The sequence below is a fragment of the Lygodium microphyllum genome, chromosome 5, assembly GCF_053477565.2.
Source record: "Lygodium microphyllum isolate KBCC chromosome 5, Lygodium_microphyllum_v1.1.10, whole genome shotgun sequence".
NCBI lineage: Eukaryota > Viridiplantae > Streptophyta > Polypodiopsida > Schizaeales > Lygodiaceae > Lygodium > Lygodium microphyllum.
In genome coordinates this window covers 69,675,558-69,747,646 of record NC_141139.1, presented here as the reverse complement: position 1 = coordinate 69,747,646, position 72,089 = coordinate 69,675,558, and the positions used below count along the sequence as shown (strand labels likewise).

General features: G+C 39.6%; 1 protein-coding gene across 2 annotated transcripts; it reads left to right on the top strand.

The window, feature by feature from the left end:
- Positions 1–33,127: 33,127 nt before the first annotated feature.
- Positions 33,128–51,477, top strand: LOC148035946 (uncharacterized). 2 transcript variants are annotated; one of them, XM_087677927.1, is made up of 8 exons: positions 33,130–34,772; positions 34,878–35,737; positions 40,208–40,298; positions 40,451–40,608; positions 40,713–40,764; positions 41,462–41,547; positions 41,655–41,748; positions 50,268–51,477. In XM_087677927.1, the coding sequence occupies exons 1-8, from the start codon at positions 34,058–34,060 to the stop codon at positions 51,155–51,157; spliced, it is 2,946 nt and encodes a 981-aa protein (XP_087534053.1). In that variant the 5' UTR covers positions 33,130–34,057; the 3' UTR covers positions 51,158–51,477. The 2 variants fall into 2 exon arrangements, with proteins under 2 accessions (XP_087534052.1, XP_087534053.1); XM_087677926.1 differs by having other exon boundaries at positions 33,128–35,737.
- The last annotated feature ends 20,612 nt before the right edge of the window (positions 51,478–72,089 follow it).

Genomic DNA, 72,089 nt, shown 5'->3' with positions numbered 1-72,089 from the left:
GGTATACATGTGAGTAGGCTGTGTTGGGTCCCAAAAGTTCTATTGTGTGCCCAAGGTTACTATGAAGGTAACACCTTGGTGTGGCTGCCCAAACTCACAAGTGGCATGTATGCCCCTCAATCCCAAGCTCTAAAAAATAATGCCTACAAATGTAAATCAAAACAAGGTAAGAGAAAACCCAAGAGGAAGGTGCTCAATCCATGAGTGCTCCAATGGTTTATCAACCAAAAGCTTAACCAATCATCAATGAGCTCCCACCTAATAACTCTATACAATCTAACAACAAAGCATCAACCAAAATTCAAACCCAATCAACTTCTCAAACCATGCTTACCAAACATGATGAGAATCCCAAAGTAGAAGCACCATATACCAACCTGTCTAGTCCAATTAAACCAAAGCAACTAGTAGGCCTTAAGCCATCGTAGTGATGATGATCCATTCTTGAATTGGCTTCCAACATGGGCATGGACATAAGAGATGACTTAGTAGTGTGCATCCAATGATTAGACTCAACTTTCACATTGTTTACTAAAAGTTACGAACACTTGGACCTAGGCCTACTTGATGAACACAAAGCAAGTGAAGTACATTCATTGTCATGTTCTTGGAAAGAATACGAATTCATCTTCACAAAGGCCTCCATCATTGCAGAAGAGTTGATTGCCAATGAAATTTCAAGAGAACAAGCCTTGAGCCAATGCTTAATCACATCCTTCAAGAAGAGCAAAATTCCCATGCCACCATAGGAACTTACTGAGCTCCAATGATTAGTTGAATTTGAGTCCAATTTCTTACGCAAGTGGTATACTTTGTGCATTCAATAGGAACCAGAGGGTTATCAAATCATGACCAATGTAGAGCAACGATTGCCATCAAGACTTCTAAGTATGACCAAACATATGTGGCTCCAACTTCATTTAGGGTATTAGCAATGACAAGAAATCGACCATTAGAAGACAATATCATGCCACATCCATACTTGGATAGGATCCTAACAGAGGAGGAACTCCACATTGCAAGCTAAATCAACTCAAGAGATCTCTTGACCAACGTATTGACTTATATCACACATGTGGGCATTTCGTCACAGGATTTGGACAGTCATGCAACATTACAGTATAACCCAACCTTTTATGATTGTCTCTTGAAATACTGAGGCACACCAAGGACACACTGAAGGCCCTTACACCTTTACTTCCACAATCCTAGGAAGGATTTTCATCATTTCCAAGGGGGAGGGGGTAAATTGGAAGGTGAATGAAAAACCAAATAGGAGTTGAACTTCAAAAGAAATAGATGAATTGAACTTCCTTCTTCTTTTAATAAAAATTATCCATGAAGTTCTTTCATGGAATGTATGGATTTATTGATGTGAAAATTTTCATTTTTTGGTTTATACAATTTCATAATCTAATAGTGTTTCTTTCTAATCACTTTACCTTTTATGCAAGAAATGTCCTTCAAAGAGAACTCATTGTGGTTTGTTGTGCTGTGATAAGAACCCAAATGGCAAGGCAGCAAGATAAAACCAACAAGCTTCCAGACCACTTATTGCTTCAAGTGTTTCAAGTGAGCACAAATGGCTATCTCTTACCTAGCTGATGCGCCTTCAATCCTACCGGGGTGTAGTGAGCTTACCTTGATGCCCAAATGAGTAGCCTCCTCCTTCAAGCAAGCTGGTAGCTCCACGATTCCTAATGCAAGCTCAAGCATCATCAAGACTCCACCTCCAAGCTCAAGATCCCTCACCCTCACACATTCTCGCACTCTCTCTCTCTCTCTCTCTCTCTCTCTCTCTCTCTCTCTCTCTCTCTCTCTCAAGCACACATAAGCAAGCAAGAAGGAGAGAAGAAGGGAAGAAGAAGAGTCCACTTTAGCCACACACCAAATAATGAGCTTCTCATTCACTTTTTGAGTTTATATACAAAACCCTTATCCCTTTGGGCACCCATGCCCTTTTTTACATGATCGGCCATTGTGACAAGGTCCTATTTTCCGTTCCCTTCTAGTTTCCCTTTCTCTTTACCTACGCCTGTCTACCCTTTACAATTTGCATAGGAGGGAGCCTGATGCTCTTTTACAAAAGTTTTAGGGGTGCCTTGCATTTAAAAATGTGCTTTTGCCTTTGACTTAGCTTTTGAGGCCACCCTTGCGCCTTTTGTCGTTTCACTTCATGCTTCTTCCTTTGTATCCACATTTGGAGTTTCCTTGGACTTCTTTTTCTCCATCTTGAAATGGGGTTAAAAGCTTGCTTGCTTCTAGACACACACACACAGAGAGAGAGAGAGAGAGAGAGAGAGAGAGAGAGAGAGAGAGAGAGAGAGAGAGAGAGAGAGAGAGAGAGAGAGAGAGAGAGTGTGTGTGTGTGTGTGTGTGTGTGTGTGTGTGTGTGTGTGTGTGTGTGTGTGTGTGTGCAAGAGAGAGAGAGAGGGAGGGAGAGGGAGAGGGAGAGGGAGAGGGAGAGTGAGAGTGAGAGTGTGAGAGTGAGAGTGAGAGTGAGAATTAGAGGGATTGAGGTTGAGAGTGCGAAGGACAAGGGTGAAGCATTCTTAACTTCTCCATGTCCATCATCATCTTGATATGGAGGTTGAAACTTGAAGTGGATTGAAGCATGGAATGAAAGAAGCTCTCTTGCTCACATTTGCTTCTTGCTTGCTTGGTTATATTGAGAGAGAGAGAGAGAGAGAGAGAGAGAGAGAGAGAGAGAGAGAGAGAGAGAGAGAGAGAGAGAGAGTGTGTGTGTGTGTGTGTGTGTGTGTGTGTGTGTGTGATGGATTAAGGTTGAGAACATGAAGGAAAAGGGTGAACCATTCTTGACTTCTCCATCTCCATCTTCATCATCACCACCATCTTCTTCTTGGCTATGGAGGTTGGAGCTTGTAGTGGATTGAAGCATGGAGTGAAAGAAGTTGCACAAGGATCATCCAAAGGAGGTTGAAATCTCAAAACAACAGGATCTCCACTCATGTTCCATTGTTGACTACACACTAGCTCAACAAGTTGGCCTTTTGGAGTTAATAGGACCTGGTTGTACCCACTAATCCATCCAAGAAAGAGTACATTTCATGACTAACTACTGCATCCAATATATTGTCCAAATAGGCAATGAAAATAGGACAAGAATAGTTGCCTCATTTGACTTCTTATAATCAATATGAATCCTCAGCTTCTTATTTTTCTTGGATACAATGATTTTGCAAGAGATCCATATCGCTTGATCCAACAAGGTGATAAATTCAACCCAAAGTAGCTTGTGACCAACTTTGCCATATACAAATTCATTTGATGCAATTGCATGTGGACCAGAACTAGATCTAGCTTTGGTTTTCGAAGACTTTAGGGGTGTTTACACCACAATGGGGTTTATAGAAAAATGCTTATGGATAATTATGAAGGAGGTTTCACTTTGGCTTGGACACATGTACTTGTTTATTCGAATGTCATCAAATTCCCTTGCTTAAGGAATAATCTTATTGATAAAAGAAACTCTCATTATTGGATATTTTTATTGAAGGCAAGCATTGTACCTACAAATTTGTTCAGATGGGTCCATATGATAGCTCATTGTTAAGGCTGTCATGTGATTTGAGATGTAGTCAATCACCAAATTTTTATGGATGTGTCAATCAAGGTGCACATATGCCATCACTATACTGGATTCATCCAGTTTGTATGAAAAATGAGGTCGAATGCTTCCACCTTTTAAAAAGACTTCTCTAGCACTAAACCCTCATCCAATTCTTTCCTCAATTACTATTGACCAATATGAATTATTGTTAAAAGACACAGATCTGGAGCATGGCTATGGCAGATGGAAGATGAAGATTAAGTTCATGATGACATAGACTGAAACTATTACTCAAGTGAATTAGGTTCCAATATGAAAGCTTGGACTCATAAACACAATCTTGAGTATGAAACTGACAATGACCAAGACACTAAGTGAGATAGAAAAGCATCATGATATTTTATTCATCATATATGTGTGAAAAATTGGTAGTCAAGTACAATGCTTTATAGTTGCTGGATGGGTAGCAGTTTTCCCTCTCTGTGCATATGGGATTCCTGCAGCTTGCATGTCTTCAGCCCAAACTGCCTCATACAAAGAGGCTACATTAGGTGTGATTGCAAATATCTCAATAAATACTTCTAATAAATATATAGGGACTAGATTGACCTTTGTTGCCAAAAAGGCCTCCTCTTCATCATCTACACATTCCACCATGTTCATAGTTTCATAGAATAGGTCTAAATTCTAGAGCTAGAATTGTGACCTTTGTTAAAGTGAATTTTATCTTATGGTGTCCCCAACAAATCCTAAAGTGATTCACATCCCAATTGTGACTCTCTGATTTGGCAGAGTTACGGACTTCCCAACAATTGTGACTCTTTGATTTGGCAGAGTTAGGGACTTCCCAACAATGTTTCTTCACCTACTATCTCCATATTCAACACCACAAATGAGACCAAGAATATGATGCTAGCACCTCAAACACCAAGGAGCAAAGCACTCCAAAGATCTTATGTGCTGCTAATTTTCCATCCTAACCAAGAATAGGTCCAAATCCCACTCCATTGAGGCCAAACTTCTTACAAGTAGCCATTGTAATAACATCTACATGTGAACCTTTATCTAATAAGACATTATTGATGACTCATCTTTGCAGTAGAAAAAAAATTACTCGAATGGTTGGATCAGATTAGCAAACCTAGTAGGACTAGAGTAACTCAAGCCTTCCACACTATGTCCAACACCATTGTTGCCAATGATGCCAAAGTAAAGGAGGTGCATGAATGTAGGTTGAAGAATGTGTAGCATATGTCCCATGAATGTTGAAACCAAATTTGGTGATAACCTTCTCTGTCATCTCAAGTTGGTGAGGGAGGCATCTTAGTCATTCTCCTTCTTGCCCATGACTGAACTGGCCACCATTAAAGGCCAAGGATACTTTCAACTCTAATCTTAGTTTGCACTTTATTCATTGAAGTTAGGGGAATTGTGCTTGGAACTTTGATGATCATCTCAAATCTATAAGCATTCAAAGGTGCAAAGGGCGCTATGACTTTACCCACGGATGTCTTTCACCCAAGACAATTGAGATACAATTGTGTAATGCAACACTCATGGCATCTTCAATCCACCTTCTCTATATCCTATGTTTCTAGAAAACCTTAAAGAAGTGTGGCAAATGTGTAATCTCCTCCCTACATTGCCCAAATCTCCACCTCATTTCCCACCTAGCAATATAATTGGGACAACTTTATGATCCATGGGGACAAGATCGCATCCTCTTCATAACCCACATAGGGATTCATGTAGGCATCTTCATCTAGTGGTTGTTCAACATAGTATATCCCTATAGGCCTTAAATCAAAAGCTAGATAGCACCAAAGGGGCTCCCCTTCTATATATTGATCCTCTCTTGATGGGATAGAGATGGTTGTACTACTTAGGGTAAGAAATTCTCATCGATTGTTTACATGTTATATCATGGTTATATCTCCCATAAGTCATATAAGTCCTTACATTATGTCTTTTTGAACATTCTGAAATGTGTTGGTTTCTACCCATTTATTTGGTCCTTTGTCAATAGGTGTTACTTTGAAGAGTCCCAAATAAAATACGTACTCCCAAATTGACTCATTGTCTCCTTGTTTGGCACTCATGACTCTCACTATTATGTTTACCCTTAACTTGTTTTTGAGAAGAGTTTAAGAAGGAGATGTTTGATCAAGGGGAAGTGAGCCTTATCTATTTCATTGATACATTTGAATCAAGTTTGACCCTTCTCCCCTATACATTGGCCAAAATGCATGCACCCTTTTTATCATCTATCATTGAGGCTATTGGCTTCACAAACTTGCTCTATTTGTTCTAGGGAGCTATAACGATGATCTTTAGTTCACTATTTATACAATTTCTTAGTAGCAATAAGTTTTTTAGTTCACTCTTTTTAATCTAGGTTAGTTCCTAGGCCATTCAATGAGCTTGCACCCAACCTTGTACCAACAATGAGGATTATGGTGTTACTAAGGAATTTTTGTTGTTGCAAGAACTTGGTTACAACATGAGCTACTAGGCACCCCAACATTGCTCGTAAGTTTTTTAACATTGTTTATCTACACTTGCTGCCTCATTATTATATTATTAATCTATAATAAGGAGCTAAGTTAGGGTATCCATACTTTGGGCTCAAGGCTCCTATCTAGTCTCTAAGCTTTTGAGATGTATGCATGGTTGTGTCGACTAAGCTTACTTCTTGGAAGGCTACCAAAGCCTCTTAAACTCTTATTCAAGGAGATCTACATAAAGCCACAATAAACACATCGAAGCTTATTGGTTAATGATCTATCAAGATGAGTCGAGGTATCAATGTGCCTTAGTTATGGTGGTCTAGTTGGACTAGAGGGTGTAGATCTTTTATGTGAGCTTACCCTTTATTAGATTCACTTCTTAATTCCATGTACCATACATGTTAGTCATAGTTAAAGATATGTTTAAAGTTTTGAGGCTTGTTTTACTTAAAATTTGAGCCATTGGGTCTAAGTACTTTGGTTTGAGGGTAGGTTACTAGGGTGTGACTAAGTCAAGCATCGTGAGTGCTTGATAATGATCTAGTATGTCTTTTAAAGTTAGTTCACCTTGATACAATTCAATGGTTAATGTGAAATGTTTCACCTCAATGGTAGGGTTTTACCTCCTGTAAACAATCAAGGTACCCTTTTCTTATTGGGCAAAGGTTCTCCATGGTGAACCCAAGTCAACTTTGATGCAAGTTCTATACACATATGGTCAAAGCTAGTTCTTTAATGATTCCAAATGTTTCATCAGTCTTAAATTTTCACCTTGGCAGGGTTTTGTTAATGTGACTTGACAAAGGTTTTCAACACTTTCAAGGATGTTAGCACTCTCAATCCTACCACACAATTGACATTAAGACCCTCACACTAGTCTATGCCAAGTTTCACCTTCACTATGATGAAGATTTTCGCATTAATAGAAGCTCATCTTAATAGACAATATCTTGGTGGTTGAGGTGAATAGTTCATCTCAATGCATAAAATATTTTGATGACTTGACAAGTGGCTTGATAATAGCTAAAACTCCCCCTTCTCATCATGGTAGTTGCTTATTTGGTGATCATTTTGTGCTCCATTTTCTTAGGTGGTACTTTTTTGCTTTGTTGCTTTCTTCATGCTTTGGTCTTGGTGCTCCTTCTGCCTTAACTAATCTACTCCTTTCTTTTTCCACTTTTCCTTTTAGATGTTAGCCTCAATTGGTTGCATGCTTATGGTTTAAGTGTGAAATGCGAGACTAGAAACAACCAATTATAACTCTTAGTAATCATCAACATTGTTATTGTAAAATGGAAATGTTCTAGCTTAAGTTAGCACTGTCTAAGATAGCATGTGAATAGTTTCATGTCAAATGTTTTTGAAAGTCCCTAGATTTCACTCGTGATGTTCTTATAATATTTATGTGTGAGAACATATGCTTTCGAGAAAAAAGAATCCATGCAATGTGCCACAAAATTCACGTGTGATGTTTGTGTAATTAGTGTGAATTGGTTAGTAGCATGCCCATTTAGTTCACTCGTGCTAAGAGATACTTTGTTTGCATCAAGTTATCTATTGTGGCATGCCTTTTCACCTTGATTGGAATAATCCTCCCACCCTACATTCTTCTTTGAACTACACCCCACCCCACCCCTTCCTTGCCCCGACACTCCTCATCAGTCTTGTTGCACATACTCACCCCTAATGTTGTTGTTGCATTGCCTCTTGCTCTATCTATCATTTTGCCACTCTACCCCACAAGAACTAGACCAAACAATGCCACTTTCTAGGTGTGCTCTAATGGATTGATCCCATGTGTCCTTGCAAGCTAGCGAACATGCTTTCACAAAAACTAGGCCATAGTAGATGCTCATAGATGATTAAGGCTCTTAGAGAACATTGAGGCTTGTTTAGGAACCATCCAATTTTGAAGGCCTTGTGTGCTAGCTTGCATGGCACCTCCTACATCCTTACCTCTTTGAAACCACCTTTTCTCTAATGCTCATTGTCTTTCTTGTGTTGTTTGTCTTTGGCCTCTTATGTCTATCCTCCTTCCCCATGCTCTCTTTTTCCCTCTTGCACCCTACACTCATCTGGCTTCTTCTACCCACCCTTTTGCAACCACTCTTGCTTGATCACTAATAGCCACTCTCCAATCATCCATGTTGCTTGCACACACACACACGCACGCATGCACGCACATGCACACACACACAGAGATGATTGCCATTGCCCATTGAACGACTTAATGCCATATATATTGTCTACTCTCTCATCCTTAAGCTTCATTTTTTTGGCTAGACCCTCTCTTAATGTCGTTTTTCTAAGTTTTTTAATTGATTCATTTTTACTGTTTCATGCAAATATTCTTTCACATGCCTGCTTTAAAAGATAGCAAATGATGGATAGAGAAAATGGGCCCCCCAACTTGGACAACATGCTCTGAAGATAGGAACACCTTAAGAAGACATGACCACACCTTTCCTTCTACACACATAAAGAGCATGCAAAATCATATGGGGACACTCTTGTAACAAAATTGTATTGAATCCATGTTGCAATTCCCACCTCAAAAGAGCAACAAGTTTAACACTTTGAGAAAACATGAACACTCCCTTTGCTTTAGCATATGAAAGAAAGAACCTACAAAACCAAAAGGTGACACTAATGCAAATATTTTCCCCAACAATATGAGCTTCAACACGCTCTCACCTTGGATATTGAGCAAGTAGAATATAGAATGCAATAGGATGAGCAAGCGCAATCAACCTTTATTTAATAATCTCCACATGCTACTAGCTTACATGGGTTCAATATCCTTGTCATCCAACCCTTTAGGTGGTGGCCTAATGACTTCTACCCACCCCTCAAAAATTGCTATTCTATATGATGATTACATTCTTCCTTTCATTAAGAACTCCATCCTTCTCCCACCAAATGGTGCCTTTATTTGTGTTTTATATCTTAAACAAATTGAAAATAAGACTATTCTATATTCCTTTCAAATCTTTGCATTTGGATTGAAGCTTGCGATAGTAATACACTTTGATGCCAGGAGGCATATTCCACAGTGGATTCTGTGAGGTTTTGTAGTGGATTCCGTAAAATTTTATTTATTGCCAGGGCTCATACATAAGGTGGATTCCTTGTGCGAAAAGTCGATGGAGACGCATGTCCTTTTCGGGCGTCTTGTTAATTTAATGTGCAAGTGGGTGATTTCGCAAAATACATATTTAAATTAATCGACGTTTATGAGTTTAGAGTGCGTACTCGTAATAAATTAAGGTTAGGTTTGAGTTCTAACCAATTTATTTATTTTGTAGGTGAAGACTGCTAGGTATTCACTTTTGTCGGTTTAATTTTATTATTTTCTAACAATTATGAATGCTTCAGTTGATGTGTAGAGCAGGCAACGGTGGCGTTGGGAAGCACTGGGCGATAGCGCGTATTCAAATTATTATCATTTTTTATGGCCGCATATCTTAGGCATGGCGCCAATATTTTGACGCGCTTATTTATTGAAGCGCTTGACATTTATTTATTATTTTTGTATGCGCATGGATGCATGATTTAAATATTTGTATTGGATATTGTATTTGGGTACCGCCCGACTCCTTAGGTGCCCAATAGCTTTAATTGTTTAGTGGGACAAAAGCAAACACAAAAGCTAAAGCATGCTAATTGTAAATTGGGCTATTTTTTTAGCTTGGAGATGAATAATATATAAAATACATGCTTTATGGAGCACTCACACAAGGCATGGGGGGAGATTGTACCCAATTAGTCTCTTGCTTCATGTCGTGCAAGCTTTCTTCCTTGTTCTTTGTGCAAAAGTAGAGTTCTTTTATTCTTAGGGAACTTCTGGTGCTTACTACGCGTGCATACAGCATCCGATCTGTGCACTAGTAGTATCAGAGCGAAGTTGAGATCGAGAGCTTCCAATCACTTACCATCTCAGGTGAAGGCGAAGCTCCTAGAATGATTGAGCTCTATAGTCAATCTCGTGGCAATCCGTCAATATCAGCATGTTCCTAGCAGTCAAGAAACCCTTGCTACACACTCAGATCGCGAAGGACCGGCTTCTGCAAGTGGAGGCCCACGCAGGAAGCTTCTCCAACAATACATTTTTTTTTCAGAGATATAATAAGCAAAATCTTCATTAGTAATAGCTTTAAGCTTAACAAAGCTTAAGTTATTTGAAATTTGACGACTTGCTACGTGAGGATGTACTTGATGATGCTGTCGTCCTAGTCATTGTCAAAACGATTAATTAAGCTTTATTAATTAAAGCTTAAGTCTCTCTTAAGTCTTATAAGGCTTAAAATCCAATCCTTACTCTCTTTCATAGCCTGTGTTCACACCGAAGTACACCTGAATTGGTTATATAACTCCCTGCAAGCCCCTATATGTGCATGCATTATGACAAAGCTAGATTCCAGCAAACAATTTACAATACGCAGTCTACATGCAAGATTATCTTCTTGGAAGACGACCTGATATCAAATTCTGCATCCGCAAAGGAGAAATACTACAAAAAGCCATTTAAAAAAAAAGAAATAAGCCTTGTAAACCCGACTTTGAGCTACGCTCATCCCGCTAATGAGATTTCGAGTGTGAGAGGTCTTTTGGAATTTTTGCAGGATGTCCGATCAAACCATGGAAGATTTTGTGGCTGAAGGTGACCTACCTGAACCAACGATGGAGCAAAAACTGGATTTGATTATGATGCAGCTTCAAGAGGAACGAAGAGCATGTCAAACCTTGCAAGCTCAATTGGCCAATCTACAACGATCTACCGTTGACCAAGATGGACCGCAATCTAAAGGTCTCATACGATGTACGATTGATGCACCACTTGAAGCGCAATCTATTCAGAAAGAAACAAAGATAAGTAAAAGAAATTTCAAATTTTGTACTTTAAATGGGTCACGCGATGGAAAGATTGGACTTGCTTTTATCAGTCAATTTGATGATTATTTCCATGAAGAACAGTATGCTGAGAAAGATAAAATTAAGTGTGTCACTAATCATCTAGTTGACTGAGCATCCCTATGGTGGACTGTTGTCCGCTAGAGCATTGATTGTCCTACTACTTGGGAGACTTTCCAAAAGAAATTTGTGCAGAATTTCCTTTCACCCCAATTCCACGAAAAAGCAATCAAACAATGGGATCTTCTGCAACAAAGGGATCGCCAGCCTATTTTACAATATACCGAGCGTTTTTGGAATGCTTTATTACAACTGCGAATGCTTGAAGATGTACCTGAGGAAACCCGTAAACGCAAGTTTATGTCTGGCTTACTTGGACATTTTTATGCGGAGGTCAACATATTCAAGCCAACAACTCTCGAAGATGTAATTTCCTTGGCCCATGACACTGAAGACAAAATTTGAGAACGAGAGAAGCGACCACAACAATTTCAAACTAATGGTAACTTTGGTTCAAAACAATTCAATTCAAATTTTCGAAGATTCAATCAAAGTCATTTCCTTCCATCTTCATTCCGTAAATCTTGGATACGACCACCTGCTTTACCATCAAACACAAATACAAACCCTAAGCCATCTCTCCAGCCAAATTTCAACATTTCTAAACTTCCTACTATTACCAATAATGTATCTAAAGCCAAACCCATAGTCTATAAATGTCATCAACCTAGACATCTAGCGGCCAATTGTCAATCCAAAAAGCCAACTGTTCATATCAATTATTTGGGAGCGACAGAAGATGAAGAACACGAAGAAATGCTGGATTTCACGAAAGACGATGACAACATTGGTACTACTTCAGATACTTTACCAAGCATGCCAAATCCCCATTCTTTATTAATGATGAAATGTCTTGTGCATGGTAAAGAAAAGATTTTTTTACATGATGATGGTGTAATATTTCCGCTTGAAATATTAGAGAACTTTGATCACCACATGCCCACGCAAAAACAGTGCAAAGTCATCTCCCACATCGAAAAATGTTGGCAGTTAAACACTTACCCCATGCGCGCGATAATAATCCCCAATCGCGTTGTGCAAATAAGGCCGAGGCTAAAACCCGCAAGCCGCACGAGAAACACCCCTTATGGAAAGGTGAATGGATAAATGATTAAAGTAGTGTAATTTTTTTTATTAATTACCCCCTCCCCTCAGCCGATACATGGCAGCGGAGAGGGAGTGGAGCTAAGTGGAGAGAGGGAGGAGTGTGGTGTGGGGATGCATGAGGGAGGGGAGGCATGAAAGCCCTCCACGTGTGTGGATCTCCCCTCCCCCCTTACACACTATAAAACCTCGCCCCTAGAGCTTGGGAGGGAGGACGAGGAGAGAGAAAGAGGGCAGCCATGCTGTCGCCTCCACACTGTGAAGTCTGCCTGCTGTTGCCGCCTGCAGCCGCGCCGCCGCCACCACTCCATCGCCTTCATAACCAGCATCTTCATCATCAATCTCCTCTTTCAATCATTACCCCCCCCCCCTTCCACGTCGTTATGTTAAGAGCAAAAGCTTCCTTAGAAGCTTCTAAAGACAAGCTTCTATAAGCCTTGTTCATCCTCACCACTGCGGGTTTAGCTAAAAATCACATTCTCTAAGGGCCGTGTCCCGCGCAGAATAGAAAATCCTGGGCAGAAAGGAATTCGATACACGAAAGAGTCAAAGAAGAGTTACTGGACCAGAATTCAATGGCTCCCAAGAAAATGGCAAGAGGCGCACATGCGGGGGGTTCTTCCCCAAGCATACGCGTGGACATCCCTACGAGCCCTCAAGCCCAGGTTCTTAAAAGAATGATTCCGCATTAAAGCAATGCATTAGGCACAATTAATTTTCATGGGAAGAATGCATTTACGCAAGTCTCTAAATCTCGTAGTTAAGTTAAAATACATTTGGGAAATTATCTCCTTGAACGATTTATAAGGGTTAGTGCATGTCATGCAATTGGGTTGCTTGCATTTCCAAGTTGAAATTCCTAAGCGCATATTGCTTAGGTTTAAAAGATGAAATTGTTTAAATGCATCTTTGATTGACCGCGGAAAAGAAAAGTGCATAAGGCATTTAGGTAGTAATTTTCTACTTGTAGATTTGAATGACATAATCGTTGTCGATGTTGTCCAAGTAGTTGCATTGCATGGAAATGAAACCATGGACTTGCATGTTGCATGCGAAGATGCTTGTATTTTAAGATGGATTAAGTGTCGTAGAATGGATTAAGTCAACAATAATCTTATGATATTCGCCATGCATGAACTTCATCTATCGAAGTTGTATCTAGAAAAGGTTGCATGTCATATGAAAGCCTGAAATTCAATTGCATTTAAACGAAAGGTTGGAGGCATAACTTTTGATGTAAATCCATGTAGGTTTTAAGCAAGTTATTCCCCAAATTGTCAATCATTATGATTCTAACAAGGAAAAGAAATGGTCAATTGCAAACCCTAAAGTTGCAATTGAAGGAAAAGTATATGATTTGCATACTTACATGGAACGTTGCATCTTGAATCTATTTATTTGCATCTCTTAGGAAAAGTATTTGCATCTCTTTTGAGCAAATATCATTCTTGTCGCAAGACAATTAGATCGTTTTAGGTAGATCGTTTGTAATGTTATAACCCTCAAGGGATTCGTAAAAGCTTAACTAGATGGTACGATGAACACTTCAAAGTGCTAGGTAGGGTTTAGCACATTAAAAATTCTGCCTAGTATTGCACTTGGGACACCAAGTCGAGACTTTCGAACCCAAAGGTCCTACCCACATTTATAGAATGTTTGGGTTAATTGGATGCCCATACAATAACGATCTAGGGTTTTACCCTAAGGATCGATTGACCTAATACTAAAATTCCGATTGAATCTAGAAACCCTAGGCCCAAATGTTATTGGCCTAGCAAGGTTAGGGTTGGGCTGGTTAAGAAGACACCCCAAAACATCTTGGCTAAACATATTTCTTGACCAAGAAACGCCATTGAGGGGAGAAATGATCCCACAAGTTAAGTGCAACATTTGTGCACAAGTTGCAACATCTCATGGCTTCGTGTTGATATCTCAAGATAGATTTTCCACTCCTTGGAACAAGGTTGGCAGGTTCTAGCACAAGTCTAACTTGCAAGAGGATGAGTAGACATCCTGCTACAACACCCTTCCTTGGGCTGATTTGCTAAGATAAGGAAGTTATGTATTGCCTAGCAAGAAATTGACTAATCAAGTTAGGGCGACAAGGATTGCCCAGGATTTACTATCTTAACTTAAGAAACCTAAGGTGTTGGTTAATTTGGGTTAATAGGGTATAAACCCTACCCTAAGGATAAAAGGGTAAACAAGCAACGAAACCCTTGGGGATCTTGCCAAGTCGCAACTAATCCCAGATCGAATACTGGATGCTTTCGGAGAAGAGGATTCACACCTTAGCAATTACCCAAAGAAAACGACCACTGGATTGATTGTGTTTGTACAGTTTAGGAGCATTGTTTTTATTGCTTTGCTCAAAGAACTAAAGATGGAAAATAATTAATGCTTCAGGTTGAAGGCCTGGAGGGAGAGGCAGCATCAGTTACCCCCGACTGTCTACCTAACCCTAACCAAGGGGGTTGTTAGCCGCGCCAGGAACGTGGATCGAACCCACCGCAAGAGGTCTCTCCGTTGGGCGCTACTTGGAGCAAGAGGACGCTTGGGTGCCAGAGGAGGCTCTGGCCGTAAATCCCTTGCCTTCCAAGTCATGCAGAAGAGGCCGACGTGACTCGGGATTGGATCTCGAGGCCCGCATACTAGTCTACGTGTGGAAACTTGGATTAGTAATCCCTGTGGATTGCTGGATTGCCTTCGGGTGGATTATGGATTGCCTTCAGGTGGATTATGGATTAGCCTTCGGACTGGATTATTATGATGTATTCCAAAGACTAGTTAATAAGATAACTTGTTGAAAAGGAACTAGTTTGACACTGTTTTTCTATGTCAGTGCTAAGATTACGTGAAGAAACCGGTGACTAATTGGCTAATTAAGGAAGCTGTTTTATGCGTGTCCAACTAAATGTGATAAGTAATTAGACAACAAAAGCAACCTTGAGGAAAGTGCAGTGGATGTGGCCATGGGTCCGTCCTATGGATGGGTAGTCCCGGTTGGCCGGAAACTTTTCTCGAAGGAAATTGACAGTAAGGAACGTTGACCTAGAATCTAGGATACTAGAGTCCCGATTTATGTTATTTTAGGGGAACGGAATGGGACTATGCCTTATGGGCAGAGAGGTCGAGCTTTGCATCCCTCTCGTTTCCCATTCTCCTTGAACCAAGTGCAGCATGAATCCGCTTCGACCCTAACGTTTTTGCGTAAAGTAGTTCGCCTGGGGTTCGATACTAGCTGTCATTCTAGGAATTTGACCACTAGGAAAACCCTGATTCAGGTCGGTCCTAAGTGGGAATGGCCGGAGTGCTTATGCTTCATGGCAGACTCGGGAAGACCTAGATTGCAAACCCCGTGATATTCCGTGGGAGTGCCGGGTGACACTTTTTGAACTCTCTTCCCGATGGGCTGCTAAGACATGTCCTATGAACAAATAGGTGAACACGTTATAGTTGGCATCAGAGCGACGAACCAACGAGGAACTAATGTTTTCAAGAAAACTTAATGAGGAGGAGTAGAGCAAATGTTGTTGTTAAGAACATTTCCTTACTTACCTATCAATGCTGACTTGCAGAGTCATGAAGCATGGAACAAATTCTTTGTGTTCTAGATTATGTTTATGAAAGTGATGCGTGCCTCAGATTATCAACGGAGGATCGATGTGATGAATATCCTAGACCGCATCTACAGTCCTTCACCACTGTACGTGGAACAGAGATGGACGGGTGATTCAGGAATCTATTACATAGTTGCCCACTGATTTGCATACCTTCGAACCAACCTAAAGATCGTGAAGCTGTTCATCTTTGTTGAGGCTCACGCAAATGCAACCCTACATATTGGAGGTCGGAAGGTCAAGCAGAACACGTATGTGTACGAGGAAGTGACCTGAATAATCCATGTCGACAAAATCAAGGTGTTGGGATGTTACGAGAAGAACGGGTACCAAAGGAAAGGATAACCTAATCTTCCAATGACCTATTGATTCTTGAAAATCCATGACCCCAATCCATACTATTACTCAGTTCCCGTAGTTGAATGTAACACAATCTTATTCTCCTCAAATTAATGTATTATCTTGTTCCATCTCCCCAAGAATAATTGTACTCCGAAAGGGCTATGCTCATATAAATGAAATAAGACTCTTTTTATCAATGATTGTCTTGACTGTGAGTATTGATAAAAAAGTTAAGTGATTAAGTCTCTTGGCTGAAAGCTGAATTGGGCACGAAATATAATGTGAAGAAATATTTTAGCGAGTTGTTAACGTTAAGAATCTCATACCCAGGTGCAGATCCCTAGTCCAACCCTACACCAAGTATGGCCATGATTCAGGGGAAGAAGTTTCTTCTCAAGCAGATCAAGCCACCAGAATTTGATAGCAAAGGAAGGATCGTCCATACTGATGCCGAGATTTGGATCGAATCCATGGAGGATTACTTCAAAATGGCAGATATTGCACCCGCCAACCAAGCAATGCTCGCCAAGCTGAAGCTTACCAGCGAAGCAAGACTTTGGTGGAAGCAATGGTGCAGAGACCAAGGGATCTCCAAAGAGTCCGTTACTTGGGAGAAGCTGAAAAGAGCTGTGCAAGGAAGATACTTACCACGTGCCTACCGCACGCAAAAGATGAACGAGTTCTATGAGCTGAAACAGCTTGGTTTATCTCTTAACACATACTACTCAAAGTTCTTCTCTCTTTTGAAGTATGCACCACAAATGGATATGACACAACAGGTATCGAAGTTTTGTGCCGGTTTAAACCCATCTATAAACACCCGCCTTGAGTCAATGCACCCAACAGACCTTCAGGAAGCACTCATTCGAGCTGCTCCCATTATACAGGAAGTGCAGACAAGGCCAAGAAGTAACAAGACTTGGTCTTATAAGGATCAGAACGAAGGAGTATATAGGTTCCAGGTGAAGAGAGGTCAAGGTCAAAACCAGGGACAAAGGAAGAAAGCGAGGACTAACAATGTCAATAATTTTGTTTCTACCCAAGGTAATGGCCGCAACCTCCGTTGCTACCATTGCAATGAACCCGGTCATTTTAAAAGGCAATGTCCCAAGCTTGGTGGAGGACAATGTCAAGGACCATTCCAAGGAACCGCCCGTGGCCAAGGAGCCGCCACCCAGAGCAGAGGAAGAACCGCCTGTGTTGCCAATAGGGAGATGTGTGAAGAAGAAGACCCGACCATGGAAGCAGACTTTGAGAGGGCAACAATCCATGCCGCCCTTCACAAGAAAGGCCCGAATCGCCAGTTTTCGATGATTCAGACACCATCGAATTATCAAGGTAAAGGCTTCGAAACCTTGATTGATTGTGGCAGTACACATTCCTTTATCTCACCAGTTTGTGCAAGAAGACTAGGAATAGCCACAATAGATGCAGCTACCTTGCTTGTGGAATTAGCAAATGGTCGTGAGGTCACTTGTACTAGGCAAACTCCTAAGATGGAATTCCTATTGGGAGGAAAGTCGACTTCGGTCAGATTCAGGGTTAGGAACCTAGGTATCCATGAGTGTTTGCTCGGAATGGATTGGCTTAAACATAATGATGCCCACATTCACTATGGAAAGGGCCAAGTTTCCTTTCGAAATGTTGAAGGGAAATTGGTCACAGCTCAAGCGAAGGCTGGAAAGCCAAAAATTCAATTGGCTAAAGCATCTCGGATAATAAAGGGAGTTAGAAATGGACTACCTGTCTACTTGATTAAGCTAAACAAGTTAGATCATAATCAAGAGTCTAGTGAAGAACCTTCATGGCTAAAGGAGTATGCAGATGTATTTCTTAAAGAGCTAACAGAACTTCCGCCTCAAAGGAAAGTTGATCATGAAATCAAGCTAGCGCCAGGAGTTGCACCAATCGCAAAGAGGCCATATAGAATGTCCATCCCAGAAGCAATTGAGTTGAAGGAGCAACTCAAACAACTGTTAGACCAAGGCTACATCCGTCCTAGTAGTTTGCCATGGGGAGCTCTAGTGTTGTTCCAGAAGAAGAAAGATGGAACGCTTCGGCTATGTACTGATTACAGAGGGTTGAATCAATCAACCATTAAGAACAAATACCCCATTCCAAGGATAGATGAACTTCTTGACCGTCTTCAAGATGCGAAGATCTTCTCCAAGATCGATCTCAGGTCTGGATACTACCAGATAAGGATTAAGGAAGAAGATATCCCAAAGACGGCATTCAACACACAAGATATGGGCATTTTGAATTCCTGGTCATGTCATTCGGGCTGACGAATGCACCGGCCACCTTCAATAGGTTAATGCAGGATATCTTTAGGCCATATCTTGATGACTTTGAACTTGTCTTCTTTGACGATACCTTAGTCTACTCCAAACAAGAAGAAGATCATGAACCCCAGCTTTGCATTGTCCTTGAGACAATGAGGGCACACAAGCTTTATGCCAAAAAGAAGAAGTGTGCGTTCTTCAAACGACAAATTGAATATCTGGGATTCATTGTTTCAGCTAAAGGAATTTCAGTGGAGCCGGCCAAGGTCAGAGACGTTCTAGAGTGGCCAATACCAACAACTATCAAAGAAATACGCAGTTTTCTTGGATTAACAGGATGGTACATGGTCTTTATCAAAGACTATGCTTTGATTGTGGCGCCACTGAGACCGATCTACTGAAGAAGCAAACATCAATTGTATGGTCAACTGCTGAACAATCTAGCTTTGACAAACTAAAGCAAAGTTTGGTATCAATACCTATCCTGAAACTTCCGGATCTTGGTAAGGAGTTTGAAATGATAACTGATGCCAGCACACTTGCCTTAGGATGTGTGCTTATGCAAGAGGGTCATTCTGTAGCATACTCTTCAAGGAAACTAAAGAGCCATGAGAGAAATTATGCTACCCACAATCTGGAGCTGTTAGCTGTCATCCATGCTCTTAAGCTATGGAGACACTACTTGCTAGGTAACAAGTTTACCCTAGTGACAGATCATAAAAGTCTTAAGTGGATCTTTACCCAGAATGAACTCAACATGAGGCAACGTTGATGGATTGAAGTGCTGGAGGAGTATGATTTTGAAATCAAATACCGGCCGGGAAAGGAGAATGTAGTTGTCGATGCACTTAGTTGCAAGGCATTTCTAAATTCTCTAATATTGCAAGATACATCAACAGCTAGATCTCTAGCCACAAAGGTATCCATGCCAAACAACCCAATACTTAAGCTAGCTAGAGAAGAGGCATGCCATGATCCAACCTATCAAAAGATGCTAAGGGAGATCCCTATCAAGGATCAAGACCCGAAGCTACAGGCAAAGTATCTAGAATTCTCTATCAATAGTGGACTTATCTACTATAGAATGAGATTATGTATACCGGCAAGCCAATCACTCAAATAGAAGATACTTTGGGAAGCTCATGTCTCCCCTTTCTCAGGACATCTTGGCTATGCCAAGACCCTCAATGCAATTACAAAGAGCTATTACTGGGAAAGGCTTAAAGGTGATGTTCTCAAATATGTCATAGAGTGTTTGTCTTGTCAACGCATTAAGGCCGAACATGTCAAAATGCCAGGGAAGTTGTAACCACTTAACATTCCCCAAATGAAATGGGAATTCATTAGTATGGATTTTTTTGTTGGCCTACCCCAAGTTCAGGGAGGATACAACTCCATTATGGTTGTGGTGGATATGCTAACCAAGGTTGCACATCTTATTCCTGTTAAGACAAACTATAAAGCCTCAGACATTGCAAGGTTATTTATCAAGGAGATATTCAAACTGCATGGGTTACCCAGAAGAATCATTAGTGGTCGTGACTCTCTCTTCACATCACACTTTTGGAGAGCTATCTTCGAAGCCATTGGGACTCAACTCTGTTTCAGTACAACTTACCATCCCCAAACTGATGGCCAAACGGAGCGAGTCAACCAAGTCATTGAGGACATGCTAAGGGCACACTGCTGCCGTGAACCAAAAAGATGGATTCAATATTTGCCACTGGTTGGGTTTGCCTACAATGCTTCCGACCAACAAAGCATTCCGATGACCCCTTTTTAAGCATTGTATGGACACAATTGTAGTAGTCCTTCAAACTTCTCGGATCCAACCCTAAGGGTTGAAGCCTCAAAATAGATGCTGGAAGATATGGATGACCAAATGAAGTCAATAAGACGGGACATCCAAGCCGCCAAGGATAGACAGAAGGCATATGCGGATTTGAAACGTCAGAGTTCCCTATCTTTAGGTGAATGCAAGAAGCTAAGTCCAAGGTATTGTGGACCCTACAAGATCCTCAAGTGCCTAGGACCTGATGCTTACAGACTTCAATTATCTGAGAACCTAAAGGTTTATAATGTATTCCATATCACTCTACTGAAGAAGTATGTACCTAACCTTAGACACATACTTGATGATCAACAAGTTGTAATGCCTAGCCAAGGAGTCCTTGAGCTACGACCAGATAGGATCTTAGATGTTAGGGAGAGACATTTGAGATCGAGAACCTTGAGAGAATATCTCGTCCAGTGGAAAGATTATCGCGAGGAGGATGCCACTTGGATGGATGAAAGTGCTCTCAACCAACAATACCCCCAGTTCTTCTCGAGATGAGGACATCTCGATTCCTCTAAGGGGGAGAGAATGTAATATTTCCGCTCGAAATATTAAAGAACTTTGATCACTGCACACCCGCGCAAAAATGGTGCAAAGTCATCTCCCACATAGAAAAATGTTGGCAATTAAATGTTTACCGCATGCGCGATAATAATCCCCAACTGCATTGTGCAAATAAGGTCGAGGCTAAAATTCACAAGCCGCACGAGAAACACCCCTTACGAAAAGGTAAATGGATAAATGATTAAAGTAGTGTAATTTTTTTTATTAATTACCCCCTCCCCTCAGCCGATGCATGGCAGGGGAGAGGGAGTGGAGCTAAGTGGAGAGAGGGAGGAGTGTGGTGTGGGGATGCATGAGGGAGGGGAGGCATGAAAGCCCTCCACATGTGTGGATCTCCCTCCCCCCCCCCCCCCCCCTTACACACTATAAAACCTCCCCCCTAGAGCTTGGGAGGGGGGACGAGGAGAGAGAAAGAGGGCAGCCGTGCTGCCGCCTCCACGCTGTGAAGTCCACATGCTGCCGCCTGCAGCCGCGTTGTTGCCTCCACTCCATCGCCATCATCATCTCCTTCATAACCAACATCTTCGTCGTCAATCTCCTCTTCCAATCATTATCTCCCCCCCCCCCCCCCCCCCACCATGTCGTTATGTTAAGAGCAGAAGCTTCTAAAGACAAGCTTCTATAAGCCTTGTTCATCCTCACCACTATGGGTTTAGCCATAAATCACATTCTGTAAGGGTCGTGTCTCGTGTAGAATAGAAAATCCAGGGCAGAAAGAAATTCGATACACGAAAGAGTCAAAGAAGAGTTACTGAACCAGAATTCAATGGCTCCCAAGAAAATGGCAAGAGGCGCACACGTGGGGGGTTCTTCCCCAAGCATACGCACGGACATCCCTACGAGACCTCAAGCCCATGTTCTTAAAAGAATGATTCCGCATTAAAGCAATGCATTAGACACAATTAATTTCATGGGAAGAATGCATTTACGCAAGTCTCTAAATCTCGTAGTTAAGTTAAAATACATTTGGAAAACTATCTCCTTGAACGATTTACAATGATTAGTGCATGTCATGCAATTGGGTTGCTTGCATTTCCAAGTTGAAATTCCTAAGCACATATTTCTTAGTTTTAAAATATGAAATTGTTTAAATGCATCTTTGATTGACCGCGGAAAAGAAAAGCACATAAGGCATTTAGGTAGTAATTTTCTACTTGTAGATTCGAATGACATAATCGTTCTTGATGTTGTCCATGTAGTTGCATTGCATGGAAATGAAACCATGGACTTGCATGTTGCATGCGAAGATGCTTGTATTTTAAGACGGATTAACTGCCGTAGAATGGATTAAGTCAACAATAATCTTATGATATTCGTCATGCATGAACTTCATGAAGTTGTATCTAGAAAAGGTTGCATGTCATATGAAAGCCTGAAATTCAATTGCATTTAAACGAAAGGTTGGAGGCATAACTTTTGATGTAAATCCATGTAGGTTTTAAGTAAGTTATTCCCCAAATTGTCAATCATTATGATTCTAGCAAGAAAAAAAGTCAATTGAAGGAAAAGTATATGATTTGCATACTTACATGGAACGTTGCATCTTGAATCTATTTATTTACATCTCTTTTGAGCAAATATCATTCTTGTCTCACAAGACAATTAGATCGTTTTAGGTAGATCATTTGTAATGTTATAACCCTCAAGGGATTCGTAAAAGCTTAAGTAGATGGCACGATGAACACTTCAAAGTGCTAGGTAGGGTTTTGCACGTTAAAAATTCTGCCTAATATTGCACTTGGGACGCCAAGTCGAGACTTTCGAACCCAAAGGTCCTACCCACATTCACGGAATGTTTGGGTTAATTGGACGCCCATACAATAACGATCTAGGGTTTTACCCTAAGGATCAATCGACCTAATACTAAAATTCCGATTGAGTCTAGAAACCCTAGGCCCAAACGTTATTGGCCTAGCAAGGTTAGGGTTGGGTTGGGTAAGAAGACACCCCAAACCCTACATCTTGGCTAAACATATTTCTTGACCAAGAAACGCCGTTGATGGGAGAAATGATCCCACGAGTTAAGTGCGACATTTGTGCACAAGTTGCAACGTCGCATGACTTCGTGTTGATATCTCAAGATAGATTTGCCACTCCTTGGAATAAGGTTGGCAAGTTCTAGCGCAAGTCTAACTTGTAAGAGGATGAGTAGACATCCTGCTACAACACCCTTCCTTGGGTTGATTTGCCAAGATAAGGAAGTTATGTATTGCCTAGCAAGAAATTGACTAATCAAGTTAGGGTGATGAGGATTGCCCAAGATTTACTGTCTTAACTTAAGGAACATAAGGTGTTGGTTAATTTGGGTTAATAGTGTATAAACCCTACCCCAAGGATAAAAGGGTAAACAAGCAACGAAACCCTTGGGGATCTTGCTGAGTCGCAATTGATCCCGGATCGGATACTGGACGCATTCGGAGAAGAGGATTCATACCTTAGCAATTACCCAAAGAAAACGACCACTGGATTGATTGTGTTTGTACAGTTTAGGAGCACTATTTGTATTGCTTAACTTAAAGAACTAAAGATGGAAAATAATTAATGCTTCAGGTTGAAGGCTTGGAGGGAGAGACAGCATCAGTTATCCCCGATTGTCTGCGTGACCCTAACCAAGGGGGGTGTTAGCTGCGCCGGGAATGTGGACCGAATCCACCATGAGAGATCTCTCCGTTGGGCGCTACTTGGAGGAGGAGGACGCTTGGGTGCCAGAGGGGGCTCTGGCCATAAATCCCTTTCCTTTCGGGTCCTACACAAGAGGCTGACGTGACTCGGGATTGTATCTCTAGGCCCGCATACTAGTCTACGGGAAAAAATTTGGATTAGTAATCCCTGTGGATTACTGGATTGCCTTCGGACGGATTATGGATTAGCCTTCGGGCTAGATTATTATGATGTATTCCAAAGACTGATTAATAAGATAACTTGTTGAAAAGGAACTTGTTTGACAGTGTTTTTATATGTCAATGTTAAGATTACGTGAAGGAACCGGTGACTAATTGGCTAATTAAGGAAGTTGTTTTATGCGTGTCCAACTAAATGTGGTAGGTAATCAGACAACTAAAGCAACCCTGAGGAAAGTGCGGTGAATGTGGCCATGGGTCCGTCCTACGGATGGGTGGTCTTGGTTGGCCGGGAACTTTTCTCGAAGGAAATTGACAACAAGGAATGTTGACCTAGAATCTAGGATACTAGAGTTTCGATTTATACTATTTTAGGGAAACGGAATGGGACTATGTCTTATGGGCAGAGAGGTTGAGCTTTGCATCCCTCTCATTTCTCATTCTCCTTGAACAAAGTGCAGCATAAATCCGCTTCGACCCTGACGTTTTTGCATAAAGTAGTTTACTTGGGGTTCAACGCTAGCTCCCGTTCTAGGAAATTGACCACTAGGAAAACCCCGATTTAGGTCGGTCCTAAGTGGGAACGGTCGGAATGTTTCTGCTTCGTGGTAGACTCGGGAAGACCTAGATCGCAAACCCCGTGACATTCCGTGGGAGTGCCGGGCGGCGCTTTCTGGACTCTCTTCCCGATGGGCTGCTAAGACGTGTCCTACGAACAAACAGGTGGACACGTTACAGATGGGAGCACACACGACTTTATTTATGCAAAATTGGTCAAAGAATTGAATTTACATACTGTTTCTACACATTATCGCATCAAGGCTGCATTCTTAGGTACTAGATATAATGGAATACAAGAGGTGTCTGACCTAGAAATTAAAATTGGTGATTATATTGAATGTTGAAATTTCTTAGTTGTGCCTTTGCAGTCTAGTGACATTATCTTAGGAATACCTTGGCATCATCAATACAATCCTGATATAGATTATTCCATGCATTCAATGAAAATTCATTCTAATGAAAAACAAATCACATTGCATGGTATGCACACTTTCAATAATTTTCCATTGCTTAGTCATACTCAGGCTAAACATGCATTACGAAAAAGTAGCAAATCCTATTTAATATAGATGAATGAAATCGAAGCTTTAAAAAATCAAATGCATCCTAGGCACGCACAATTTCTTTCACAATTTCAAGATTGCTTTGCTGTTGACTTACCACCTAGATTACCACTTGTACGTCCTGAAGATCACAAGATAGACCTAATTCCTAGATCACAACCACCATGTAAAGCACCATATAGACATAACCAATTTGAACAGAAAGAAATTCAAGCCCAAATTGAAGAATTGTTAACCCGAGGACTCATTAGACCTAGTAGTTCTCCATTTGGTGCACCTGTCTTATTAGTGAATAAGAAAAACAATATCTATCGCATGTGCATTGATTATCGTGACCTAAATAAAATCACTGTTAAGAATAAATATCTGATTCCTAGGGTGGATGATCTTATGGACAAGCTACAAGAATTTGCAATATTTAGCAAGATAGATCTTAAATTTGGATACCATCAAGTAAGATTGGATACATCCGATATATTCAAAACTGCATTTAGAACACAATTTGGACACTATGAATTCCTGGTTATGCCTTTTGGTTTAACTAATGCACCAGCCACATTTAGTCGTATGATGAATCGCATATTTTTTAAGCATTAGCATTGTGTCATTGTTTTCTTTGATGACATATTGGTTTTTAGTAAGAATGAGAACGAGCATTACGAACATTTATCTTTGGTTTTCAAATTATTGAAAGAGAATCAATTATATGCTAATCCTAAAAAGAGTGAATTTTTCCAAACACAAAGTGAATACCTAGGACATATTGTTTCATCTGAAGGTATTAAAGTTGACCCTAAAAAGATAGAAGCAATTTTGAATTGGCCAATACCCAAAAATGTGCATGAATTACGTTCTTTCTTAGATCTTGCTAGCTTTTACAGAAAATTTGTAAGAAATTTTTCATTGTTTGCATTATCTTTGACAAACTATTAAATAAAGGCATTGTGTATCATTGGTCCGACAATCAACAAAAGTCCTTTGATTTACTGAAACATGCTTTAACTCATGCTCCTGTATTGCAATTACCTGACTTCAATAGACCATTTTTCCTAGTAGTCACTAATGCTAGTGGATCTGGAATAGGAGCAGTCCTTATGCAAGATTATCATCCCATAGCCTACTCTAGCTGCAAATTCAAATCTTCTGAACTTAAGTATTCTACCTATGATAAGGAATTGCTAGCTATAGTACAAGCTTTACGTCAATGGAAATACTATTTAATGGGATCTAAATTCATGATCAAAACTAACCAACAAAGCATTAGACATCTCCTTAGTCAACCACAAATATCTGATACCAACACATTAAATGGGCTGCTTTTATTCAAAGTTTTCATCCACTCATACAATATCAACCAGGAAAAGAGAATGTTATTGCCAATGCTTTAAGTAGAAGACGACTATTCATAATATTTCTGTGATATCTTTTGACTCTCTTCTCCCTATGAAAGATACTTATGACCAAGATCCTACTTTTCAAGCTGATTGGAATAAACTAGTTGTAAATAATTGGATTCCCTTTGATTCATTGTCTTACACTGATGGATTTATGTTTAATGAAAAAAGATTATGTGTAACTGTTCCATTTCGATCATTTGTTTTGCATGAAATTCGTTGTCCCCCATACCAAGGCCATAGAGAAATTATTTCTACTTTGCGTACACTGATTGAAGATTTTTATTGGCCACACATAGAATCTGATGTATCTAACTTTGTATCTGAATACTTAATTTGTCAAAGAGTTAAAAGACACCATGGTAAAGAATATGGTTTATTAATGCCTTTACCAATTCCAGAACGACCATGGGAATAGATTTCAATGGATTTTATCACTGGTTTGCCTAACATTAAAGCTAATCATGATATGATTTGGACTATTGTTGATAGGTTTAGCAAACAAGCATATTTCATTCCATGCAAGAAAACATTAACTGTATCTCAAGCTGCTCAATTGTTCTTGAAAACAGTTTTCACTAGTCATGGTTTGTCAAAAGTTATTATTTCTGATCGTGATTCTAGATTCTGTAATAATTTTTGGATTACTTTATTTGCTAACTTAGGGACATCTTGAAACAAATGGGCAAACAGAAGCTACTAACAGTACCATTTTAGATCTTTTGCATGCATACACAATTTCAAAACCACGAACATGTGATACACATTTACATTTACTTCAATTTGCATACAATAACACACCACATATAGCTACACAGAAAGTACCATTTGAAATGATTTATGGATATAGATTACCTACACCTGTTACATCATTGTCAAACAAAGTTCAAAGCTGCTGATTATATTGCTAGCATGCATACTACTATTTTTTATGAAGTTAAAGATATGATTGCCAAAGCCCATCAATCATATACAAAACAAGCCAACAAGAAAGGAAAAGCTATGAGTGTCAAAGTTGATGATTATGTTTGGTTACGAATTGAAAAGCGAAGATTACAATTTATTGACAAACACCCTGTTGTAAAATTAGCCCCTAGATTGTATGGACCTTTCAAGATCATTCACAAAATCAATGACAATGCATTTAAACTAGAATTACCACAACACTGGAAAATCCACAACACTTTTTATATCAGTTTATTACAACCTTTTAGAGGACAATTACCTGTACACCCTGTATATGAAAACCCTCCTTTGCTAGAAGAAGAAACTGAAATCATTGAGCTTGAAACTATTCTAGATACTGACTTTATGACCACGAGAACTGGCCGTAGATATTCTAGATATTTGGTTAAGTTTAAAAATCATCTTGTTGAAGAGGCCCAATGGATGCACGCTCGAGACCTAAATGCTTACCCCTCACTGCTGGCTCCACATTGAGCTAATAGCAATTGAGGACAATTGCTATCCCACCCCGGGGGTATGATGCTAGGATGCATATTCCACAGTGGATTCTGTGAGGTTTTGCAGTGGATTCCATAAAATTTTATTTATTGCCGAAGCTCATACACAAGGTGGATTCCTTCTGCGAAAAGTCGATGAGGACGCCTGTCCTTTTCGGGCGTCTTGTTAATTTAATGTGCAAGTGGGTGATTCCATAGCGGGTGATTCTGCAAAATACATATTTAAATTAATAGACGTTTATAAGTTTAGAGTGCGCACTTGTAATAAATTAAGGTTAGGTTTGAGTTCTAACCAATTTATTTATTTTGTAGGTGAAGACTGCTAGGTATTCACTTTTGTTAGTTTAATTTTATTATTTTCTAACAATTGTGAATGCTTCAGTTGATGTGTAGAGTAGGTAGCGGCGGCGTTGGGAAGCACTGGGCGATAGTGTGTATTCAAATTATTATCATTTTTTATGGGCGTGTATCTTAGGCATGGCTCCAATATTTTGATGCGCTTATTTATTGAAGCGCTTGATATTTATTTATTATTTTTGTATGTGCATGGGCGCACGATTTAAATATTTATATTGGATATTGTATTTGGGTACCGCCCAACTCCTTGGGCGCCCAATAGCTTTAATTATTTAGTGGGACAAAAGCAAACACAAAAGCTAAAGCGTACTAATTGTAAATTGGGCTATTTTTTTAGCTTGGAGATGAATAATATATAAAATTCTTTCTTAGGGACCTTCCAGTGCTCACTAAGCGCGCATACAACATCTGATTTGTGCACCACACTTACCACATAGGCTCAACAAGGGCAACACTTCACCACACTGTCAATAGTCACACTGATATTATATTTTCTAGATTGCGAGAATGCCATTGCCACATAATCTACAACATAACACTCCTCATGCTATAATTTGAATGTCGTTTTCTTATTTGGCATCAACTCCTTGAAAACAAATATCAAATGTAAAATATTTTCTCAATGCTGCTCATTCATTTTGAAACTTTGTGCACATTATCAATATCAATATAGAGGTTGTGTACTTATTGTCCAAATCAATCACATACATTTGAAAATGTGCTCAATCCATTAAACATGATGCATAGGTGGTTTACATTGCAATGGATTCAACCATTATTCAATGGGGCTTCAAGTGACCTAAACGATAAATATCATAACCAAATACACACATTCCACATTTTTCCCATAGAGTTGTGTGATTAATGCTATTGTCCAAATACATAGTAGAATCTCACAATCTAGTCTTTTCAATGCCATTGAAATTTTTAATTGTTAATTTCTTCCGGTATAAGTTAGCACAACCAGAATACTGCAAGAGTTTCTCTTTTTCACCTCATGAGATGACTTCTAAACCATGAGTTTACTACTGCAATAGATAATGAGACTTCTCAAATGTTTCTCATTGCATGATTTGCAAAAACAAAGTGTATTTTCATTTTCTATTAAGTTTGTTTATCATGTCCATGTTCAAAGATATTCTCTTTGTTTGTTTTGTGAAAATGACATTGTTGCTCTTAATATTCATTACCAAGTTTACAATACTTATCTTTTCAAAGGATCACATTTTGTAGTGTTAAGGGTTGTCAAAATTCAATATCATATAATACTTGGTCGAAAACCTCTAAGCTCGTCTAAAAGCTCCAACATATGGTGGATTGTGTCTTACAAAAATAACAAATATGTGTCTAATGAAACTAAGTTTACATGATAAACTATGGTTGATTGACTTGACTCTACACTTATTTACTAGGAGCATGCCTCATATGGGTTTCAAGAACTCTCATGCTTGACTTAGAGTGTGTTAATTACTATTGGAGCACACTGTAAGGTGTTTTGGAACTCTTACTAGACTTTGATATTGACCATGTGTAATTAAGTTCCCCTTGGTTTTCTACTTATAGAGTAAACTTAGTGGTGGATGAGGCTTAAATGAGGAGTGCAATAAGTCCATGCTAAATTGGAAACATAGAATGCCCCCCTTTGAATAACGTTTAAACATGGGCTCTTAGACTAAATAGTTAGATGAACTTGATTAGAGCTTTTTGACGATTTAGATTTCTGAAACTTAAGTTGCTAAATGCAACCTTAAAAAATCACCAATTTGTAATTTATACTAGCCATGAGATGTTTGATTACTTGTCATCATGGAAAATGTTGACCAAACACATTTTAATGCATCAACATGAACATTTCATTAGTATGTATTGGTAAATTTGAAAGTCATTAGTAGAGGCAAAAGCATTAGCTTATGAGATGGGGTCAATGTCAAATAAGCTTATGACACTATACATATTGTTGTTCGTCAAATAGTAAGCATTATAATATTATGTAGCTTTTATGCTTAAATGAAGACAATAGACTATGCAAAGTCCTAATGCTAAGTAAGAAATATCACAATAATCTTCATGGTATATAATCATTTTTGTATTCTACTTACTTGTTTGTTGCAAAAAAATAGTTAGCTACTCTAGAATATTTTCCAATGCCTCTTGAAATCAAATCAAACCCATTTGAGTACTATTGATGCGGCATGCTATTCAATTGCATAGATAGACTCTCTTAAGTTAAGCTTACAGACACACCAAGAAGAAAGGACACACAAAAATTAGCTCTATTACATCTTCTACCATATTGGAATATGTGGATAAGAAATGAGCTATTTGCCTTTGTGTACATTTTCATATAGATATATTTGGGAGCGATTCACAAAAATTTGAGAGGTATCAATACCAAATTAGAGTTTTCCAAGCTAAAAGGGCCGGCCAATTCAATTATCAAGAAAACTTAAACAATTGACATGTTAAATTTTGGGCTACATCATCATTTTGATACTTGTTAGTAACCAATAGCTCTAAGGTGGTGTAAGTCATAAAGTTGTAAAAAAAGTACAGAATGTTACACAATAAGGTCAACATATAATGCAGATATAGTTGTTGATGTTATGTATTCGTATTGGATTTAGGTGAACTTTGTAGAAAAGTAATGATGTGATGTCTTTGATGATGCTCTCACTCATCTATCTTCAACACAATGAACTCATTGTGTAGTCTTGGAACCATGATAAAGCCACGAATACAAAGCAAAAAGGTGGTTTTGGGAATGAAGGGAGAGGTAAGCATGAATTCGATTATCGAGGTCAACCTAACATTGCTCTAAGCACAAGGTTAAGAAGCTCTAAAGAAGGCCTTCCTAGATCATTCCCATGGTTTTTCTTTAAAAAGTATAAAGCCTAGTCCATTGGTAGCAAGTGCCAAGTGATTGCCTATGCTTTTTCAAAATAGAGGCATGACACAAGGTCCCAAGTGTCATGGTTCTAGAATTCAATTGAAGAAATAAGGATTGATGTTCATGTAAGCTACAAGATGACGTTGCTTTGTAGAGGGGTGCACGGTAAACAAAAGATATTGTGATATACCAAATCTTCTTTTCCTCTTCTCTTTACAAAGGGTAAATGGGTTTATTTGCTTTGTTTATTGAGGGGCTCTAGTGCATGGATTTGCTTGGAAGTATTCAAAGTGAAATTTTTAAGAGCATTTTGAAAAGGCCCTCATCACTTTTCTTTGCTCTTTTTAGAGATTTGTGTGTCACACTTTAAGACCTACCAAATGTCGCATTGTCCAATGCTTTAAGGAGCATCTGGCACAATGAAGAATTGCTATTCCATTGAGCTAGTTGTTTAGCAATAACCTTACAAACACATGATGGTCAACACCGATGGTTAAAATGGCCCACGATTTGTTGTGGAGGAGGGAGAAACTTATTCTCAAAGGACCAATTTACATTGCCCTTTGTTTGGCACTTGGATCGAGATGGGCAACAATACAAAACAAAAGAGCACTTTTGCAAAACATTAGCTAATATATAAGCTAGTAGGTTTATGCCTTGATGTATTTTACCAAGTTTGTAAACGCTTTATCTTTTTGGTTAATATAACACCAATCACATTATAAAAAAAAAACAACACAATTATCAATGATTGTGTCATTGCCATGTTCTTGATGGGTATGAGTGAACACCCAACCAATAGTAAAAGGAGTCCCTACATGCGAATGACATGTATTACAATGACTTTGTGCTAAATGTTAAGCATGATGGCCATGCGTTGTTGTGAGAATGCAGAACGCTTTAAAGGGGGCAGACAAAGAAAGATAGGCATTGATGCCTAGTAATGCTTTGTATTAATAAGTATAAGGATTTTGTTCTAGATGGGGAGAGTGAGAAGATAGACAAAGCAAGAAGATGTTATATGAGAAGACATCTCACAAGGAGACGATGGAAAGTGTTAGAATATGTCATATGGGAAGACATCTCATGATTTCAACACACTTCCATGCCAAGAGGAATAAGTTGAACTACTAACAACCATGTTACTCCATATAATTGCTAGGTTTTGAGTGGATCAACCATTAGGATGGTTTGAGGAGAAGCATGGATTGTGGATGACTAAATTAATGATCATGTTGATGTGTAACTTGTTTGTCCTCATAAGACTTGGGTGAACAAAATGTGGAAATTTGAGCCACAAAGGATCTAACTATATAACAAATTAGGTATTTGGAGCTAGATAAGGTGTATTTCTCAAACAAATATATTTCTCAATTGTGATTTTTGGGATTTGTGATTAGACAAACTTGGTTTGTGTTTTAGTATTCTAAGATGAACCAAGGGACACCTTGGTTGAGTACTTGCAATATTATTTGGAGAAAGAGAAGTTCAAGCTTAGTGCCTTAAGAGCTTGTAAAGCCCATACACACAGAGTTTATGTATGTAATGCTATGGTAACCAAAAGTGTTCATGCTACGAGAGCAATAGCATCGCTTGAGCACAATGACAACATGGAGAGAGGCAAGACATATAGGTAGCTAGCAAGAAAAGATAATGGGCAATGTAAAGGTGGTAGAAGGAGGATCACAAAGCAAGTGGGGCTCGGAATGTGTAAAGGTTAATCATTCCAAGTGCTCAAACTGTTTCTTGCCTTGTGCATCTCTTGCAATTTGGCAGCAATGTTGTTTCCATAGTGGCCCACCTTTGCACCATAGTGACCTTACAATCATTGCAACTCATGTGCCTACTAGACCTTTTTCGAAATCTTACAAGTAGGGTCAACCTCATGTAATTTCCAGTCCTCCTATGAATCCAAAACCGGTTGTACTTTGCTGGACTTCAAGAAGATCTAGTGCATCATGGCTAATGAAGAGTAACTTCTCGAGGGGCTGTTAAGACATGGTGCGAGAGTGATAGGGCCATGGGAGAGCACATTGGCAAGTTGCAACATTGAGAGAGGGGTCTATAAGGCATAGGTAGCCAAGCCAGGAAAGAAAAGGTGATGGACTAAGCAAAGGTGGTAGAGGGAGGAGCACAAAGGGGGTGGGTCCGGGACGTGTAAAGGAGCCACCGACGGGGGCCGGGGAAGACACATGATGATTACGATGATGATAGGAGGGCGACCGAGTGCGGCCATCTTTAGCCCCTCCCCTCCAGAGTCTCAGGTCCAACAAAGGCAAACTTGAAAATGCTCGAGAGGGGGGGCGGGGCGAGAGGCAAGAAGAACCAAAGAAAGGAGCGAGAAGCAGCTGCCATTAGGTAGCTACTCTCCTCCGCACTGCCTTTATTGTTTGTTTTGACGAAAACTGGCAAAGGAACGAGACAAAAGAGAGAAGCACGCAAAAACGCGGCATTCCAAGACAGGTTTGCGCCTTCTTCTCCTCCATCTCCATCTCCATCTCCTCCTCCTCCTCCTCCTCCTCCTCCTCGCTCTCGTTCTTCTTGTTATTCTTCTTCTTCCCGTGCTCCTTCATCATTCCTCCTTTTGCCTCGATCTCGATCTCCATCTTCTTCTTCTTCTTCTTCTTCTTCTTCTTCTTGTGCTTCTTCACTGTTTCCTCCCCTTCATTATTCCCCCGCCCTTTTGCCTTTCCCCCTTTCCCCGTTGCCGCCTGCATTTTCCAAGCGCCTTTCCCCCATCCCTTTCCCACCCCGCGTCTCCTTTCCGCCTGCCGTTTCCCTTCCGCTCGATCTCTCCATCATTGCAATATGCCCCCGATCACTCCCCTCCTCCCCCATTGAATCGCCGTCGCTTCGTCCATGGACTTCACCTGACACGCTTTACATCCGTCGAGAACAAAAGGAGGAGGAACAAAAAAGAAAAAAGACGGCTATGGATTGCGTATCTTCCCCCTCCCCTTGAACTGCGGGCTTTATCCAATAGCCAGAGATCGAGGACGCTTCATTTCCTCCCCGCAGGATCCAGGCATCGTCGACATTTTCTTCAGATCGGTGCTGCAGTGAGTGCCTCCAGCAGGTAGATCTATGCCCTCTGCGTGTCTCGTTCGACATTCAAAATGAGGCATGGCTGGGGTCATTGAGATCCTGTCAGCCATGGCTTGGTGGTTGGTTCTCACGAGTCTTCTGTGAGGATGGAATCTTCCACCGACGAAGAGGAGGAAGAGTTTTTCGAGACCCTGGAAGACATCCAATCGTCTCCATCTGACGCTGAGAGTGTGGAGGAGGACAAACAGCATTCACAAGGTATGCAAGTGACCATGGGGCGAGCTTCCAATGGTTCCGAGGTTTCCTTCTCTAGGTATGAGGTGTGGACAAGCAACCCAGGAAGTATCTTTGAGAGAAGGCAGCGTTTACTTACTCAGATGGGTTTGAAGGTGGAGAGAGTAGATCCTGATCGGGAGGTCGTTCTTTTGCACACCCCTCCCCCTATTGAACAGCCATCTGCATCACCAGCTTCCACTATGGATGTTAAGGAGGTTGAGAATGGAGCAAAGCTTTCACTCAACCAGGATTCTTACACAGAAGTCAGACTTGAGGCAGCCTTGGATTCGGTTTCTGATATTCCGGGCACAAACAGTACATGGACAATTGTACGTTCCCGGTCAGATGGTACATTTTCCAGGTCACAAGGTGGTTTAGAGGTGGAAGATACATTGCCACGGCTTGTTCGTTCAGGCACCAATTCTCCTGTGCTGCTGCATAAGGGCCAACAGGATAGGCTACTGGATGGCAGTGGTGCTGTTCTTCGGACTGGTTCAAGTGGTTCTGGTAATCAGGCTTCCAAACCCCCGCTTGGGGTCAAGCGATCAGGTGGACCTTCAACTTCAGCAGACAGAATGGTGTCAGGTAGGTCTCCATTTTCCTGGGGCAAGTTGGAAAGGTTCAAGATTATTGACAAGAATGGAAGATCTCTAACTCACTCAAGTCTACATGATACTGTGATGATGACAGATGCAGGAGTTTTGCCAAGCAATGACTGTGGGGAGGTTCTATGCAGAATAAAAGATCTGGATAGTGGCCGGGAATTTGTGGTGAATGAGGTTGGGGAAGATGGACTGTGGAACAAACTGAAGGATATTGACACTGGCAGAGAGCTAACCTTGGAGGAATTTGAGAATTCCCTTGGCCTTTCACCTATAGTGCAAGAGCTCATGAGGAGGGAAAGGGAGGCTGTGCATAATGTGTCAGATACACACACAGACACCCTGTCTTCTTCTCAGAAGAAGAAAAAAGGATGGTTAAAAGTGATAAGAGGAGTGGTACGAGGGTCCCGTGATAAAGGGAGCCGAAGCTATCATGAGAGTGGCAGTGATGACAAGGAGGCTTCAACAGAAAAGTCTGAAAGGAAGTCTGGTTCAGCCACTGATGATAGTCAAGACGCCATTCCACAAGTAACAAAGCGTGTTAAAGTGCATGCTCACAAGAAAGCCATAAAAGAATTTGCAGATCTACATTTGAGACAAGAGATTCAAGCTCATCAAGGTGCCATCTGGACAATGAAATTTAGTCTTGATGGTGCTTATCTTGCCAGTGCTGGGCAGGATAGAGTTGTAAGGGTATGGGAAGTTATTGATCATGGTGGACAGGCAAGGGATTCACCTGATATTTCTGGGGAGCTACATGATAAATGTGTGGTGGAGAATCTTCCTCAGATGGAAACAAAGCGAAGCATCAAAAGCAACAGTGGGAGAAAAAATACTTCTAGCAGCAGATCTCGGCTACCCAGGTTGTTTCTTCTTTCAGGAGTTTCTAAATGTACATTCCAGGGACACACAGAAGATATACTGGATCTCTCTTGGTCACCTTCTCAGGTTGGTCTCTCTCTCTCTAATTCCATCATCTGGGATTATCCCATTGTTCCTAGTCAGAGTTGCTACTTCTTTTGCTCAGTAATATTTTTCCCTCTTTATATGATGTTCATGATGAAAATTGTTGTGAGAAGCACATTTTCCTTGGACAAGCATTAGCTTATTTATTGTGCTCACACAGTTATTGGCAGTCCAATCATTTGCAAAGAATACCATGTCCCTTAGGAAAGGCCTAGCTCTTTCAGGAACAAAGCAGTGCTTTCTCGACACACTTCACGTGAGAAAATGTTTCTGTTGGAAATCCATATCTGATACTGACGGCTACCCTCATGTTTCCTTGGAACCCAATGTAAGGAAATGTTGATGACAAATGGCTAACATAGTTTTTGCTATTCGGTTGATGTGTGAGGAAAAACCCGTCTTGATGTAAGATTGTATAGATGAGGCTCAACTGCCTTGACCACCCCTCTCACACTACCCTCTTTGGCATTGGAGAATCTTTAGGGATGACCAGCATCACTTGTACTAACAAGCTGGAAAGGAGGTTTGTGCAGCCAGTGTTGGGGCTGCATGGCTGGAGCTTGAACCTAGACTTGGAGATGATGATGACTGGTCAACCTTTTGGAGACATCCCTTCTTGACAGAGTTATAGCACTGAATCTTCTTCTTCTTACTTAGGTCACCCTTCTTTGAAGCTTGAACATTTGGAGCACCTAGAGATAGCATCCTTACCAAAACCTGAATCCAAACTCAAGTCTCCAATAGAATGCCTGAAGAGGAGTAGGCAGTATTTGCATGCTTGTCATCTACTACAAACCGGAGGAGACATTATAAGGGAGATATAGAGAAGATGAATTAAGGCAAGGGATAGTGAGGGATAGGTATGTGCCAAGACTTAAGACTCACAACAGTTCAAAAGTTCAAGTAGTAAAGAGAGCACATAGAGAATGGATCAATAGTACACAAAGTGTGGTGTCTGGAGACTGGAATACAACAATTGGATACACAAGAACCCTCTCTAAAGCTGAGCAGTGAATTGCAAAGGTTGATAAAAAAAACATGATGATTGCTGCGTAGAGAGATGAAATCGGAGAATATATCCTCAAAACAGCAATGGAGGGATCAAATGCAGAGTAGACAGCCACTAGAAGCCTGAAAATATTGTTGCCGAGGTTGTAGAGGGTCAAAAATCTATAAGTGCACCAAAACTATCCGCACCAAAAGACATGAGAACACTGCAAAAGAACTCAAAGAAGAGATGCTCAGGAAATGGAATCCATAAACTGAAACAAGAGACAATACAGAACAATTGTAACTAGCATTCCTCCTCGGATAGGTGGTAAATAACCTCATTAAGCACTATTTACAGCAATTAACAAATTTACAAAAGTGAACTTCACACTTTACCATATAATCTTAGACATTGGACACCTTGTTGGCTCCAAAACTGGCGTCCCTTTCAGTATTTATTTAACTTAATTGAAGAAGAAGTTGATGTTTTCAGACTTTCATGGGCATTTTTGACAAGTGGCAGTCGTTCCAAATGGTTTTTTCAGCATTATTTATAATTAAATATTAATTTTCAATCTTTACATACTGAAAATTAATTTAACAATTATTTCGGTATCCGAAAAAATAATTTGACTGGCCAATAATTAAATTGGCTAGGCAACTTTCATTCTTGAGTGTCTTTATGCCATCTTTGACCATTAGATTGGCGTTAAGTGCCATTAAACACCACTTCTCTAGTGTCACCAATTGACACTTATGGCCAAATGAATGACCTAGGCCAACGACTGGCACCAGATACCACCAAGTATATGTGTAGCATAACTTATAACAACTTTTGTCTTTGACATTCCGTAATTTTCTCGGGTCTCGGACTCGTAAATTTACTTTAACCTCAGTTATATCTCACATGTGCAACATTTACTTAACCATGTGATTAAAAATTAATCCACGTGTTAAGTGAGGTTTCAAAAATACATTTCCTCATGACAATAATAGTGGGTCAACAGCTTTGTGGACATCGGCATTGGCTTCCTCGCCCCAACAGAACCTTCAAGTGTAGGAGTATGCATAAGTGATCGAGGAGGAGGGAGCGCCTAGCCATAAATAGACCCTAAACATGAATTGGTCGGCCATCAATTTGGGGTCAATAAAATATAGGTCGTTGAGGATAAATGAGTAGTTGGCCATCAAATCAGGAGCTTGAAATTTAGCGACCACATCATGTTTGGGAATAAAGTGCTTAGCCCACTAGGTCATGCATAGACTCTCTCATCTCTAACAGTAGGGACCCCATGCAATGCTTGATTGCTTTTTAAACCCTACAATTTCATTTTCGCCTTGCTTGAAATGCCCCCATAGATATCCAACCTATGTACATGACATTGCACAAGCCGAACAAGCATACATAGAAACACAAAGAGATGGAGCATGTATATTGGACTCACCTCCTAGCCATAGAGCCAAACAAGTTCATTGTTGAGCTTGAGACCCTTAGCCCTTCAAGAGTGATCGCACCCAGTGACTTAATGGTAAGTGGTCGGTGGCCAATACTCCATGTGCCCATCCAAGGTGTCCAAGGATGTAGCATTACTGATCTAAAATGTAGTAAGCAAAGCAATTAGTTTCACTAGGGAGACCCCAATCCCTTATCAAGCTCATAGTTGTAAAACTGATGTCACATGTGCCTCTTTAACCAATGGTTTTGGATGGCCATGAAACTCAATCTTAAACTCCCACTCAAAGTAGAGGCAATAAGCTGTATGGAAGTTGACAGAAGCTTGTAGAATGTCATACATGAGTTTAACAAGCTAGTTTGTAAATAGATAGTTGCTTTATCAAAGCTTTGCCAAAATCGGCAACAATGAAAAGGAGCAAACAAGATTCTCCACAAGTCGATTTGGTGTCCTCCAAAACAAAGTCCTCTGTATAAGACAATTGCCTAAAGTGAGACGACTTTCATGAGATTGAAAGAAGAAAGAACTAGCAGCTTTTGGATGCTGTCTTGTGGAAGTTTGTCCTCAAAAGCCCAAAATGATGAAATTTAGCCTAGAACAGCCTTGTTTGGGAAATTTGATATTGCTAGAGATGAATTTTATAAGAAATTATATGGCTTTGATTGATGAGCACAAAAGTGGCACAGCATTCCTAGATGAAAAAGGAAAGTTGACAATCTCCCTTGACGATGGCAAACTAGAAGAGAATTCGGCAGCAAATGATGCACAGCTTTGGCTGTACTTGATTTTGGGAATCCTTACAAGACGGAGTGATTGGAACGAGGCTTTTGGAAAAGATGATGGCAGCATCAGCTAAATTGATGGCATCTTTGGCTTTGATGTATCGTGGCAATCACTTGATGCACTTACGTAGAGATTAATTTCAATGAGTTCATATTTTTAGACCTGTCTGGTTCTCTCTTCTTTTGCATGTTCATTTAGATTCTCTCCTATATTTACAACAAAGCTTGATGTCCTTGCTCGATAGGATCTAACCTTGACTATCTGATACCATTTGGACTAAAAAATTTTAAGTGGATTATCTGAGCTGTAGAAGAACTTGAATGCACAAGTTCTTATTTTGAACATCATTTTGGTCTACATTAACACAATATTAGCTGCGATTCTATCATCGTTGACTGTCTTAACTTTTGAAGGCTCAAAAGTTAGTTCTAGAAAGGCCGATGCACAACCTTCTTCTAGCACACACTGACAAGATAATGAGTGCTAGATGCCGTTGTAACATCATTGAAAGGTTGGCAGGGATGTTTGCTGCCTGTATAGATTCTGTCTTAAAGGAATCATTGACATGCACTGTAGGTTTATAGAAATTTCCATCAAGCTCATAGTTGAGGGTTTTAGGGCTTTTGGCAGTGTTTTCTTTAGACTTTTAGTTCTTCCGACAATGTTCTTTTAATGCATCTATGCCATAGCGTTTATGTGCATTCCAGGTTTATGTACGGGTTGGTTGTAGACATTTGCAGTCCATGTATTGAGTCCCCAACACATATGCAGTGATTTGTATGCCTTGAAATAGGTTCCACATGGAATTCAGCCCCTAAGGAGGTCAAACAAAAGAAATTTGGTCATTGACAGACAGTAGACAGGGTGTAGGAATTTCCAAATAGCCACAGAATTCTGCTTACAAAATTTTCTATATAATTTCTATCATAGAGCTCTATAGCTCGTTGCAAAGAGGGAGTCTTCCTTCAATTTGAAACAGAAAGGTCTCCAATTAGAATTACAGTTAAAAGTTATAGCAGTTTTTAGGGCCCCAAGGCAAAACATGTGTCTGTTAAATTTGTATGTCCCATTGCATGAATCTTTTTCGCTGATATGTAGCTTTGTAACTTTTCTTCAGCAACAGTTTGATCAGCATATTTAGCTTCTTATCTTCGCATTGTATATATTTTTTCTGCACTATTTGGGATAGATGGCTTGGGTTTTGAATGCATATTGGATGTTGCAGTCACTACTATCATCTTCCATGGATAAAACAGTGCGGCTCTGGAATGTTTCAAGTAGAGAATGCTTAAGGGTCTTCGCACACAATGATTATGGTGAGGTTTCAAAATTCCTGTGACTTGGAAAGGGAAAAATAAGAAGCTGCATAAGACCTATCATTATATCATTGAAAAGTGCAAACTGATTCCAGTTGGGCTGGTGACATGATGTTCATGAAGTAACTATGTAGTCTGTTTTTCTGAGGCAGTGACATGCATTCAGTTCAATCCTATCAATGATGGGTATTTCATCAGTGGCTCTCTTGATGGTAAAGTGAGGATTTGGAGTACACAAGAGCGCCAAGTGGTTGATTGGGCAGATTTAAGAGAGATGGTAACTGCAGCTTGTTACATGCCTGATGGACAGGTCTCTTACTGCAATCTTTATCCTTGGGTTTGAAAGTGTTTTTTTACCATGCCAGTGGTTAATTCTGAACGTCATGCATCTTTTATTGATGTGATATTGGACAGAAAGCGGTTGTAGGTTCTTACAAGGGGACTTGTCGCCTCTACAAGACTTCAGGTATTTCACAACATACAATTCAATATTCGGTATTTTTGCATATGTAAGTCTAAAACATTTGATATAGCTCGTCTCTTAAGCCCAATGAACCAAGCTTATGAATGATATTTCTATCTTTTTGTTAATGGATTTAAAGCTCTCTGATGGCACGCATATTTTTATATCCTAATGCCAGAAAGAAAGGGAGGGGGTTTTTTTCTGCCAAATGAGGCTTTGGCAAGCCGGCACTTTGTGTTTGAATGAGAATTTTGTTCTGGCTGCTGTGAAATAACTTGTAGGCTTGTTACAACTGGAAGTTTTAGGGGTCTGTGCATGCACTGACATTGTTGCAGGTCCAAAATGGTGTGGTGGTTTCAAATGCCTATTTGTTTTTTTTAAAATTAAAGTCTGTTCAATCCATGTTTCAGGTATTTGTGGTGCTAGATGTACCTCCTTTAACAGGTCTTGTGGTTTGTAATTATTTGAACTGGCTTATGGCAACCACATTTTATACTTCTACTTACATCTCCTTAGGTTAGGCAGGCCAAGTCACTGTAGAAGGCTTCGTTTTTAACTTTCTTTCTTTCTTTGGATAAGGCCTCCCATAAATTAGACATACTTTATGTAAGAGTCGTAGTCGACAGTTGCACTAGCTGGATTATGTGCATGGTGATGGATGTAATCTGACACTTATTTGCATGTATGGCCTCTTTCTCAGGACACAAGTTGCAATTGGATTCAAGTTTTGATGTGCGTAATAGAAAAAATAAGCGTTCACATGGAAAGAAAATCACTGGATTTCAGGTATTATTTTTATGCCTTTTGTCACTCAATGCTGATGTGTTTTCTTATTAAGCTTGCTTCTGGGTTGTAAAAGCAGCACAAATGCACTATTTTGGTGGCCTTTGTAGTTTATTCCTGGAGATGAGGAGAAAGTCTTGATAACCTCCAGTGATTCCCGAATACGTGTATATGATGGGACTGAAATTTGCTCAAAGTATAAAGGTAAACATGAATTTCACTATGTTCAAATAAATGTTTCACTTCTGCTTGGTATCGCTTGAAGAAATAGTTCAAATAAACGTTGCACTAGTTGGAATAGTGATAATGTCTGCTAGATAAAGAATTGTTTGATTATTCTTGTGTTTAGTACACATCTTCATTGAGTATCTTAGTTGTAGAGAGCACTGAATACACTAATGGGACATAATATGCTGCATACAGGACATTAGTCATGAAGAACACATATAACATGAAAGAGACATTTTGTATTACTTGGTAATTTGGTAGGCTACTTTCTTGCAAACTATTTAGTCATCTTGCATCTTGATTTTGAGATGTTGGTGTTGTAGCTTCTTTTAGCATTCTTGTCCTCTTCTTGCTGCTTATAGTCATCCTGCACTTCTACAATGATCTTCAAGACTGATCCTTTTTCACGCCGTAAAGACTCTAAGAGCACATGGCTAATCGCTTATATAATTGATAAGGAGAAGGCAACTAAGAAGGGGGAGTGTGCCCAGACACAAACATGAGAGAGAGAGAGAGAGAGCAAACAGGTTTATTATGAAAAGAAAATTGAGCAAACAGGGTCATTACGAAAAAAGAGACCAAGTGGGTGTAGCTGAGTTGGTTAAGTTGAACACATGGTGAGTCGCGACCAGATGGTCTTGAGTTTGATTCCTACATTCGCAAGGTCATTTAGTATAGGAATAAACAAAGGGAGATTTGAAATGGGGTCATTACGAAAAGTTCGATATCTTGGGAAAATTTGATTAATTGAGGAATATATACATTCTCCTTGATCGTTACGTTTATATTATGAGAGGAATCTAGTATGTTCATGTTCTATATGTAACATGGTGGTGCATCCTCCTAGGGCCAATCTCCGGGGTGTAGGAGAGCTATAAGAGCCACAACATTTTGCTAGGGGGGAGCTCTTTATGTATGTGAATCGAGGTGTTGATCACTTGTATGTTTGGATAATCCCTCTATGGAGTCGAGAAGGGGCAATACCATTGGACTGCAATCAATACAAGTATCTAATTTATTTAGAGTAATGTATAGCCTCCAGATGCTCTTGGCTGCAAGGCCGTAAGGATGATCTAGTAAGATTAGGAGGCCTTGGCTAGAGCCCTAGAGCCACTGTCGGGCCTGTTTTAGATCCTGGCAGTAGCTAGGTCTCCATGAATCATGTTACCACTTGATACAATGGTTGAGAATCATTCAACAAAGGCTATAACGTGATATCCTTCTCATGATATGGAGGGGCAGGGAATCCACCCCATGCCATGGTGGCCAAAGAATATGCACCCTCAATGGATGGTAGGAGGTGGATACCTCAAATAAGAAATGTTTACAATTGAGAAAAGATACTTTGCAAGTTACAACTTGGCCCTTTTATATCTAATCCTAGACCTAAGGCTAAATATTGGCTAAGGCATTAATTTTCTTTATCACATCATAGGTGGATTTATGGTTATACATTGAAAAAATCTTTTGTAAAAATATCCCTCTGCAGCAGCTATTGCAACAAGCTTCCACTTGTTGCTTTGAAGGAAGCTTCTCCAACAAGCCTCCTTTTGAAGTAGGTTTTGCCACAACTTTCTAGTTTCTCCTCCTTTATAGTAGCACAACCATTCCTCCTTGAAACTCCCTTGTTAGTGGCTTCTTTTAGTATCTGCCCTCTTGGTTGCTTCTCCAAGAATTTTATTTACTATAGCTTCCTTGCAATATTTCTCATTGTCCTTGAAAAGGCGGTGGTGAGATTGAAAGTCCAAGAGTTTTCTAAAAGCTTTTTCGATTGAGAATCGAATAATTTTCTAAAGGGTTCTCGGTGGATGAATTTCCATCAAGTGTTCTTTTGTGGATGCCTTCTTTGTTTTCAAAGCTTGACTCCACTTCAGCCCTAAGGTGATGGCTCTATAGAAGTCCTATAAGAAGTACTCAAGGGCTCATCTATGTGGCATTTAATGTGGTCGCTGTACTTGGATCTAGGCCTTGAGCCAGTCTCATGCACAAAATAGGGTGGTGTGGATAGTGTGGACTGATGGTAAGGACATTGGTCCGGGAGCCAAATCGAGTCTTTTGTTGTTGCTTGCAAGTCATCCTTGCTATAGATGTACAAATGTCTTTAGATCTGCTGATAATCCTTTGCTTTACAGCAACAATCCTTCATGCATGACTCAAATATTCTTGCATTCATTTTGATGGAACCAGTTTTTACTGAATTCATGTGTGTACTTAGCAATTTTAATGCTAATACTTTCGATTCACAGTAGAGGCTTCAATCGGCTTGTGTATGTGGAGAGAGAGAGAGAGAGAGAGAGAGAGAGAGAGAGAGAGAGTTTTGATTTTCTCGTGGAATGAATGCCCAAACAGCAGTCTTAAACTTTTAAACTTCAATATGTGCTCTGAAACTGGTTGTTTGCCTAGATTCGTGTACTATACGCTGTCATCAACCGTTCAAGACACAACCTACTATTGAGTAGCCCCTAGATGTTATCACCTCAGGTGGCTAGGGTTTTACTGCTGTCAAACCACTTAGATTCAGATTGAGCAGCTGCCAATTGCTCTAGGATGTCTTTCAGCTGCACTCTTTGCTCCTAGAACTGATCAAGAATGGCCTTCCCTAGTCTATGGCATCTCCTCTAGCTTTTGTCAGAAGTGGGTGTAGCAATTGAAGCATGAAAAAATATTGAAACAAACTGCTGAACACAAGTCAGAAGAGAAAGAAAGGAGAAAACACAAGAACACTGCAAAAGAAGAGGACTCAGATATGTGCTTGGGAAATGGAATCCATGTACCAAACACGAGACAATCGCATACAATAGTGAGTCATTGGTTGTGTGGACACTGACACCGGCTCCCTCTCTCCACAAGGTATGCATTGGATCTGCAAATGATGAATGATGGAGTGTGGAGGAGGAGCTTGAATGAATAGGCAGAAAAGAATGCAAATAATGCATCAAGTCGGCCAGCATTTAATGCCCGTTGGCCGGCATAATTGCATAAATCAACATCAATATGACCACTAAAAAAGGCCTAAATAATAATAAAATATCTTGGCACAACCCAAACTCACACATGAGCTGACTATACTGCTAACTCCCTCTCTCAGATCATGGGTGATCTGACACAATACAATGATACAATGATAATGACTCACTAGAGTCCATACAACAAAGACCTCAGAATAGGACCATGGATACCCAAGCAGTGGGTGATCAAGCCACCACCAAGGTGCCTCGGAGAGAACCTGAATATTGATATCAATTGTACCAGCTTCTAAAAATAGAGAAGAATCATAGCGCCTTTGTGTGTTTGTCATCAATACCTCGTAGGAGGATACATGACAATCTTGTCAAAAATGCCCCTGAGCATACGTGAACATGGATTCTCCCCATTGGACCAAGATCGCCAAAGTGTCCCCTTGTGAGCTTGGACTAGGAGCCAATCCCGCTCTTTGTCAAGTAACAGCCCATCATGAACTTGGAAGTCAATCCTAGCTCTAGGATCTCAAAACTTGCTAGACTTTGGTCAATGCGTTAGGGAAGTTCCTCTCTGGAACTTGTGCACCGATATACCTATATAGATGAAGCTAACTTGCCCCATCTCACCACTTGTGTACACTCCCTCTATGGCACTAGAGAGTCGTGAGGGATGATCGCATCATGTGCGCTAGAAAGCAGAAGGGGTTGCCAAGTTTTTCTCTTGGTCTAAAGAAGATGATCCTTTCCACACCTTAGCCTTGGCCTTCACCAAAGGATCCGAGTTGGAGTCGGAGGAGGCAGATGACTTATCGGAGGAGTTTGTATGCTATTGCTTTTTCGTCTTCTTCTTCCTTGAAGTTGCTAACTGTTTGCAATTCTTGTGCAAATGTCCCATCTCACTGTAGTGATATAAGAGAGAAAGGAGAAAACACAAGAACATTGCAAAAGAAGAGAACTCAGAGATGTGCTCAAGAAATGAAATCCATATAGCAAACATGAGACAATCGCGTACAATAGTGAGTCACTGGCTGTGTGGATAGTGGCACTGGCTTCCTCTCTCCACAGGGCATGCATTGGATCTACAATTGATGAATGATGGAGTGTGGAAGAGGAGCTTGAATAAATAGGCAAAAAAGAATGCAAATAATGCATCAGGTCAGCTAACATAAAATGCATAAATCACCATCTAGAATGCCTGGCACGTCCTAGACTCACACGAGTTAACTATATTGCTAACAACTTCGTGTCAAGTGGCAAACCTGCCCATGTAGGACTTAGTCTCTAGGCTCAATTTTTGAGCCAATATTAATTGGTACAAATGAAAACTACTTGGCCCTGTCTAAGTATTGTCCATTATGTAGCCTCAATTTTAAATTCCTAAGCTCTATGAACCATAGTTGTCTCCATATATAGTACAATACGGTATGCATTAGTATGATTTTGTACCAAAAAATAGAGTACTTTTGGCCACAGCCCCCAATCTTCTTTTTTTCAAGCATCAACCTTTCACACACACAATATATCACAATGGCGGCCCCCCCCCCCCCAAGGTGCCTCTTTCTCTCTCTCTCATGATCAAGCTTCTTACACAATCACAAGTTACAGGCAGGACGAACTTCTAGGATGTCGAGATGGGGCCTTTTTTTACATTGCTTTACGAATTGTCAATGCCTACTGAATTGTTAATTTAAAAATAACAACCGTTTGACTTATCTTTAGACGTGATGAATCGTCAATTAAAAAAAATGGACCGACTTATCTCTTTTCTATTGCGTTATCAACTCACCTTGGATAGGATGAATAGGAGGACTAAGTTTTGACACTTCTTGTGACTTGGCGACTAAATGGTGATTCCCAGCTACATGTCAACTTTTAGGTAGAGCCTCTCTCTCTCTCTCTCTCTCTCTCTCTCTCTCTCTCTCTCTCTTTTCCGTGTGCACGTGTAATGCACATGATCTACTGCAACCTCTCTCTCTCTCTAATCTTTCTCGTCATCTCATGGCATTGACATCCCAAGCATGCGGTTAACTACTATTGTCGAGGTGGTTATCATTGCGGAGTAGGAGGTTCGACACATGGTCCTGGATGTGCAAATTGTGCTTGTATCGTCTCACAAGTGGGACAAGCAAAGTTCGAGCCCACTTTTTGTGCATTGAAGGGTATGAAGTGCAATATTTTTCCAACGTGGCTCTCGAGAAGAGAAGAGAGCTCGTAGAGAAGGGTGGAGGGCTACAAGCCTTGTCTTTAGCGGTGAGAAGAGCACCACATCCGTTGGCCGGTGACCCTATTGCATTTGCGACAGCATCGACCTCTCAAGTCTCTCGTGCACCATCTAATGTTGATGCTAGTCACACATCATCTATTCGAGATGCATTTGGAATAGGAGCATTTGTTGGGCAAGCATCGATTGATCCTCCCAGGCGACAACACACTCTTGAGCCTATTTGGGATCCTTGAAAAAAGAGGAAGTTGATGTTGCCGTTGCATGGTTTTTTTTTTTCATGATCACATTGCATTCAAAGTTTTGAGGTCAGAATATTTTAACTACTATGGATGAAGGAAACACTTGTTCAAGAAGGGAAATAACTCCATTTTAGAGGAAACCTATAGGGAAGTACAATAGACAAGGTGATGGTCGAGGGTGCACAAATCTTGACCTTGGGAGAGAAGCCACTAGCACTTTACCTTTCTGGGGAGTATGCGAAGGTGTGCTTGATCTTGGATCTTAAGAAAGAGGATACTATCCCCATCTCTATGCTAGGCAAGATGCGAAGGCGCAACCATCAAGTCACGGTTGAAACTCCAAGGCACTGATGCGGGTAAAACGTGTAGATCCTAGGTGTTAGGGTCCAAAATAGTAGAGATGAGGGCAAAGCCCTTTGCCAAGGTGTGCAAAGAGTAATCCCCTCTAAATCCCCCTCTTAATCCTCCTTTGAAGGAGAGTGTGAATTTGAGAACTCATGAATCATGGCCTCCCAAGTGTGTCTGATGAAGAAGGAATGATCACTAGTAGTGCTGAAGAAGGTATTTGAGGCTGTGATGGAACGGAGACCCAACAACTCCAAGAGGAGTCCTCTCAAAATTGAGTGGATGAGGGATGGGAGGAAGGGATATCATGGATCCTCTTAGAAAGTGAAGAAGTGGTATTGAAGATGATCGCCTCGTACACATCAAAGTTGGTCTCTGTGGAGCCATACATGGAGCGGGAATGTGCAACTCTTGTAGACCTATGGGTGGGTAAAAGCCTTTGTCTCTCGTCAAAAGCGAACTATGGAGCTGAAGATGGTGGCAAATAAGCACTGTCTCTCGATGGAGCAGACTATAAAGCCAAGGGTTAGGGAAGCCATTGAACCCAAAAGTAGGTGGGCGAAACTTGTGTAGTTTGTTGCGATGGTCTCGAGGAGGGCTTATCACATCTTTAGGTCTATGGAGCGGATTGCAAAGCCAAGGTTAGGTAAGCCATTGAACCCAAAAGTAGGTGGGGGAAACCTGTGTAGTTTGATGCAATGGTCTCTAGGAGGAATTATCACATCATTAGATCTTAGATCCTCCTTTTTCTTTCAATGGTGTAGTGCACATCATATGCTGGTTATTGCCTTGGTGTAGAAATCTGAAAGGTGATGCAAAATAAACTCTATTGACGAGAACGAGGAGGTGACACAAGGAGTGCTTAGGGGTTAGACGTGTATACTCCGATGGCATAGGGAACAAAGGTTGATAACAATCTTCAGTGGAGTGACTTTTCTTGTTGCAGTAGGTGCACCCAGTGGTTTGTGCTTTTGCCTTTGGAGAAGCCACATCACTAGTGTGTGAGTCTAATGGGAGGGTGGGCGGGAGAAGAATGTAATGGTATCTCCCAAATGACAATATATAATTTAAAATTTGGAATTTGGGAGGGTTGCCATTTCCTGCAACCTTTATTTGCCTTTAGTGATGAACATTGAAGAGGATCTCTAGCTTTTTGAGCACCTTTGCTTTGGTACCATGTGGAGAAACAGTAGGGTTTGCAGGGAGGAGCTTCGAGTTTGTATGGAAAACATTGTGACACAGAACTTAGAAGCACTGAAGAAGGATGAAGTAATGAATCATGCTGAGTGCTGATACAATAGAGTGAGAGAGCCGCAATGTGGTGTCCCTAAGATGGGTACTGAGGTGAGCAAAGTTAAGTTGATGACGCTGGTTAGAGATCTGAGATGACTGCACTGTCCTGGTTGATTAGGAACTTATTAGGCAGCAGCACCCGTGAATGAATGCTTGGTACAGGGAGTGAAACACAGTCCTGTAGGCAAGGGGGTGTGGGGTCCAGAAGACATTGAGTAATAATGGACAGCAATAGAGGGAGCGAACACAGTCCTCAGGAGCTGTTGGTGTTGAAGAAGATGCTGAAATCTCTCTGATACAATGGCTGCTAACAAAGCGACTGTTGAGCAGCCAACTGCAGGAGAAAATGCAAAGATCTTTGGTGTCAAAGATTAGCTGTCCACCAAACACAGAAGAGGAGGGCTGCAGACTGGTCAAGTGGTTGCAATCTGCTTGATGGAGTTGCTGATCTAGCAAACCACAAAGGTTCTGCAGTGAGGATGTAGTGGGCAGCAGGGCGGCCTGCAGCTAACCTAAACGTAGCAGTAGGATCAAGTCACCAGCTGAGTGAGGTGTCACCAGGCTGAGTGAAGAGGACACCTAGCTGGGACAGCACTTGGAGGCTGAATTTGGTGAAGAAGGATGTGGACAATAATGCCCAGCCCCTATTTATAGGGAGAGTTGGGCATTTGTCCTATCATGGATGATAAATAATACAATAAAGCCTTTTTGGAGCTGTAATTGGAGACCAAAAACAGGAACTAATGCTGTAAAATTATTTGTTGATGCACTTAATGACTTTGGTTGCTCAACATAGGATTGGATTTTAGACACTATTATGATCATTGCCAGATTTGGGTGCTTACATTCATGAATATATGGAAATTTGAGTTTCTTTTTGCCATGTAAATTTTTTTTTTGTTGTGTTAAAAATGTGGTGCCTGTTTCCTCAAATTACCAAAAATTCATCCAGATGCTTGTGTAATCCTGCATTGTTAAGTTGTTATTAGATGCGTGTAAGATTAGGTGTTCGGACAGTAACAATCATTACCAGATTTTGGACACATGAGCATTTAGAATTGTGCTAAACCTAAGTCTGTGAACGCAAGTGCAACCGTTATGTCTATATCATAGCTCATTTTATTGCATAAGAAATTTTTCGTTGTGTAAAAAATGTGGTGCCTGTTTCCTCAAATTACCAAAAATTTATCCAGATGCTTGTGTAATCCTGCATTGTTAAGTTGTTATTAGATGTGTGTAAGATTAGGTGTTTGGACAGTAACAATCATTACCAGATTTTGGACACATGAGCATTTAGAATTGTGCTAATCCTAAGTCTTTGAACTCAAGTGCAACTGTGGTGCCTATATCATAGCTCATTTTATTGCATACCACAAACCCATCAAAAGGAGGGGAGGCTTATCTGATACTTGGTTTTGACTTTTGAATTACTAGGTTTTCGGAATAGCAAGAGCCACATTTCAGCTACTTGCAGTGCAACTGGAAAATATATAGTCTGTGCAAGTGAGGACTCCCGTGTGTGTATATGGAACTACCATGATACTACTTTGTCATACCGTGTCCGAAAAAAGGGGATTTCAGGATCTTATGAAGACTTCAATGCAAATAGGCATGTTCTTGTGGCAATACCTTGGCCTGGAACCAGCTCTCAGTTTGCACACAATCCAAGGGAATCAAATTCTTCTCGTAGAAGTGATGCTTCTTCTACAGCAAAAAAGGACACAAACACTCCAGATTGTAAAGTTGTTGATGGCAATGTTCCAGCAGTGCGGACACAGTCTGATTGTCTGGACCTTGATACAGGCCTTTCCTCTGAGCCTTCTTCTTTCAAAGAAAAGTCTTCTGATGGTTCATCGAATTTGATGGCACACGAAAAGTCTAATGAGAATGTGGCTGTTGGGTTTTCCAATGAGTCGAGGTCGGGCCGCCTATCAGGTTCTCGTACCGCAGACTATTTACTTTACCAAGAAAAACCATCAGCTGGAGGCAGCATATCTACATCCATCTTGGATACATATTTGGAAGACTGCTGTGGAGGATCAATATTTTCCCGAAGCTCCTCAACTCAGCAAGTTGGAAACCACGGTTTTTTTTCTGACAGTAAAGGTTCAGCCACTTGGCCTGAAGAGAAGCTTCCATCTATTCAACAAAGTTTGGATGATAACAGCAATACCAAGACAAACAATCCTGGTTTTGTAGGGGAGGAGAGCTCTGGCAAAAAAGTGACTACCATGTCATCAGCATGGGGTTTTGTCATAGCTACTGCAGGTTTGGAAGGTGAAATACAAATTTTCCAAAATTATAGCTTACCTGTTCGGCTCTAATGTTTATGTATGTTTACATTTAGTAATCTTCTGTAGAAATTTAAATTTCTGTATTTGCCATTGAGATTGGCCTCTTTTATGTATTTTTTAATCCACCTGGGCTATAAATGGAAAGCTCCAGTGGGTTTACCAATGATGGATCATAAAGGCAGTAGAGGTTCATGTAAAGCCTTTCGATGGTGCTTTACATTTGAGTTTATAAGATGTAAGAAAGAAATGTACTGCTGCTTGAGCATTTGCAGTGTTTCACCGGAGGAAGTGCTGTCATATATATTTTTTCAAGGACTTTAAAAGTGTTACGTCTTCTCATCTATTCCAAATGCATTTTTCCATCAAGTTCTATTTGAATTCATCTAATGTGGACTGCTTGCCTTAGTCTTCTGCACTCGCTTACTGATAGTGAACTTGAAAAAGAAATCATCAATCAAGTTTGCTCATAATACCTCTACAGCAGTGGAAGACTTCAGAACTCTAATTTAGTGAAACTTTTCAAGTCTCTTTTTGGCTGGAAGGTAACATAACTGTGTGCACAGAAACTACACAGGGATAATGTCCTACCTGGATGAATTCACATTTAATGGGTTTGATGCATTCTAATTTTTGTTGAACATGGAAGAAAATGGTACAGTAAGATTCAAAGACTTATGGAGATATTCAGAAAGCGACCGTATATTTAATGCGCCATCACTATGTCTTTCATTAACTCTTGTAAATAGGTATATGATATAAGGTTTCATTTAAGTGCTGTTATATGTCTTTTTTTGGTGTATTTTGCTTAGTCTAACAATTATCACAAATGCAGACACACAATATGTATGTATTTATGTATGTATATTGCCCCTCCTTTAGGTGTGTTTAGACCCTTTGTTGTGATGAATTTTGGTTTTCATTGTCATCAGCCTTTGAGCCTTAATAATTTCTACTGACCATTTTCATAGTACACATACTTTTCACTTTGACAACCATCATCAGCTTTCCACTGTCACAACTGTGTTGCTATCTTCCAAACCAAAAGAAGGTAATGTGTTTGCAAGTGTCTATTGAAGAAATTGCAACCCTAAGCGTGCTCGTGCTTTGTTGTCGTTGATGAGAAAGAAATGAAGGAAAAGATAAATACTTTGCATTGATGACTAAAAAGGTAAACTTTATTGTTGGAAAATTGTGGGTGGAGAGAGAGAGAGAGAGAGAGAGAGTGCGCGTGCTTCTAAATATACAAATTATAAGTTGCCCTTAAGTGAAATTGAAAACCCCATGGGCTCTTTGCCAACTCGACTCCTAATGGAATGAATTACGAAAGTAGATCTATCCTAGCTCAAATGTGATTGGAAGTTTGGTATTTCAAAGCCAAGGTCTTTTTCTTTAGGTGTCTTTTTGTTTTTAGGTGCTTCTTGTATTGGATAATTTTCTATAAGCACTCATATTACATATCTTTACTTTTGACAATAAGTGGGCCTTTGGATTGTCCAATAGGAAGATAGGATGTTGACATCTATTCAAGTGAAACTTCTCTCTCCAAACCTTAGGTTACTATTGAAAACAAGAGGTGAAGTAGAGGGGTTTGATTAAAAAATTGAGTGTGAGATCTTGCACGGGTTTTTGAGCTTTTCCTACTCCACTTACCCTTTTTGTTTTTGGTCAATTTTTAATTTACTTACTCATCATTGTTTTAGTAGGTCAAAGTGTTAGAGAGGACCAAATCCCCCCACCCACCCCCCCCCCCCCCCCCCCCCCCCCCCCCCCCCGACCCAAATCAATGGAAATGAACAATTGAAATGATGAAGATGAACGTCGGATCATTGTTACTTACCATTATTCGTCTTGGGTGCTCATTTGTCTAAGTATAAAAAGAGCTTTCAAAGTGAGCTTTTGACATGGTAGAATTATCATCGTAATGGAAGGGAAAAATTTAGCTTTTAAGTGAAGAAAGGTGCTCATTTGTTGAAGTATAAAAACAACTTTCAAAGTGAAAGCTTTTGACATTGAAGAATTATCATGGTATTGGAAGGGCAAAAATTTAGCTTTTAGGCAAAGTAATATGGATTCTTGCACCATAATTGAAGCATTAGTGTAACATGCTTTCATTTGCACAAGTAAATACATGTTGGCTCACATTATAGGTTTAATGACACAATGCTAATAGTAAGTCCCATCTTGTTTTTGTGGATGTGCGACAAATTTTTGCTAGAAAATCAAAGGCTAGTTGTTCTTTTTTCTTGTATTCTTAGAGATATATCCATTAGATTAGATAGAGTGGCAAAGCATTTATAGCTTGATAGGTGAATTTAAGTGTTCAAACATAGGCCAACTTCTTTTTGAGGCATGCATGCTTGAAGACCTTGCAAAAAGTCTAGTTTCCTTCTATGGTTCTAAGTACATATTGAAGCCAACCTTATAAAGCCCTAGATAGACACTACGTGATCGATTAGAAATAATTTCAAACTTAAAGAGTCAATAAACCATGGACTTACCTTCCAGAGCTTCTTTTTTTATATCTACAAAACAAGAATCAAACTTATATGTTGTGTATTAATAATAAGCCTCTTAATAAGATCACTTTTACGGTTGCTATAATATCCCATGTATTGATGGTATGTGAAATAAGATTCAAGGGGCTAGTATTTATAATAAGATAGACATCAATTATGGATATCACCAAGTCTATATAGGTATACTTGATATCTATAAGTCCGGTTCTAGAACGGGCCATCCTTGATTATTTCTACTTTTCATAATCTTATGGATGATCTTTATTGGCATTTTATGGATAAGGATATTGATTCCTTTGTCAAAATGTGAAAATGTACTATGGAAAACAATACCATTTGCTTCTAGCTTTTCCAATTTCTAATATTTCTTAAATCTCTCTAAATGTTCTTACAAGTTTTCTTAATACCCCTTTCCAAAACAATATGATTTGGATCATTGTTGACTTATTCAATAAAAAAGCCTAATTCATTTCACATTGATCTCTTCTCAAGTGATTTATTTCTTAGAACCATTTTTAAGCACCATGGTGTACCCAAAGTTATTATCTTTAATCATGATACTTGTTTTTACAACTTTTGGGTTACTTTATTTGCCAATCTTTGTACTAGAATAGACTTTAGTTTTGCATTCCATCCTAAAACTAATAGTGGAATTGAAGCTACCAATAGTACAATTCTTGATTTATTGTATGCATATACTCTCAGTTATCTTGTTTGAGATGCTTGCTTTGCCCTTTTCCATCTACACACTTTGTTTTCCTACCCTTTTTGAGTAAAATCGTGAGTGTAAACTAGATATACTTCCATATAAATCACCATTAAAAAAATGTAGCTATGACATTCAATTAATCTATATTCCACACCATTATCAAATGGTAGTACATAAATGCTATGAATTATTATCATATGGCAAGTGTGAGTGAATGTCACTGGAACATACCTACCCTAAATTATAGGGAGAGTAGTTTGGTAGTTATCTAGGGATTTCTTCCTAGCCATCACCATCCGTGTTACAAGTATACCAACTCATAATTTGAGTTTAACTTTATAAGTGTGAATGCATAGTAATGGAACTAGGGCAACTTGATTGACTTTTGATCTACTTGAGAGACACAAAACAAAGAAACAACTTATGATTTCTTATAACCTTTTGCTAACTATGAAAAATGTAAGTGTGATGTGTATAATTTATAAATAAATTACTTTCTTAACATGATTTCGACAAAATACTAAATTTTATTAGTCGTTTAATAGTTTTGCAAATAAAAAGGCTATCTTTGAGGCTAATCATTCCAAAAATAAAAGTTAAAATTTTCAATAATTTATAAGATTAAAATCTAAAATCTAATCATTTAAAAAATATTTCTTACTAATTTAGCTATTTTTAAAAAATTAAGTCTTTAACTACTAATCTAAATTCTCATGTAGATTATTCTATTTATCTATTCTCTTTTATTTTTTGATTGATTAATTATAATTTAATTCTCATAATATAAGTTAAATTATAAATTATAAAGTATAAATTATTGTTAAATAAATTCTAGCATAGTTTTCACTATGTTTTTAACAATTTAATGAAGTTAATGATAATGTGAAATTAATGAAGAGAAGACTAGTTACATTCCTAATTTATGATAATTTTTATAATTAATTTTTGAATAATATGACTTATTTATGATTTTTTGAAATAAAATAGTAAACTACTAATGGCTGTATTTTTGGCATTTTGCATGGATGAAGGTCCTACTATATTGAGGCGCTTGTGTGGGGCATGGTAGTCGAGAAAATGTGTTAAGAAGAAGAGATTCATAAGTAAGGTGTCGGTACCTGAACGACCGCTATCTCCTCATCCCTTAAATTACTTCAACTCTCTTTTTTTCTCACTTTTTAACTTTGACTCAGACTCTCACTCTCTCTAGAGTAATTTGGTCTCAACAATGAATTGTGAAGAGTAACTTTTTTTGCCCTCGAAATATATTGGGGGGGAGGCAACAAAGAAGACTAAGGTTTTCTTAGTTTTCAAAGTCATGCGTAGTTGATTGAAAAAAGAAATTGAGATGTCCTCATCTTGAGGAAAACTTAGGGTGATCTCTTCGCAGAATGGATTCCTCTATCCATGTCACTTCTTCTTTCGAGAGATCCTTCCATTGGGTTAGGTATTCTTGTAAGGTGTGGTTCCTTAAAGGCTTCTCCTTGATTTCCAAGATTATTGGTTGGGAACCTCAAGGATTCCTTGAGTTGGCATTACAATTTGTTCATTAGCGAGGACATGCTCGGGGTTGGGGACATAGGATTTTAGTAGGCTTACATGAAATACATTATGAATGTTTAGATGAGGAAGTAGGGCTAGCTTATAAGCATGTGTCCCAAGGCATTTCATGATTTTGTACAGGCCCACAATATTTGGGATTGAGCTTCTTGAATTTCCCAAAAGATAATAAACTTTTTTTTTTTTGGATTGAACCCTTACAAAGGCCATGTCGTTTTCCTTAAAGATTCAATCTATCCTCTTTGGGTATGTGTAGGCCTTTTGCCAGTCCTACATATCATTTAACATCCTTTTGGAGGCTTCAATCTTTATGATAGGATCAAATAAATTTAGAAGAGATAAGCACTCTTGCATGTATAATACTTGGAATGGCATCATCTCGATACTTTGTTGGAATGAAGCATTATAGGTGTATTCCACCAATGGAAGATATTCAATCCACCTCTTTGGTTCTATACTACAATAGGCTCTTAATATATCCTCCAACACTTGATTTACTCTTTCAGTTTTCCCATTGGCTTGGGGATAGTAAGCCATATTGAAATACCGTATTGAAATATAACTACTTTAGATGGACTAAAAGAGATTGGTCTAGAATTTGGAGGTCAAAAGGGTGTCACAATCACTGATGATCCTTTTCGGGAGCCCATGTAGTGGGAATATCTCCTTGATGAGTATCCTAGCAATGTTTGAAGCCTTATAAGTTGATTTGATAGGGATCACATAAATGACTTTAGTAAGCATACCCACAATCACCAAGATGAAATCATATCCTTTTTGCACAATACAGTGGGTAGGCCCAGTGTAAAATCCATGCTAATATATTCCCATATAATTTGAGGAATATCCAGAGGCTGTAGTCCTCCAACTAGTTTGACCCTTTCAGCCTTGACCCTTTGACAACTCAAGCATTGGGTCATATACCTAAGGGTATCTACTTTCATTCCTTGCTAGTAGTAGCTTCTCTTCACAATATTTAGGGTCTTGACATAGCCTATATATCTAGCCATAGGGCTCTCATGTGCTTCCCACAAAATTTTTGTTTAGCTCACAACCTTTGGGTACATAGAGCCTTTGCTGACAATACAACAACTTATCCTAAAGAAGATAGTTCTTGAACATGGCCTTATCCACACTAGGTGTTCAATGCCTTTCTTCGCAAAGCCTTTAGGTTGTTACATATAAATTTCATCATGTAAGTCCCCATGTAAGAAATCCACCGTCTTTACATCCATATGATAAAGATCCAAATCCAATTGAGCAACCAAGGCCAAGACCAAGCGTAGGGTACTCATCTTGACTATAGGAGAAAAGACTTGTGTGCTCATTCAGATTAGGGTGAATTCACACACCCTATAGGTATCCAAAATTTTATTTTCTTTTTAGTGTGTTCCCAACCATACTTAGTTGTTAAAATGAACCAACTGATCACTTTTTCACCCACATTTGCGCTCAACAAACATCAATTTTAAATAAAATAAAAGAAATCCACCATTCACATTGCACATGCTTCATGCGTTAAACATGCATATTTCTAATTTATAATAAAATGAGCCAACCATCACTCTTGCATGTGTTGGCAAAAAAAGTGCTCTATATACAATAATGGGTAATGAATGAATATGCACTTAGAGATCCATGGAGTTGAGATTGAAGACCAAGTTCATTTAATGCACCCTAAAAATGTAATAATTTGAAGCTTACATTTCGAAGCTCTTACACAGACAGACCAAGAACGTATTAGACGTTAAACGGGTCATTACTACATCCGGAGTTTGTGTCTCCATGATCTCCGATTCTTTTGGGAAATAGCTATGTCAGTTCCTTTAAGACAATTTTATGCCTACTAAGACTATGTCTAATTATATATCCAATGAATTAATTACTGCATCCAGAATGATGCTCAAGGGCATCACCATTGATTGGAGTTCCTATCTCTTGCCAAAATGGATTAACACTTTATTAGGGTGACTAGGAGTAATGTGACTAATGTCACATATGGTTCTTATTTGTATGTTTTCCTGGCATATTCTGCACCTGCAAAGGAAATTCCACCACCTCCTAAAAATCCTCCAGTGGTTCCCTCTCCTTCTATTGAAGATTCTGAACCTATCCTTGAAGATCGTGACTCCCCTCCTCCTCTGGTCATTCAAAGGAAGCGCTTAAAGCATGCGGCATAAACAATTCCTACTTCAGTTCCTCCAGTGTCGATCCCTGCTACATCAAGCAGTACCCTTCCTGCATGCCTCACAACTCCCAATTTATTGAAAGCACACAGAGATGGTAGTTTGGACATACCAATTCCTTCTCTGCATTGCCTAGTTTCATGAGACTTCATTCCTTTCCTCTATAAGGACATTCAAAGTTCCATAGAGATATCAATTAAAGCTTGTGTTCAACAATTGTACTTTTCTTTCCATGAGGAGATGCAACACTCCAAGGACGAGTTACATAAGGCTAACACTGAGCTTGCCTCAACTAAGGAAACTCTTTTCGATCTTTTCAAACAAATGGAGTCATAGACTAGATTGCTAGAAGCCCAAAAGGTGGAAATATCCTCTTTGCAAGCTCAATTGACTGAAGCAAAGGCTCCAGTAGCTACTGCCAAATGAGAATAAGGATCATATTTTTCATGAAACCCAAGATCTTAAAGCTTTAATTGCCACCCAAAAGTGGAGCTACAATCAGCAAATTGTACAATTGAGTATTTGTTGAGCCAAACGCACCAAGAATTGGGACTTTGGATAGACTTCTATTGTTTTAGAAGCTGTAATTCACGTTGGTGAAAATCTCTCACCTTGTCTCTCATCACTCCACTCTAACTAACCAAGCATCCTCCTCTCCATCCCAAGAAAGCAAGAACACAAGAGTAGCTCAAGTTGTAGTGAACTCACCTAACTTACCTTCTTGTGTTTGATGACTCAAAGGCTCGAAGATGGTTCCATGACCACGATCAACATGATTCAATGCCGTCACTCCACATCCACAACCAAGCACACCAACAAGTTGAAGAGCTAGTAGAGAAGACGAGAAAAATAGGACGATGATGAATAGCTTCACCTTCCCTCAATCCCTCGCTCAACACACCTCTCACTCTCTCCCTCTCAATCACTCTCAACACAATGGAAGCAAGATGATAGAATGGAAAGATAGAATAGAAAGCTTGAGTAGTCACTGATAGAGCTTATGCAACATGGATGTGCCAAAAGGGGTTCATACAACTGAGACCTTCCACCCTTATATAGACCAAGAATTAGGATTAGGGTTAGGGTCTGTGCCCCTTTTGCGTTTAGGGTTAGCACAATTGTGAATTAGGGTTTGCACCCTCTCTTGGACATCCTACCCACTTAATGGGCTCTAAGTCGGTCAATCCTTGAAGCATGCTTCAACCTTAGCCTAAATAGACCAAGCCTATGCTAATCTAATCATAAATCCATGTGCACAACCCATGCAATACTTGCAGGTGCGACAATACAACTACGGGAGATAAATACAATGTGCAAGGGAGTGAGCTCGGCTCTCACAAAATAATACATCATAATACATCCATGATAATATGATGATGTCCATGAGTACAAAATAATACACAAGTGCCCAAAATAATACACCGAAACTCCACAAAATAATAATCCACGAAAAAATAGTGTTAGGCACTTGTGCTTTTGCTGCCATCTCAAATTACCATTAACATTATTTCCCCCCTAGACGAGTGCGAGTCCCATGGCACTCACATCGTATAGGTAGCATGTTGTAGCTTGCACCGAAGATGCATAATACTAGGAACGGTTGATGGAGTAGTGGTCTTGATGGTGGAGAAATGAATTGTAACGTGCCCGCCTATCGGTTATCCAAGCATGTTTTAGCGGTCCATCAAGAAACAAATCTAAGCGTTGTCGCCGGCACTCCCATGGAATGTTTCGGGGTTTGTTGCCTAGGGTTTCCCGAGTCCGCCTCACAATGGAACATTTGCGATTGAACCCATGATGTATGGTAAATTGATTCAAGCATATCTAATCATATGATCAGCCATGCTGAATGATTTGGAGAGATATGAGATTTACAAAATCCAAGTTATGTGCAGACAGGTAATGATTCATACTACCCAATGTCACACATTGGAAAAGTTACATTGTCATTATATGATGGACAAACAAAGAATCTGTCAGATGTATTACATGTAGCATCCATCACAAAGAATACTAGGATCGACTTGAAATCTAGGTTCCTAGTTGTCAAGGTCTCTTGACAACATTCTAACATTGGGTTTTGGGCATCCTACTTTACGCAGAGATACCCAATCCAAAGCAGATCCATACCGCACTTGGTTCAAAGAGAATGGGAAATGAGAGGGATACGCTGCTCAACCTCACTGCCCGTAGGGCATAGTCCCATTCCGGTCCCCTAAAACGGCACGAATCAGGTTCTAAACTTAACAATACCTAAAGTCGAATGGCGAGAAGCCTCCCAGTTCTCTAGGACCACCCTGCCGTAGGACAGACCCGTCGAGGATTTCACCCACCCGCTTCCCTTGATAGCTTTAGTTTTCTAACTAGGTCCTACCACATTTATGTGTGACATTTAAAATCAGCTTCATTAATTAAGCCTTTTAGGAAACATGGTTCATTCGTGTACTTTACAACATAGACACGAAAACAAAACAAGCAGTCCTTTTGACAAACAAGTTCCTTAACTTATCTTCAAGTTAATCTTTGTCTCTTGCCCATATAGGAGAATTATGTATCCCTTCTATCCAACAGAAGTACCTGGTCCAAATCACATGGCACTATAATTTCCATCCTTTATCTAGAATAGGATCTTCCAATGCCCTAGACATTGAGCTCATGGGGATCTTCAACTCCATTCTAGACAAGCAAGGGGTGTCCAAAGCTCCACTTGACCCACAAGCGGTCTAGGAGTGAGATGCCATTTCCGTGGTTGGCCTTTTCACACTCGACCATTGGCCTGTGAATCGAGTAGTGCCCTCTCAGGGTAATTTTCGGTGCGATATTGGAGATGATCCACGCATGTAAAATATCCTTCCTTAATTAATCCAATTAAGAGTCAAGCACAATCCAGGCAATTAGCCCTAACATCATCTTCTAGGAAAACATTCCTTTATTCCCATGGCAACTTGTCATTGCAGACCCCTGCCATGCATTGGCCATCAACACAAGCCCTAGAATATTTATCCAAATCACAATGCAACAATCAATTGATTGAAAGAAAATCATTTAGGGTGTTGTTCAATCAACCAACAAAGCTAATTGTAATTTTTCCAAACAATACAAGAATAGACGCGATACTAAATCTACCGCATATTCGCTCTCCCCCTAGGATCAAAGAGCGATTCTGTGCAAAATTTTCTTAATACTTGTATGCACAATTCTTAATGTCATTCTTTTTTACGATTATGCTATTCATAACCCCTGATCGATTGCTCTATCCATGAATAAGCCACATGCAACTAAATGCAATTAACTTTTCTTAATACGTGAACTTTGCAAACTCCATCTTTCAAATATGAGAGAAGAGGTCTATCCCTTCCCATGATCTATTCTCATACATCATAGTATGGGGCCTAATGTATCTCATGCGAGAATCAAAGCAAGCATCTATCAATTTAGAAATACCTTGCTTACGATCGGAATCACATTAGTTGGATTAACAGTGATGCCTTCACCCGAAGCTTTGTTGCTGTTGTAGGATTGCCATCCGCACGTGACATTCTTCACTTGGAGGCCCTGCAAGAGATTAAGAAGGCGGAATAGATTTGAGATGGGAGAGGGTAAGGGAAGATGGCTAAGTCGAGGATCAAGATAGAAGGAATTGGGCAGCCTCTCAGGGTAACTCTTCTCTCTCTCTCTCTCTCTCAAGCTCTCTCTCACAATCTCTTGGAGGGGTATCCTCTCTCTCTCCCTCTCTCTTGTAGCCTCTTGGGTTCTCCTTATGCTCCCTTGTGCCTCCCCATGCCTCATATTTATAATGAATCAGAGAGGAGGGGATAAGGCTAAGAACAAGAGTGGAGGGCCTCTTGGAAGACTCAATGATCTGATGCTGAGATCATAAATTTGATGGTTGCATTGGCTCCAAAAGGGGGGTAAAACTCCAAGACACTTGCTTAGAAAGCTTTCAGATCACTCCTTCTTTCTCTCCATGTTCGAAGTGCTATCTACTGCCTATAGACTGCGATCGCGGCGCGCGCGATTTCGCCAATCACTTTTCTTTATTTTTTTATTTTTATAAAATCTCCAAAACTAACTAAAACATCACTTGTCTTTTCTTTTAAATGACTTTCAGTTCTATCTTTTTAGGATAATATCTAAAATATAATAGCTTTTTTTAATCCAAAAATCTAATATTTTTGGACTATCCAAACTATACACATTAATACTAGTGATTAATATGGCTCATAAGTCTCATTCACGTTGTAACTTTCGTGAAGGGTGGCTATGGTCCTTGTCAATCCGAGAAAAATATTGAATTATGACTCTCGGTTTATTTTAAAATAAATTTTCAATTAAATAAAAATTATTAACTATTAACGTTAGTTAGTTTTTACCTTAGTTAGTCTTTAGTTAGTCATCTTACTAACTTATTAATTGACTAACTAACTTTTGAACTAACTAACTAACTTTTATTGCGTGGAAATATTACATGAATGTCGCTGTTGATAAATATTATATTCTTTCTATCACAGTTTGATACTGATGATATTGCTAGTACTGGGGTAGACGGTGATTGAGGTTGTTGCTGGTGACAAATCTTGTAGAAGTTGATATTATTGAAGATACTGGACTGTTGGTCCTTGTGATGGAGATAGCTTGAATGGTCATTGGAGATGAATGGAAGATTGCACGGGATGGGTGATGTGGTATTGATATAACAATGATGACATCGGATCCTCCACCAATAGTTGTTCTTGCAAAGGAAAACCTCACGTGCAATCACTTCCTAGGGGAATGTGCTAGTTTTTTTTTCTAGTGCACATGACATATGAAGATGTTGGTTTGGGAGATGGGTCGAACTCTAGGAAAGAACTCTAGCCAAGCCTGAAGTGTTGTCCCACACTTGAGGATCCAAAACTGTGAATAGGTTATTGTGCAAATATACTATGAGTGCATGTGCATACATAGGCTAATACTTAGGTAGAAGGCTACTCCATGGGTTCTGCAAGACGACGAGTGACAACTGGTGCTTGATGAAGCAAGGGACCTTGATCTAATGAAGATGGAAGAATTGTGGGTGTTGAAGGAAAAGGTAGTTATTGATGAAGATGCTAGGGGACACCGATTTGGGATGGACAGGAGTAGGTGTTCAATCCAATAAGCTTTTGAAGAACATGGGTCTCTGCAAGATCAACCACACATGATAGTTGATGCAATTTTTGGCTTTATATTGAAGAACGTTTTCTACCTTTTTGATAAAAGTAAGGATTGATGAAACTGAGTGAATCAACTGAAGGGATGAAATGTGCAAGTGACTTAGGGAGACAGGTCACCTAGGCGAGTTGAGAATCCCTAGGTATGTCCTGACCTTGATGTGCCGTAAGTAAGGGTGTGGGAGAATGGAAAAAGGGCTAGGGGGTTAGAGATGAAGCCAACTGACCAAAGTCACTAGACGCATTGAACTTGAGGACCCCTGGGTGCTGTGCAGTGCACGTGTGTACATATTTTCTATTTCTCTTCTTTTTTTTCTCTCTCTTTTTTTTTCTTTTGGCAAGTCAAGTAACAACAGTGATATACAATAAGACATATTTCCTTACAATGAGAAATGGAAGTATGAGATCAAAAGGCTGATTGCAAATAATAAAACTTGGTGCACAAGATGATTGGTGCATTGAGGTGTGTACAATGAAGATTTAAACATAAGCCTAGACATTGAAGTACATTGCCATATTGTTGATGAAGCTATTATTGAAGAAGAACCTAAACTTGTTGATGAAGACTGGTATGCTCATTGATGAAACAATTTGCAATTGCTCCGAAGAAAGTAGATGACCATTAGATGTTCTAGTAAAGGTATGGTGTCATTGAAGAAAGTGAAACCTCAATGTTGATGGTTCTTTAAGTTCTGTTTCTAATTAAACTATTTATAAGAGTTAAATGGGACAAGATTATCATTGTATTATTTTCCCGACGTCCGGAGTTCATGATCCCTTGAACAAAGAAGTTGCGGTCGATGGACCAATCGACTCTTCTAGCGGGACAATGGCATATGAATCTACAAGCTTCATACCACGATTTATGTTGCACTTATAAATTTCAACATTGCTCATGCTTTATAAAAGGGAAACTATCGCTTAGTAGGTGCTGGCAAGGCACTTAACTGCCTAACTTGTTCAATGGATCATTTCTTATATGGTAAGTTGTTGCTGACCACCAATAAAAGATAAACTTGTTGTCTTGATTGGCCTTTGATGTCTTGACATGATGCCTCTTGAGCTTGAGATCTTCATGAAGGTTCTGATGCTAGTGTCAGCTTCAAGTCTTTAATGTTGTTGTAGTGTAGGATATTCATAGAAAGCTTCTATTGTTGATGATATTGTCTTCAAGCCTCGAGGTTCATTGCATTGCTTTGTCACGTATTGTTGTCCCGCATTCACTTGGTGAAACTTTGAGAGTATCGTGTAGTGGATTCAAGGGAAAAAGATAGAAAGAATTAAATGCAACTTTCTTCTTCCTTGAATTTCACCATCAACGAGGAGTGAAAGGGTTTGAGCTTGTACATCTTGTTTTTATTTTTTGCCTTCACATAAGATGTAGCATTGTTTCTAAAGTCAGAGGGACTTTTGCTCTTATCTGTGCAACACATTGAGCCAAAGAAAAATATGTACAAAGAAACTAAGACTAAAAAGGAAAAAGAGTTAGTATTCTGTAGGTTTTGGGATCCACCAGTCATAGAAATTCGCATTGTACTCTGATTTAGCAAAAGCATCCAGGTCAGGTGGTTTGGTATCCAGTCCACAAATGTAAGTAATCAGATCGCCAAGAAAAGAGGGTCTTGCAAAGTGACTGGAAATGTGGAGTTCCTCTTCTATCAGAATATTGTCAAGCAATGGGTAATATATCAACTTTCGTGGAAAGATGAGATTTTGAGCTAGGATGATAGAGCGCAATAATGAACTGGTCTCACAGTAAGTTGGGTCAGCTTGAAGTGTATTGACTGCATGGCATGTCTTAGTTGTGGTCATAAGATGATTGCCATTGCAAGCAATCTCAAGTTGATGAGAAAACCACTTCTACAAGAATGGACTTGAGGAATGACAATTCTGCTCAAGCTCATCAAGTACTAATTAGTCTTGGATTTTGGTCACAAAAGCATAAGAAGGAATAAATCGGCATGATAGCAAGTGCTCCTGAGGGAGAATCCTAACATATTCCTTTTGAATCAAGAAGCTTTTATTGCAAAGATGTTAATTGTCCTCCCAAGTGGAATGCCATTTAGAAGCAACTTAAACTGCCTCATCATCACCAAGGCCTAGATCAATCATTGCAAACAACTTGGCATAAGTAGTGTACATGGCCTCAAATTGGAGTAGGCATTCTATTTCAGAGGAATTTAATTTCTTTGCCAAATAAGCAGCCATGGTACTCAATGGTTGACATACTAGCAAAGGCTTGATGCCAGGAGGGTCAAGTTTAGTAGGGCTGATTTGGAGATGTGTCTCACCAACCTCACTCATGTAGATACAATGTTTCTCATAAAAAATTGGCTATCTCTCATACTTTATCTCTCTCATATATGCTTTCTCTCAATAGTACACTTGAATAACCAAGAATTACTCTCAATAATCCTCTCTTGATCGTGGATACCCCTCCCAAGAGTTATGTCTAATATGAAGAGTCACCAGAGCCACTACAGTGTCCCTTGGAAGCTCACTACTGTCATTATCACTACAATCTTCACTTCAAGTCTTCTTAGCTACTTCTTCTGCTTTTTCAAGCTATTTAGAGCTTGTATTCTTCCTCTTCCAAGATTAAAAAGCATTCCCCAAGCTAAACATCCATCCATTAGAACACATATAGAAGCAAACAGAGGCTTATAGAACAGATACAGCTCTTTAGAACACTTCAGAAGGTCAACAAAAGGCATAAAAATCATACAACTCAAATCAAAACCACTTCAAACCATCCAAAACCTTCTAATATACTCTCAATCACTCCTCAAAAGACTCATTCACAATCTCAATCTCACAAATAGAAAGAAATCATATCAAAATAAAGGTAAGACAAACCCTATCAAAATCAAACAGACACATTACAGAACCTAGCAGAACATCATATCTCAACCAAAAACCATCATGAGCTTCTCAAACACACTCAACCCATCCCAACACATTCCAAAACACTTCCAACACATCCAAAATCAATCAATAAACTCTCAAAATTAACCGTTCAGCTCACAAAAATAATAAAAATCAGCCCAAAAAAACAAGTAAATTCATTCCTCAACATATCCCCACACTTAATCAGGGAGTGTCCCCGCAACCTTGAAACAAGGAAGAACACTAAGCCTAAAAACTAGCTCAGCATTGCTTTCTAGAACTTTGATCAATTAGCATCCACGAACTAACCTCGAGCCCATCAATCTCCTTCTTCGCAAGTCTTTAAAACTTTAGCCAAATCCATAAATCAACATCTTCAAATCTTTTCCTCTTTCTCAACCATTTCTCCAAACAAACACAAATTAAACACACCCACACACTAACACATAATCACAGAAAAATCTAAATGACACCGCAATAAGGGAGAATGAAAAGAGATTCCATTAAAGCTCAATCCACCAATTACATCCAAAAAGAAATCATCAATGAAGATGTTCTCTTTTAAAGGCTTGATGATTTCAGAACATAACCATAGAAAGGGATTCATATACAAAAATCTAGGGAGGATTTTGAAAAAATTGCAAATATCGGATCCTTTTCACAAGGATAAAATATCTAATTGGAAGACAAAGAGCATGAAAATACAAGATATCCAAGTGATGGGGATCAACATCCACATTGGCATTCGTACACAACTTTGGTACTTGCTTCTGATCATTATGAGAATGTCGATGTATGTATGCTAGGTACAAAGCAAAATGAGCAGTTAATCTAACTAAAGGATCAGTAGATTAATGATACATCTAAGCAAATTGTAAATACTTCTGATAATCTTGGATAGGAGTGTACCAATCCCCTGGAGTTAGAGGCCAATTAATCTAAGGTCCTGTCGATGAATCGATTTGGTTCCACCCTCTTCGCCTTTATATCTACAAATTGAAACCAAAGTGGCTACTAGCCAACTAAGGGGGGCTAGAAATAAAAGATGTAGATGGAGGAAGAGGAACAAGTATCAAGGGATGAAGGGATGGATAGGGAAAATCATAAAAATAAGAAAGGGTTAAAGATGGAGATTCAAGTAATTTAACTAAATTGGATAAGAAAAGAGTTAGAAAATATGCTAAAAAAGTGGAAAGGAGTGTGATAGATTGTGCAAGACAAGGAGGAGTAGGAGAGAATACACCATCCACAATAGATGGGCAATAAGTATAGATAGGAATTTGGGGAGTACCCTGTGGTTGAAAAAGAAGAGGAGAAATAACATGGGGAATGGTTTTAAGTATGGATAGATAAGAATCCAATCTATGGGCCATCTGTTAATAATAAGTAAGGAAAGGCACTAAAGAAGGAGGTATCAAAAGGGAATTGATTAGAAATGTGGGCTAAAGGATCCTCCCTCAAGTGGTTAGTAGTTTGTAATCATGCTTATAGGAGCTTTCAATTGTCTCTGATTCAATACCACAAACTCTACCATGGAATGCCAAGAAACCTCACGACATGCATCCATCCTAAAAGAATAAGCTTGAAAAATCTTTTCCATCTGTAACTCCAAGTGTCTAACATAAAGAACAACTTGCAAGATGACATTCCCCATACACCAAGATATATCCTCATCATTGGGAATCAAAAGATCACCTCTAAGATACATATAAGACATTAGCATGGTGTCTGGTATAACTAAATCCACAAATAAGCTAGTTCATGTGACACTTGAGCCCACAATTCCAAAAGATCAACCACTTGAAGTTGTTTCTACTCCACAAGAGGAACTGATAGTGTCCAAAAAGTCGTCGAGCAAGGAGGAAAAGCTAGAGCCAAAGCAGCCACTTCCATGTGAGGCTACTCAAGCTAAAACGTAAAGTCCAAGGATAGATAAGATAAAGCCCTCAAGTGTTGATAAGCAACAACCCCAAGTTGTTGCCAATTCTTCAAAACAACCAAAGCCTCCTCGAAACCAAGAACCTTTGTCACCTAAATCAAAACAAAAAATCTGGCAGTAGTAGCCTAGTGTAGTTGCTCAATCTAAGAAAAAGGATCCACAAGGGACAACTACCAAAACATCAAAAGAGCGACGACCTCCCTCTGTGAGTGTTGTCACAAACAAATCTAGAAATACCAAGTCCATGAATACTTCCACTCACTTCGAGGATCCAAGTGCACAGTCATCTTTGTCACTATTGACTCCACTGAATTGAAAGTTACTACTTCCAATTCTAAGATGGAACCCATACAATCACAGCCTTTGGTTGTGACCAAGACTGTCACTTCAGCTAAAAAACAAGCCTCTAGTACTTCAGTCTCACACAAGGATATAGAATCTAGTGTAGAGTGCATAATGAACCCATTGATTCATAAGTCATATACTTCTTGACCAAAAGCTCCAATACACTTGAAACCAACTAAACAATCGATCATGGAGATGCTAGAAAAGAGGGAGCAACACAAAAATCAATAAAAAATGATGAATTCTCATGAACTAGATGAAACGCTCTTGACTTCACTTGCTCGTGCATATGTTCATGCCAACCTTGGAATATAAACTACTGAGCATCAGCAACTCTTAGAAAAGCCTTTGACATGGTTAGAGCAATCACAAATTTGTTGGATTTACCCAACAATCGTGGGAGAAGTTATAAAGCAAATGACCAAGGTAGAGCAGGAGAAGCATCGCTTAATTCCTGTGTTCTACACTAGAAAGCACACACAACAAGTTGGAAAAATGTTGCAGCATTGGCCAAGAAAGCAGAAGGAAAAAGTGAGTTTGAACGGAAATGGTATTCTAGTTGAGGGTTAGCTGCACAACATGGTAGCCGCCTAATGACAATTGTTGAGCAAAAGAAAGGCACTTTCGACTTCAATGCATGATCCTATATATGTTGCTCCTACATCTCTCCAAGTACTTGCACTTTTCCATGGTGTCAACATTTCTAAATTAGCTAAACTCGATCCCTTGTGTGACAAACTTCTTTTAGAGGAAGAGCTACACATTGCAAGTAGATTAGGACAACGAGACATGATGATTGATGTCACTAGATATATATTTTATCTCACCCATGACCCACAACTTCTTGATGACCATGCTTCATTAGAATACAATCCTAATTTCTATGAATGGTTTATTCCAAGGCTAGGTGACACAAGATCGAATCTTACCTCTACTTCTAGTACTACAATGACTAAATCTTCATCAAATGATGTGAAGCAGAGTGATGTACATAAACCTTCTATTAACCCAAACATAGTGGCTGAAAGAGGTATGCTTGCAACTCCAGATCCTAGGCCCAACACCACTGATGTCCCTACTAACTCACCCCACCAGTTAGTCCCAATTAAGCGATGAACACTATGTAATGAATTCCATTCAAAGTTGATCTTTTTTTTTGGTGTCATTATGGTTCTTTGATGGTTTCTATGAAGAATATGTTGAAGATTTGTTGTGATAAATCCATGGGAGATTTGCTATATAATGCTGCGTGAAGATTGGTTTTTTTTTTTCTTATGGTTGATTAAAATATGAAGAACATGCTTGTTGATGTGACAAGATAGATTATTATAGAAGATTCACCATTTTCTTGGTGTTCCTCTTGGGGCTCCAAGACATGTTGATTGAGATATGCCTCACAAACTTGAATGTCACGACCATCATCATTATCCATTTCGTCTATGTTACGATAGATAATATGCTTTTGTTTCCCTCATTATTTCTCTTCCCCCATCTCTCTCTACTTTTCTTTCTCTCCTCTCTCTCTCTCTCATTCTTCCTTTGTTTCTCTATTTCTCTCTTCCTCTCTATATTTCTATCTTTTCCTCCATCTCTCTATTTGTGTCCCCCTCCCTCTCTATTTCTTTCTCATTCATCTCTCCACAAACAAAAGTAAAGAGAGAAAATAAGAAACTTCAAAAACAAAGAAATGGGAAGCAATGTCTCCCTTCCTCTCTTTATCTCTCTCTTTCCCCTTCTCTCCCTCCTATCTCTCTCATTCTCTTTTTGTTTCCCTATTTCTCTCTCCCTCTCTATTTTTATCTTTCCCTCCATCTCTCTAGTTGAATCCCACTCTCTCTCTATTTCTTTCTCATCCCTCAATCTTTCCCTCTCCCTCCCTCTCTGTTTCCCTCTCCCTCCCCTTTCTCTCTCTCTATTTTTCTTTTTTCCTCCATCTCTCTTTTTCTATCTGCTTCTACCTCTCTATAACTCTCTCTCTCCCTCCCTCCCTCTCCCTCCCTCCATCTCTCTATTTCTCTCTTCCTCTCCCTCTCTCTAATTTTCATGAAACCCCCCCTCTCTCTCTCTTTCTCTCTCTCTCTCTCTCTCTCTCTATTTCCCTTCCCAACCCTCTTTCTCTTTCTTTGTTTCCCTCCCTTCCTCTCTCTTTGTTTCTCTCTACCTCTTACCCTCCCTCTCTCTCCCTCCCTCTATCTCTCTATTTCTCTCTCCCTCTCCCTCTCTCCTTCATTGTTTCTCTCCATCACCCTCCCTCTCTCTCTCTCTCTCTCTCTCTCTCTCTCTCTCTCTCTCTCTCTCTCTCTCTCTCTCTCTCTCTCTCTCTCTCTCTCTCTCTCTATTTTTTTTCTCCCTCTCCCTCTCTCTAATTTTCATGAAGCCCCCTCTCTCTAATTTTCATGAAGCCCCCTCTCTCTCCCTTTCTTCTCTCTCCCCCTATTTTTTCTCTCTCTTTCCTCTCTATTTCTCTCCCTACCCCTTTCTCTCTCTCTCTCTTTACCTTTCTTTGTTTCCCTCCCTTCCTCTCTATTTGTTTCTCTCTCCTCCCCCTCTCTTCCTCCCTCCATTTACCCTTATGCTCAATGTTATACTATATGTCGCCACCTATACAGACATAACCATGCTTATTAGGCACCATCTCAGTGAACCATTCTCCATGCATAGTCATGTGATTGGAAGCTCCTAAGTCAATGTACCATACATCATCTAACTTATGGTCCTTAGTGGCATTGTTCTAAACATAGGTCATAACAAACAATCTGTCAATACTATCATCATCAACATGGCTAGATGAAGCATAATGAACTTATTACTTGCCTTTAGTTTTCTGATTCACTCGTTTCTTCCAACAATCCTTAGCAATATACCCATATTTACTACAATAATGATAGTCCTTGTCCTTATTGGGCTAATTCATATTCTGAGATTGCCATGAACCTCTGCCTCTAGAGTTGGATCTCCCCCTTGCTTGGAAGTATCCACCACTTCTAGTGTTCTGCACATGCTAATTATTTGATATGCATTATAGTTAGTCCCCCGACCACGAGAGGATCCTCTACCATGGCTACCACGGCCTCTTTGGTTTGAATAGAAGATTGTATCTCTACCCCTTGAGTTGCTTGAGCCAGTAGCTAATCCAAGCTTGACCTCTTTATGAACAAGCAATGACACTAACTCATTGAAATTAGGCATCTTCTCTACACTGATATAGATGTATCAAACAACTTATACTTAGGTTTAAGACCATTTAGAGTAACTACAACCAATTCTTCATCCTCTACTTTAGCTCCATTAGAAGTTAAGTGATCAACAATGGTCTTGAATTCCGTGACATAGTAATGTATTGATCGTCCTTTTCTATCCATAGTATTAAACTTTTGTTTCAGTTGAATTTTCTGTGCACTAGTGGTAGTGCCATAGTGATGCATCAAGATGTCCCATGCATCTTTTGGTGACTTGTAGTTAATGATCTACATGACCATTGCATCTGAAATACACAGTGAGAGCCAATGCAAGACTTTGCGAGATCTTTCAAGATGAGTATGATGTGATCTACTGGCCAAGACCAATGCCAAGCATTTCCTCAATGTCTCAACGAGCTACCCATCACTAGTAGGCTGCTAAACTTGTCT

Coding starts and splice junctions, on each gene's coding strand:
- LOC148035946 (XM_087677926.1), top strand. CDS start 34,058: ATGGAATCTTCCACCGACGAAGAGGAGGAAGAGTTTTTCGAGACCCTG. Junction 40,765..41,461: donor TCGCCTCTACAAGACTTCAG/GTATTTCACAAC, acceptor CCTCTTTCTCAG/GACACAAGTTGCAATTGGAT. Junction 41,548..41,654: donor AGAAAATCACTGGATTTCAG/GTATTATTTTTA, acceptor TGGCCTTTGTAG/TTTATTCCTGGAGATGAGGA.